Raw genomic sequence first — 72089 nt, 5'->3', positions numbered from 1 at the left:
CACCTAGATGCACGCACCATATTGCACTGACCAAGTTGCGGCAATCCTTCTCGGGCGAATGTTTGCAAACACGATCACGCAAAGCCTTGCGGTGAAGTTGCGCTCGACCAATGATTTCCTATGATCGCATTTCTTGCCTTGCGTTAACGCACATTCTGCATAAAAATACAAAAATTAACCGTTCTAATGCGATGAACGCATGTGATCGCAATATTATGAAATTGATGCTTAATGGACGCAATTTAACATATTTTATCAACACAAGCTAACATTGTTTAAGAACTTAGCACAATAACGTGCATTTTTGCCCGTTATCAGACAACCGTCTGAATAGCTCAAACATGAGGCTCTTAAGTATATATTCAACTCCAAAATGGAAGAAGTCACCTCTGTTCATGAACATGTGCTTAAAATGATGGTCAATTTCAATGTGGCGAAGTTGAATGGGTCTACTATCGATGAGGGCAATCAGGTTAGCATAATCCTGCATCTTTACCGGAGAACTTCCTGCACTCTGCTAGTAATGTATTTCTTAACAAAGTGAAATACACCCTTACAACTCTCCTCAATGAGTTGTAGACATACAATCTTTACTGAAAAGTAAGGAGAAGAAGAGAGCTAAGGCAAATGTTGCTTCATCCTCAAGGACGTTCCATAGAGGTTCGACCTCAGGAACGAAGTCTCCACTTTCTACTTCTAACTCTGCAATATTATAATTAAAATAGTACAAACATCGCAAGGTTGTTAATTGCATTAAAGATATGACTAAGGTCCCGCTTTCTCTTAGCATACACCTCTCGGTGATCGGCTGCGTTCCCATATCTCTATGGTGAAACAGGGATGAACATGATTTATGCAAGGTTGCTTCCATCTCTGGAAGTACTTCTCGCTTTAGTTAATGCATTCTTCCAACCCTCGATAGGTGGAATGACATCTTCACTTCTGCTCTCATAGGTGAAGATGCCGTCTAGCATGCTTTGACTAAACATAATTATTTCCTTAACCTAATTAACTACTTGCTTAATTCATGCTAATTATCCAAGGAATTTAGAAAACATCGTGGAGAAAGTGAATTACGGATGAACAGAAATAGACAGAAAGATAGAGATGAAAATGATCATAACAATTAATACTAAGATTAAGCGTCTGATACATGGTGTGAATGATAGAGATTAAGAAGATGAGTATAAGTGATGATAAAGTGATAGAAACAAATACAAAAGAATGTCAACATCTTGACACAGATCTGGACGGTGGTTTTTCTTGCCGACGTGTGGAATGAATGAACAGAAGAGCTTCCCTCTTAGGCTTGCTCGTCTGGTAGAGGTGACCTTCGTACAGAGCTTCGACGACAGGGATCGGAAGGATTCTTTGCTCGGAGACTCACCTCTCGGCCTTGTCTCTTAATTCTTCCTGGATCTACCCTGATTAGTCGCGCAACCAATCTCTCTCTCAGATTAGTATATACACTTTTCTCTTTATTCAAGCATCCCTATTTCAGAAATGGTAGAGTGAATATTCCTTCTGTTACGCAATCAATTCCGTCAGAAATGCACAATGGTCAGTTGCACACGTGTCAGAATCCTCCGCAATTGCGTTATAGCTCTTTACATACTCGATCGTTTGCCCGCATGTGGTGTTATTTTTTACAGCATGCGGTTGAAGTTGCATTGATCGCTTAGCTCTTGATTGATTATCGCATGCGCCGTCATTGCATTGATCATCTATTCATTCCTGAATGATGGGCGCACTACGACGTAGATGTGTTGTTCTTTTTATCTTGAGCCTTGAATGCATGCGGTGACTTGATTTCCTGCAAAACAGACTTGAAATATTCTTTTCTACCATCGCAATGATGTTAGTGGGTGTATTAATGAAAATTTATAATTCTTGCATTTCTTAGCTGATTTCTATACAATTGACGTAACGTTCCTTTCTTTTGGCTACAATATCTAAATAAAACAGTATAAATAATTTGTATTTCTACATGTTATCACACCCCCAAATTTAGATATATGCTTGTCCTCAAGCATATCTTCTACTAAGGCAATATTGCTGAATTTCTATCCTAAATTTTGCGTCGATTGGTTGCTCCGAATGCTTCAACTAGGCACATTACTTAACATCGCAATTTGTTTCTATCCTTAAAAATTCCTAGCAAAGCCCTACTTTATTCTTCTATACAACAAAATTCTGCTCAAAAATGCTTTTCTAGTTTTAAAAAGAATGTTTACCTCTTCTTGTCAAAACAACTTGATGCGTCCGAATGCGGTGGTCAAACTTTGCATCTTTTATTAGAAACTATTGACCATGTTTATGTTGGATTGATATGGCAAATATAGGCACATTATCAAACTTTAATCCAAAATCACAAAGAGTTTGTTTCATCCAAAGAATTTGAGCACAAAAACTAGCAACTGCAATATATTCCGCTTCAGTAGTGGATAAGGCAACCAAATTTTGCTTTTTACTAAACCAAGAAACTAAGGAACTACCAAGAAATTGACAAGTCCCACTAGTACTCTTACGGTCAAGTAAACTACCCGCAAAATCTGCATCGGAATATCCTACCAAATTAAATTCAACATTTCTAGGATAGCATAAGCCTAAGTCAATAGTACCAAGCAAATATTTATATCCACACACTTAACATAATATCGGGTCTACTAGCGGTTAAATCAATAGGAAAATCAAAACTTTCAAACCCCGAAGGTTGTTCTGCATAAACTTCTTTCATGATATAACCATTTAAAAATGTACTTTTCACATCCATTTGATACAAAATGAAATTATTATAAGAAGCAAAAGCAAGCAACATTCTATAGCTTCTAATCTAGCAACGGGTGCAAAAGTTTCTTCATAATCTATTCCTTCCTCTTGACAATAATCTTGAGCTACAAGTCTAGCTTTATTTCTAATGATATTTCCATTTTCATCCATTTTATTTCTAAAGACCCATTTAGTTCCAATTATAGAAGAATGAGAGGGCCTAGGGACTAACTCCTAAACTTTATTCCTTTCAAATTGATTTAATTCTTCTTGCATTGCTAAATTCCAAAATTCATCATTTTCGGCATCTTTAAAACTTTTTGGTTCAATTTGAAAAACAAAAGCAAGATTATTAAATATATTAAGAGAGGAACGAGTTTTCACACCTTGTTCGGGATTACCAAGAATTAATTCTTTGTGATGGGAAGGAGCATACCTCCACTCTTTAGGCATGGATGAAGAACCAACTTCGTTCTTTTCGATTAAGCTCACCTCTTGCTTACTTGAAATAATTTCCTTGCCTTTTTCACTAACAAGTAAATCTCCAAAATTTCATTCTAAAACATCACTATAAATAGGCTCATTAGAAATAACATTGCAAGATTCATAAAATACCACATGCATAGATTCCTCAATTACTAAAGTTCTTTTATTGAAAACTCTATAAGCTTTACTAGTAGAGGAATAGCTAAGGAAAATACCAACATACGTCTTAGAATCAAAATTTTCAAGTTTTTCTTTGTTATTCAAAATAAAACATTTGCAACCAAAAACTTTGAAATACCCAATATTTGGAATTTTGTTATGCCAAAGTTCATAAGGAGTTTTATCCAAAGAAGATCTAATTAACTCTATTTAAAACATAACAAGCGGTGTTAACGGCTTCTGCCCAAAAGTATGTAGGTAAACCATACTCATGGAACATTGATCTAGCAAATTCTTGCATAGTACAATTTTTCCTTTCAACTACACCGTTTTATCGAGGAGTTCTTGGAGTGGAGAAATTATGAGAAAAACCATTTTCTTCACAAAAAGTTTCAAAAGCATTGCTATCAAATTCTCCTCCATGATCACTCCTAATTTTAGAAATCAAAAAACCTTTTTCATTTTGAACTCTTTTTGCAAAACTAGAAAAGCTTTTCAAAGCATCATCCTTATGTTTTAGCATCAAAATCCAAGTAAATCTTGAAAAATCATAAACTATCACAAAGGCATAGTAGTTCCCTCCAAAACTAGCAATTCTAGAAGGGCCAAATAAGTCCAAGTGTAATAGTTGAAGGGGTCTAGTTGTAGAGATTGCATTTTTAGATTTGAAAGAGGACTTAGTTTGCTTACCCATTTGACAAGCCATTCACAAACTTTGTCTTTTTCAAATTTAAATTTGGGAAGACATCTAACCAAAGAATTCTTGAAAATATTTGAAATTAAGTGCATGCTAGCATGTCCTAATCTTCTATGCCATAACCAAGAATCATTATGCAAAGCCGATAAACATTTATCATTAATAGGACAATCATTCAAATCAATTGGGTATAACATTTTCATCTCTATTTCAAACAAATATAACTTTTCTATCACTAGCATTTTCAATGATACAATTCTTTTTATCAAACACAACTCTAAAGCCTTTATCACACAATTGATTAATACTAAGTAAATCATGCTTCAAACCATCAACCAAAAGTACAAATTCAATTAAAATAGAAGATTCATTACCTATACTACCTTTACCAATTATTTTACCTTTTCTTGTTGTCACCAAACGTTACAAGACTCCATCCTTTTTGGAGAGAGAGACAAACTTGGATGGGTCTCCCGTCATGTGCCTCGAGCAACCACTATTCAAGTACACTTGTTTTACTTAGAGGCTTTCAAACAAACCTACAAACACAAATGTTCAATTTGATTCTTTGGTACCCACACTTGTTTGGGTCCTAGATGGTTAGCATTGACAAACTTGGGAATCCATTTTCATTTTGCATAGGCATTTAAGGCATTGGATTTAGACAAGTAACAAGATAAGTTGTATGTCCAAACTTGCCACATGAGAAACAAACAACATTATGCAAAGATTTATCTCTTACAACAAATTTATGCACTCTACTTTTCTTGGAGAAATTATTTCTTGGAGCATTGTGAAACTTTCTTCTGGAGAAGTAGTATGAGCATATTTCAATTTAAAACACTTAGGTCTAATATGGCCTTCAACACCACAATAATGACACATAGGCATAAAGTTAGATTAACATGCTTAGACACAACCTTAGGCATATTAAGCTTAGGCATATCATGAGATGCTTTAACAAAGATTGTTTTAGAACTTGAAGGAGTAGAACATTCATCAACATAGCCTAAACCTCTTTTATCACCAAAAGACTTGCCTATTCAATTATCTTGTCTAATCTTTGAGCACCTATTGTCAACTTTTTAATAGATTCTTTAGCCTTATCAAGTTCTTGCAAAGCATTAAATTCCTTTTCTTTGAGTAATTTAATCAAATTATCTTTTTCACAACTATCATGCTCAAGAATTTAACTTTGTCAAGCAAGGCATTTTCTCATCAACAATCAAAAGCATGCTTGTCACAAGAGATATTCATTTCATCAATATGCATAGCATCATGCTCATTCTCTTTTAAACAAGCAATTTCTTCAAGTAAAGACTTATTTTTACTAGATAAAACATTGTATTTCTTTTAAGCACAACATACTTAGAACTAAATTTTTTCAAATCATTTTGCATATTTTCAAAAGCTTCGAACAATTCATTATAAGAAAGAGGTTCTAGAGTTACTCATCATTTTGTTCATCCTCTTTTTGTCACTATGAGCCATGAAGCAAAAATGACCACTTCTTCATTATTCACTCCCACTTTCACTTTCATCACTATCATCCCAAGTAGCTTTCATTGCTTTTTTTTCTTGGATTTCTTGGATGATTTAAGAAAAGGACAATCGGTTCTAATATGACCCAGCTTCTTGCATTCATAGCATATTACCTCACTCTGGCTTTTCTATTTTCACTTTTGACTCTTTTTGGTTGGAGAGATGCTTCTGAATTGCTTCTTCTCTCTTGATGAAGTTCTTATACTTACGTGAAAGATAGGCAACATCATCTTCATCAAGGTCATCTTCATCTTGGGAGTCAAATTCTAAAGAGATGGTCTTTTAAAGCTATAATCTTTTCTTTCTTTTTCTTCTCATCCTCCATGTTTTTCTTGATCTTTATTCTCATGTGTCCAACAACAGCCCATGGAGTTCATCATTGGGAGATAAGACGCATTTGTCGATCCATTTCGCCTACCTTGTTGCGATTGAAATGGCGGTGACAAGTTTAAGGCATTCCTCACTTGAACATTTAGGCATAAGACCACTAATGGTAGCTGTATATTGTTGATCTTCTCAAGAGTTGGTGTACATGTTTTCCCTACGTCATTTCTAAGAGCCTTAGACACATGTAATAGGTGAAAACTTCTCTAATACATAACCCGATATTGCACGAATATAAAGGCTTGTCTCCATTATTAATATCATCACTTCACTTCTCTTAGAAAGAATTTAGTAATGACGTTGCATGAGTAGAAAAACATAAACATGATTCCACACTCTTTTGCTTTCTTGTCTTACACTTGGACTCATAGTTTACCTAATCATGATAGTTACATTTCTAATGTTTCTATCCACCATTTATTCGTGCCTTAGCGGTGTTGGAAACTAGATAAATATAGAAACTAATAACCTCATACCTAAATTTCATCTAGCAACAAAAACTATAGTTGTGCGAGATGTCATTCTAGCCTGCATCAGCTACAATACGTAGGCAAACCCAATGCAGAAGTATTAAAACTAGCTATATTGACCCATTCAACAAACTCCAGATAGGATGTTTACATTGTAACACTTTCTGAAGGAACAACAGTTTGAGTCATGAAATTATTTCGACCAAAATCTACACTAATGAAACCCCAAAACGAGTCTGTAAGAAAGCGTAAACACTCAGTCACATCGAACAAACCATGTGCCCAAACAAGGTTATATTCCCTCTCCACTACAAACCATTCTACTGAGGTGTAACCGTGAGTGCTGAATTTCTAGAGGGAAACGAACTTCATGTTCTTATCAATAGTCTAGAATGAAAGGAAGATACAAAATGCTCCACGGTTACGAATCGGGTTCGAGGGTGGTCTTTAATACCGTTGCTATCCAAATGCGTTTTCTAACTTTCAGTCACTTATCTCGTCATTTGAAGAGCTTATGTTTTCCTCTCAATCAGTAATCAACTTAGCATATGAACCAATTACTTCCTTAGGTTATACCAATATAGTGCTAGACAGTACCATCCTACAACGCTCATGTTTTTGAACTTGAGATTTTTAAAACTTCATCTCATACCAAACTCATCACCACGAGTAGTCCACATCATAATTCCCAAGTAAATCAATAGAAAAGCAAAAGAAATCAATCTCAAATTCTATTTTTCCTACTATTACAAACCAATGATAAGCGATTAGTACCAATAACGCAAAGAAATAGAGAACTAATTTGTAACTAGAGTTGACTAATCAGAGTATATAAGGGTCATAAACTAACCCATAAATAGAATGAAATGAGCTCAAAAGAATAATCGAACACAATCAAGTGTTTTATCAAAAATAACCTAATCACATCAATTGTCTGGGGATCAGAAGTGATTGCACAACTTCTTTAGCACCAAGCGCGCGCAATCGTGTACCAATTCATATGATATTTCACTAATAAGACATTTGTATTTTCGTTAGACCAATTAAACTCCGAGATATATAGATCGTACCTTCCAATACACGTTTTTGAGTAAAAATCCATAAGAAATATATTTCAATTATGCATCATGGAAAGTAAAGAATAGTACAAGTAAAGTGATAACGTATAATTATTCTGGATAAATTTTAAGCCAAATAAAAAGAATCAAACTAAAACACAAACTACAAATTGCTTAAATTAATTGCAAAATAATAAAAAGAAAGAGATAGAGAAGAAGACAACCATAATTTTATAAGTGGTTCGGTCAAAACTCGACCTCATACTCCACTCCCCAAGCGCCTCTTAAGTATTTGAATAAAATCTTTCCGACTCTTCGACTGATAAAGAGCCCAACTGTTACGCCACCACTCACTCTTACGTTCAAGAGCAAACCCGATTCTTTCCACGTTTATGAAATAAACCTTACAAATGTTGGAATTTTTTAGAACACAAATACAATCTCTACATAGATGGATTTACAAGTTTAAGCACTCAACAAGTTTATCCTCACAATACAATAACACTCTCTCAAGAATAAGATGAAAAGAAAAAATATTTGAACTTAGAGAGAGCAACAATGGAACTTTTTAAGTTTTGGAGGATTATGAAATGTAAAATTTGGAGAGGAAGATGGTTATATATAGATGGAAAAATTTTAGAAACCACAATTTATTTGGCCATTGGATTTTGGAAAAAGAAAATCAATGGGAGATATTAAAACTAAACTATCGTTAGATACAAACAAAATATAATATTAAATTCCTTCTTCTTTTGAAATTCCAATCAATCACTTTCTTTTCTAAAATAGTCCAAAGAATAAATAAAAACTATACCATTGTGTAAAAACTAGCCATTAGACACAAACATAAAATAAATTAAATCTCATTTTCCTTTTAATTCATTTTCTTTTTAAATTCATTCTCTTTAAAGTCAATCCAAAAATAAAAAACATACCATGTGTAAAAAACTAGCCGTTAGACACAAACATAAAATAATATTAAATTTATTTTCCTTTTAAATTTCTTTTTAATTTTAATTTTTTTTTATATTTTAAATCAATCCAAAAATCAAAAGTCCATCATATGTTAATCTCTTAATGATCCACCATTCAATCAATATGCTGCCACATGTCTATAGTCTGGTTATGCCACGTCATCCACTACGGTATTTTCTCTATAGACTTGTTTCGGTCATATCGTCTTCGTTTTACTCCGATTTAAGTGATTCAAGAGGTGTTGGAATCGTTGTTGCGTAGCGTTGTTCCGAACTCTACGCTATGGACATATTAAAACACTAAGATTTTCAGTAATTAAAAATTGAGTTTGTTATCATCAAAATATTGATTAATTAATTAATTAAAATTAATTAATTTGAGATTAAGGGCCAAAAAGCCAACAGGTTACACCCTTCATTTTTGCTTGTTCCCACGGGTGTCATGAGAACATCCAACTACGGTTGTGTGCCAATCTCAACTTTTACTCTTGAATTTCAGAGAAGTTGTCTCTTGTTTCTTTTATTATTATTTATTATTTATTATTTTTTTTCTTTTTTCTTTTTTTCTTTGTTTTCTCTTTTCATATTGCGTTTTTCTTGGAAACCCACCTTCGTTTTGGCTTCCAACTACGAGCAGGCTCCTTTCACAACTTAACTCTTATCAGGTTGGTATTGTTTTTGAGTTTTCCCTTGCGCTGACATTGGAGTTTATATGAAAATTTATTTATTTATTTATTTTTTTGGAGATGCATTTTTCTTAATGACCGCATCACTTGATCTCATCTGCTCAGACCTTCCCCACCCCCAAATTTAGAGATGTACAAGGTCCTCATTGCGTTGTTTGGACAGAATAGAAAAACACTTAGACAAAATTTAAAAAAGAAGGTTTGTGCAGAATTTTGAAGGATAAAAGATAAAATAGTGCTATAGCCACGAATTAACTAAGTGTTAATTAGAAAATACAAAATGTGGGAAATCTTACTAAGTGTATGCATATTATACATCATGGCAGCGCAATGAATAACGCAAAATAGAAGATCAAGAATATCGCAAATAATTAACAAAGGATGATAAAGAAGAGGCTATTGCGTACTTGAAAGAATTTTTACTTAGTTGTATTAAAAATTAACTAAGTATACAATGAATTATAATTAACACAATACAAAATTTTTGGCATGTACAAAGAATCAAAGAATTAGCTTCTTTACCTCGAAAAATAATGACTGAAGTTATCTTTGCTTTTGATTCAGACGAGTTCACGATTAAAAATTAACACCATGCTTCCATTAACGCAAATACATTTTTGCTGAGGACGGGCAACAACGCATGTACCATCACAACACACCTCTTTACTCAATGCATTTCTGGAGGACGGGTGCACGACATTTCTACCAACGCATCACTACCTCAGTATAGTGCGTTTTTGTTAAGGACGGGCTAATAATACATACGAGCACAACACACCCTTCAACGCAATGCATTTGGGTATAATGGATGCAAAGTGTATCTGTTATCATGAAATGCCCAATGTCAGCGCAAGGAAAAACTCAAAAACAATCCCAACATGATAAGAGTTAAGTTGTGAAAGGAGCCTGCTCGTAGTTGGATGTGCGCATGACACCCGTGGGAGCAAGCTAAAACGAAGGGTGTAACCATGGTCAATAGTCTCTAATAAATGACGCAAAGTTTGACCACCGCATTTGGACGCATCAAGTTGTTTTGACAAGAAGCGATAAACATTCTTTTTAAAACTAGAAAAGCATTTTTGAGCAGAAGTTTGTTGTATAGAAGAATAAAGTAGGGCTTTGCTAGGAATTTTCAAGGATAGAAAGAAATTGCGATGTTAAGTAATGTGCCTAGTTGGAGCATTCGGAGCAACCAATCGACGCAAAATTTAGGATAGGAATTGAGCAATATTGCCTTAGTAGAAGATATGCTTGAGGACAAGCATATATCTAAATTTGAGGGTATGATAACTTGTAGAAATACAAGTTATTTATACTGTTTTATTTAGATATTGCGGCCAAAAGAAAGAAAAGTTGTGTCAATTGTATAGAAATTAGCTAAGAAATGCAAGAATTATAAATTATCGTCAATACACCCACTAACACGACGCCATAAACTTGTGACAACGCTTTACTCCTTAGCATACTACAAGCATATAGTTAACAACGCATATATCTAGAAGTAGTCATGCATAACACAGCATCCACATTCCATTTCCATCTTTACGTCATCAAGTTTATGGCAACATGACTTGTATGATTCATTCATCCGTATTCATATTTGTCCGCATGCTGTAAGTAGTGTGAATAAGATACACAATTTTATGCCACAACAAGTTCATGGTGCCGTTGCCGGGGACATGGACTTGTTCATTCATTCATATTCATCATTGTCCATATGCTTTAAAGACACACACATTTTTAGCACAACAAGTTTATGGCGCCGTTGCCGGGGACATGAGCTTGTATCATGCATCATATATCGTAGTGCGCATGCTTAAAATAGAATCATCAAATTATCGTTACAGTAATGGCAAAGGGAAGGTGCCTGCTAACCCGCCACCTATCTCCCCAATAAGGCGTCCGTCGTTGGTTGAAAAGGGAAAATGTTTCCACTGCAACCAGGATGGACACTAGAAGAGGAACTGTCTTTGCTGGCTGAAGGAAAGGAAGACCGCCAAGGCTAAGGCCAAGGCAGATAAAAGTAAATATGATTTACTTGTACTTGAAACTTGTTTAGTGGAGAATGATGATTTTGCCTTAATAATTGATTCGGGCGCCACTAATCACGTTTGTTCTTCTTTTCAGGGGATTAGATCCTGACAATAGCTGGAGGCTGGTGAGATGACAATGCGAGTAGGCACCAGACACATCGTCTCAGCTGTGGCAGTGGGAGGGATCCAGTTATCTTTATAGAATAGGTTTCATGTTTTGAATGATGTATATATTGTTCATGAACATAAGAAGAACCTTATTTCTGTAAAGTGCTTGTTGCAATGTAAATACACTATTTCTTTTAATGTGGATAAAGTATTTATTCATAAAGATGGTGTTAATATTTGTACACCGTATTTGAAAAGTAACTTGTATGTGCTAAGACAGTTAGCCATAAGTTCCCTCCATAACACATAATTGCTTAAAATTGTCGTAACTCAATCAAAACGTCAACGATTTTCTCCAAAAGAAAATGTCCAACTTTGGCACCTTCGATTAGGGCACATCAATCTCAATAGGATTGAGAGATTGGTGAAGAATGGACTTCTAAGTGAGTTAGAAGAAAATTCTTTACTGATGTGCGAATCTTGCCTTGAGGGTAAGATGACTAAAAGACCTTTTACTGGAAAATGTTATTGAGCCAAAGAGCCTCTTGAGTTAGTACATTATGACCTTTTTGATCCTAGGAATGTGCAAGCTCGAGGTGGCTATGAGTATTTTAACAGTTTTACTGATGATTACTCTAGGTATGGGTATGTTTATCTTATGCAACGGAAGTCTGAATTGAAAAGTTCAAAGAGTTCAAGGCTGAAGTTGAAAACGCATTGGATAGACGGATTAAAACACTTCGATCCGATCGACGTGGAGCATTTTTGGACTCTTCATTCTAGGACTATTTGATAGAACATAGAATCGTTTCCGAAATCTCAGCACCGGATACACCTCAGTAGAATGGTGTAGTGGAGAGGAGAAATAAAACCTTGTTGGACATGGTTTGTTCGATGATGAGTTACGCTTTCTTACCAGACTCGTTTTGGGGTTTCATAGTGGAGATTGCGATATACATACTCAACTGTGTTCCTTTCAAGAGTGTTACAAGAACACCTCTGGAGTTGTTGAATGGGCGTAAAGCTAGTTTACATCACTTCTGCATTTGGGGTTGCCCTACATATGTGCTTGATGCAAATCCCAAGAAGTTGGAACCACGGTTGAGGTTATATTTCTTTGTAGGCTACCCCAAAGGTACACGAGGGGATTATTTTTATGATCCGTCGAAGAAGAGGATGTTTGTTTCCATGAACGCTACTTTCCTAGAGGAGGATCATATTATGGAGCACAATCCACGTAGTAAAGTCGTGTTGCATGATCTTTCCAATAAAACTATTGAAACTTCAACAAGAGTTGTTGAAGATCTTGCTTCATCAGCAAGAGTTGTTGATGGTAGTTCATCTAGTAGGTTGGTTCCACCTCAAGAGTTGAGGCAACCTCGACACAGTGGAAGGGTTGCGAACCCGTCTGTTCTATGGTAGCAGATGGCAACGTTGAGGATCTGTTGTTTTATCAGAAGGCAATAGAGGATATAGACCGGGATGAATGGGTTAAGTCCATGGATCTTGAGATGAAGTCGATGTACTTCAACTTAGTATGGGATCTTGTAGATCAGCCTAATGGGGTAAGACCTATAGGTTGTAAATGGATCTACAAGCACAAACGAGGTGCTAATGGGAAGATGTAAACCTTCAAGACTCGACTTATGGCAAAGGGTTATACCTAGGTAGAGGGAGTTGACTATGAGAAGACTTTCTCGCCTGTTGCCATGTTAAAGTCGATCCACATCCTCCTGCCCATTGCAGCTTATTATAATTATGAGATCTGACAAATGAACGTTAAAACGACCTTTCTAAATGGCAATCTTGAGGAAACCATTTACATGGTACAACCCGAGGGATTCATAGCCCAAGGTCAAGAGAAAAAGGTTTGCAAGTTGAATCGGTCCATTTATGGGCTGAAACAAGCATCTAGATCTTGGAACATACGATTTGATACTGTAATCAAATTTATGGCTTTGACTAGAACGTTGATGAATCTTGTTTACAAGAAGATCGTCAATGCTTCAGTTTGTTCAGGGTATAAAGATCTTTTGGGATCGTAAGAAGTCCTAACACTGTCTCAGGCATCGTACATTGACAAGATGTTGCTCAAGTACTCGATGCAGGACTCCAAGAGGGGCTTACTATCGTTCAAGCATGGAGTCACTTTTTCTAAGGACATGTGTTCTAAGACGCCTCAAGAGGTTGAGGAGATGAAACGGGTCCTATATGCGTCTGCCGTTGGCAGTTTGATGTACATGATGCTCTGTACTCGTCCAGACATTTGCTACGTTGTGAGCATAGTCAGTAGGTATCAGTCTAACCCAGGCCAGGGTCACTGGACAGCAGTGAAGAACATCATCAAGTATCTTCGGAGAACGAGGGACTAAATGCTCGTGTATGGATTTAGAGATTTGATTCTTACTGATATATAGATTTTGACTTTTAAACTGATAGGGACTCTCGCAAGTCCATTTCAGGGTCAATCTTTACTCTTAACGAAGGAGTTGTAGTATGGTGAAGTACTTAGTAGGGGTGCATCGCCGACTCTACTATGGAGGTGGAGTACGTAGCGGCTTGCGAAGCTGCTAAGGAGGCCGTCTGGCTCAGGAAGTTCTTAACAGAACTAAAAGTTGTTCTATATATGTCTAAGCTCATTACCCTCTATTATGATAATAATGGGGCAGAGGCAAACTCCAAGAAGCCTAGGAGTCACAGGCGCGACAAACACATAGAGTGGAAGTATCACCTAATCCGTGAGATAGTGCATCGAGGGAACGTGGTCGTCTCGAAGATCACTTCAGAGCACAATGTTGCTGACCTGTTTACGAAGGCTCTCACGGCTACGTGTCTTATACACATCTAGATGTGTATAAGAGACAGATCTGTAACTTAAGCATGTATGTGGTGACATACAAGTGGATCATGTCTTAAGTGATAACCAAAATGGTCTGTAATATATGGATATAGAAGCTGTCTCTTATACACATCTAGATGTGTATAAGAGACAGATTTTAGACATGGGTAAATGGGAGATTTTCTTGTACTGAGCTTTTAGTTTATTGTTTTGTACTAGTTTTTGCACACCCCACTTCGCTTTAGGACAAGTGGGAGATTGTTGGGGTTGATGCCCTAAAGTCTCATGTCCTGTAGTTTGTAAAAAGTATGTACGAACACTTGTGATGTATAATATATGATATTTTACTTTACTTCTTGATTTTGCTCAATTGAATGTTTTATTTTCTTTACGACAAACCAATAAACCTAAAATCCCTGGTTGTCTGTATGTAATTTAAGCATGTATGTGGTGACATACAAGTGGATCATGTCTTAAGTGATAACCAAAATGGTCTGTAATATATAGATATAGGAGGGAAACCTTATCCTGACAATGCTACGGATGCGGCCCGCTTTGTGGATGGTCACAAGTGTCATGACTTGTCACAGATGGTCTGATCCTGATCATTCATGTAGTGGACATGCGAGCAAGGGTGTCCTATTCAAAGAGTTTGTATAAGACCTGACCACGAAGTGTTAACGTCTCGTTATATAACACTGTTCATGACAGAGACTTCACTTCACTAGGATAACCATAGGTAACATGACCTCAATCCTTAATAAGTAGGGAACTCCTGCCATTGAGGGCGGTCCTTTGATTTGCATGGGTGCAAGTCGCCAGTTTGTCGACTCAAACCTACCACTTTGAGGATTCGTCTGATTTGGGAGCTGGGAACTCGATTACACAAGATGGAATTCACTCCTTCCCTGTAGCAGGGGTAAGTAGATAGATAGCTCCCTTAAGAGCTGATTCCAGGGTTTGAACGATGTGGCGCCACACACCTTCTCTTGGCCTGAGAGGTGTTCATACATAGTTGGACTATGTTGTATTGTTCAGTAGAGGGATCAGTGGTACTTAAGGAGTGAGATGTAATTATAGGGGAAAAACGGTAATTTGGCCTAGCTGTACTTACGACCATCTGTGAAGGGTTATCGTACTCATGATTAGTTATATCCGATGGACACAGAAATAGGAATATACTTGTGGTAAGAAGAGTTCATCTGTTGGTCTTTAGTGGAATGTCTGGCAGTTAATGGATGGTGGATCTCATGGCTAAAGAGTTTAGTCAGCTATTCACGTACCATTGGAACTTCGAGCCATAGGTCCATAAGATCCCCTTGATAGTTTGGATAAAGTTGAGAATCAATTTTTGGGTCAGTTTGAAATGTTCAAATTGATAAGAGGCAGTTCAATTATATATATAATTGAACTCGTTAATTATATTTGATATGATTGACTAAATGTATAAGATACATTATTTTTGGAGGAAATTGGATATAAATATGATTTATATCAAGTAGTGAAGAAAAAACTATAATAGATATATGATATCAAACTATAGGTTAAGAATATAAAATGATTATATTCATTAATCAATTAATGAGGCAGTTATGAGATAATTGGCCGAGTATTTATCCAGAATCGTGCGAGAGTGGGAAGATCGAATTAAGTTCTTTTAACTGAAGAATAAAATGAAAATTGTTTTCATTTTGTAAGGATCCGAATCCGAAAAATTGCTCACAGTGTGAATCTACACGATCACTTAGCTTTGAGAGCCTATACGATAGTGCCCGTCTTCATAAAAGATTGCACACCCATGCACTAAACGATCGCTTGCAATATCTAAATGATCGCTTAGCACGCCGAGTAGACCTAATTGATCGCTTACCATTCGCTAGACGATCGCTTAGCTAAACCTACACGATCATGTACCTTTTTCTAAATGACGAGCACCCGACTATACGATAGTTTTCTACTATCTCCCACTTGCTTGTTCCTTCTACACAATCGTCTTTTCCTCCTTCCGTCTACCAATTCCATCAAAGTCCACTCTTTGGATTCTCACTCCGAGAATACTGAGGGCTTCAAGTGGTGGTGTTGCCCCCGGTTGCTGTTGGTTCATGCATTGCTGATCGTGTAGACGATCATGGTGCTGGTAGGTGACTGTTTGCTGGACGATAAGAAGTGTAGAGGAGTTCGCTTCTACTGGACTGAGTTTGATTGAAGAAAGTTTAGGGATATGTGAAGAGATCTGGTTAAAGAAAGTATTGACAAATCTTCATCAAGACCGTGAACTTCCAATGAAATTGTTTTGCAACAATCAAGCAGCAATATGTATTGTGAATAATCCAGTTCAACATGATAGAACAAACATGTTGAGATCGATAGACATTTCATCAAGGAGAGATTAAACAATGGAAGCATATGCATTCCCTACATTCCTTTAAATCAGCAGGTTACAGATGTCCTCACAAAAGGAATGTTGAGATAGAGTTTTGACTATTGTATCAGCAAGTTGGGTCTTATTGATATTTACGCTCCAACTTGAGGGGGAGTGTCGAAAATAGCTGTATTGCCCTAGGGGCATATTTGTAATTTTTCCATTGACCTAGGGTTTCTTATTGTCTATTTATTTGAGTAGTCTCCTTGTATTTTGTGTATTAACTTCAATAATAAAAAATAAGTCTCTATCGTGGTTTTTTCTCCCAGGTTCTAGGGTTTTCCACGTAAACCTTTTGTATTCTTCTTCTTCGTCTATTATTTCATCGTCAATAAATATAAAATATAAGTTAGCTTACATAATCAAGGCTCAAAATAAACATAAAATTCACTCCCAATGTCTTTAAACCGATTTACCAGCTTGATCCAAAATCACTTCCAATCCTTCAAAGCAAGGTGATTCTACCCCAAACACAAAGTTTCAAAAGCTAGCATTTGAATGGCTGCCTCAATAACAATCTGGAAGGTTTAATAACCTTAATAACTTACCCCAAAACTTGTTGAAACTCTCTTGGTCTTGCTGGGCAACAACTTAATGACTTCAAAACTCCAATCTAAAATCCATAACATAATGGAGATCAATTAATTGACAGCAAAAGTTAATGGGTAGTCAAAACACCTAAAAAATCCTTCCAAACAACACAATCTTACACAAAAACTCACCCAACCAGAAATTTTGGCAAAATACGATGGATTTCGTCCGACGAATAGGCTGTCAAATGAAGGTTTAAGAAGTGATGCAGTGGTCGGTGATGAGGTCGATAATGGAAAACGTACGACGACGAACTGGTGGACCGGCCAGACCCTTGAAAGAACAGGCGGTGAAGGCTACTGGCGAGAATAGATGGAGGTTTAGTGTCCTTAAACCTCCATAAATCTGCCAAACTTAAATCAATTCCTTCCAAAATTGCAATCCCTAAATTAAATTAAATTAAATTACAAAATGGTTTATCCAATTTTCCTTAAATTAAATCCAAACTTCCAAATCTCTCCATTTAATTAAATCTAAATTTCTAATTTTTTTATCACTTGTAATTTAAATTAAATTATTGGATTTAATTATATTTATCTGATAATTTATTTTTAGCCTCAAAATTCAAAATACAACCCAAATAATTTAAGATAATTAAATTAACATTATCTGAAAAATTTGAGATGTTACAATTAAAACGACTTTAGTTGAGTATCATCCTCAGAGAACTGATTTGATAAACTTTTAGCTATTCATATATGTTGGGATTTATGTTCTAAATCTTGTGATTTGTAATATATAAACAAAATTCATTTATTTAATAAAATAAGGAGTTATTTTATTTGATCATTAGATTTGTGTAACTCAATCCAATAAACTAAGATCCAAGGTTATTCTATAGAACTTGAACAGTATGTGGTAGACATACAGGTGGATCATGTTCAAATAATAACCTAAATTGTTTATAGTATATGAATAAGGGTGAGTGTCTTATCTTGGTAACCCTACGGATACGACCCACTTTGTAAATGTTACAAGAATTATAAGTGTTGCAGATGATTTGATCCAAAACATTCATTTGGAGACATGGGAGTGGAGGTATCCTATACAACGAATTTTGTATAAGACCGAATCGTGAAATGATGTCTCTTTATAATACCGTTGATTGAAGAGATTAACATTTTATAGGATGACCATGGGTAACTCGACCTCAATCCTGAGTGAGTTATGAACTTTTGTCTATGAGAGCAGTCCTTTGATTTGTATGGGTGAGAGAGCGCTCAAGCTTACCATTTTGGGGACTTGTCCAAGTAGGGAGTTGGGAACATAATTACACGAGATGGAGTTCACTTCTTCCCGCTTTTAGGGTAAGTAAATAAATTTCTCCCTGAAGTACTGACTTCGAGTTTTAAATAATAGAACTCCTCCCTCTCATTAGCCCGAGAAGGATTTGTTTATGGTAAGACCATAAATAGGTTATTTATTAGAGAATCAATGGACTTAAGGAGTAAGAGGTAATTACAGAGGTAAAATGGTAATTTGATCCAGCTGTAATTACGAGCAATTCGTGAAGGGTCAACTTACTTGTAATGGTTATATCCATGGACACAAAAATAATCTACTTTGTAAAGAGTACACTGTGAGTCTTAAGTAGAGTGACTCACAATTAATGAATGTTAATTAACTGTTAGCTCATTAAGGATAAAACAATGATTAATTCATGAATGTTGCCAATAAATCTTGTATCATTGGAGCTTTTAATATGTAGGTCCATTAGGTCTCCCTGCTAGCTCAGTAAGGATAAAACAAGGATTGTTTGGTTTTGGAAGAATTTCAATTGTTCAAATTAATAAGGGACTTTATATAGTTGTATGTGATACAACTAAAATGATTTATATATAGATACACTATATTATAAATTTAATTTTAAATGAGATTCAAAATTAAATTATATAATATGTGAGAATAATATATTTGAATAAGATTCAAATATTAAATAATATGAATGAGATTCATATTCTACCTATAAGTTAAATTTAATATGAATGAGATTCATATTAAACCTATAGGTTGAATTTAATGTGAATGTGATATACATTAAAACTATAGGTTATGAGAGGGAAATATGTGACATTTAATTAATTTGATTAGTTAATAATTATTTAATTTAATTATGTTAAATTTGACTTAATTTAATATAGATTAAATAATAAAATAACTCTGCTACAGTTACAGGTGAGATAACATGAGTTAGAGAGTGTGGCTTAGGGGAGTTATCTCCCCTCTCACATGTGATGCAAAACTGTTCTACATTTCTTTAAAATTAGACAGACGAGTAGTTCTTTTGGGAATCATGCATTCTCTTTTATTTCTCGTTCAACTCTCACAATCTTTCATCACTAAAAAACACACAGGAAACGTTTCTTTGTGAAAAACTCTTCACTTGTCTTCCAAAAGATATTCCTGCAAACCTTTTCCTTGTCGGAGAATAGAGGGGAAGACCTTGTGGTTGTGTCTTGTTCGAGAACCAAGAAGAGTTGTAGAGATCAGGATTACAGTGAAGAATTTGAGACGTTTGAATAAGTTGTCTTCAAAGGTAATCCATTTTCTCTTCATTTCTTTGTTGTTAAAGCATGCATAATGACATATGTTTAATTTCTCTGTATTTCTATGTAATTTCAAAACATAAATTAAAAGCATACGTGTTCAAGCGCTTTCGCTACGAGATTCCTTCCCTTCAATAGACCATTTCAATTTTATTTAGGGGATGAACTTTAATGCAAGTTAACCCAAAACTAAAGTAAGATAAATCAACTAAAGTGATTAAGTATGGAGGTTTTCAACAAAGAGACGCCCTAAGGTATAGATTTCATCAATGGATCTACTAAAGTCAATGGTTTTAACTCTTGAACCAATTAACAAAACACTTAAATCTAGAAGTCTTTTATCCAGGTTGCCTCTTTCAAAGTAAATCTTTTCTTTTACCTAATTACTAATTTCTAATATCTTGAAACTATTCAAATTTGGAAAAGTATTAGAAACCTTTATCAACATTCTCTAATGTTCTTTTATTACACTAGTATAATCAAATTTTAGTCTAAGGGATCATTTGGATTGACTTTCTGAGTATTTATAAGCACTTCTTTGCACTTAAAAACATTTATTTAAACACTTAGAAAGTCAATCCAACACATCCTAACATGCATAAGCTAATCTAAACCTTCTTGTTACAACAAAGTAATAGACCAACAAATCATTCAACTATCGATCAAACAATTAAAAGCAATAAGCACATTTATGCTAAAGCGTACCCATACTAAATTGAAATAAAGATCCACAAAAGAACTTAACAATGATCCAATGCATCCATCTAACCCTAAAACAATGAAAAACTCAGCTTAGCATGTTATCATAAATTCTTAATATCTATATTGAATAGATAAACCCTAGGATCATTCATGTCCAATTGTCAAAAATAATATACCGGACTCCATTGCAAAATTGATGATAGATTCAAGATGATGATGGATGACTATGGTCTTCCTCAACCAAAACTCCGAATGCCCTTAGTGGGATCTCTCTAGATGGGATTCAAGAAAGACTGAGCGCTTATTGTTTTGGTATATTAGGGACAATAGCCCTAAGGTCTCTTTATATACTAGTTCAATTAGGGTTCCCATTAAACCCTAATTAACTAGGAATAGGCCTCTATCCATTAAGTTAATATTCAATTAGGAATCTATGGCCTTAATTAATTAGATCACATAATAGGGCCTAATCTAATAAAATAACCCAATGTGATAAATTATTAATCCACATACATAGCCCATACTTTAATTAAACATATTATTATTTAAATATGTCTAACAATCTCTCACTTGGGCTATGTTTGTGTACCTGATATAAATAAATCACATAAACCTTAAGCGCACATAAACAGGTTATTTCAATAATAGAATTCCCCTTTAGTTCAATCTAGTCCATCTCCTGTATTAGCATGGAATCAAGGCGACTTTCGTCACTACCCTTGTAACTAAACTTTCCTTGATCACCAATTCCATTACATTCAATGACATAGATCAAGTATAGATGGATAGCATGGAAACTACATGCAAAGTGATCTAGATCATGCCTGTTTCCAACTGGTCTAAATTCCTTAATGAGACCATTCTAAAAAACTTTATGCTAAATTGCATGCATGATAAACGAGTTCAAATAATAAAACATAAACCATCAACTTTATTCTATATAGAAAATAAACAAAATAAGGTCAAAGAACATCCTTAATAACAAACTGCCACTAAAACATGGAATAAAAAAAGTGACTAACACCCATGTGAGCAACATGCTCATGAAAAACCTTAGGTGGTAAACCTTTAGTCAATGGATTTGCCACCATAGAGTTTGTTCCTATGTGTTTTATCGAAATTTGATCATTCTGAACTCTTTCTTTAACAACCAGAAACTTCACGTCTACATGCTTTTACTTCGTATTGCTTCTATTGTTGTTGGAATACATCACTGCTGACTTATTGTCACAAAATAATTTTAGTGGTCTTTCTATTCCAACCACTATCCGTAGCCTAGTGACAAAATTTCGCAACCATATTCCATGATTGGATGCCTCATAACATGCTATAAATTCTGCAACCATGGTAGAAGAAGCCATAAGTGTTTGTTTAACACTTTTCCAAGATATAGCCTGAAGTAGATCGCAAAGTGTCTTGACATCCAGCATAATCAGAATCAGAATACCCAATGATCTCCAAAACTTCTGATCTTCGATAAGTAAACATATAATTTTTTGTTCTCTGTAAATACCTCATAACTCGTTTGGCTACTTTCCAATGATCCATCCCCAGGTTACTAAATACGTGCCTAACACTCTAACTATGAACGTAATATCTAGATGCGTACATACTTAAGAAGACATTAGACTTCCAATGGCTGATGCATAGGGAACCTTCTGCATCTCCTTAGTCTCGAGTGTGGTCTTGGGGCATTGACCTAAATGAAATTTATCATCTTTAACGACCAGGGTATCTCCCGATGCACAATCTTTCATGCCAAATCTACTTAAGATCTTTTCAATGTAGTTCTTCTGTGACAATCTCAAAATACCTTGAGAACGAACTCACAGTATTTCAATTCCTATTACAAAAGAAGCATCACCAAGATCCTTCATCTCAAAATTTCTTTTGAGAAATCTCTTAGTGTCATGCAATAAACCTACATCATTACGAGCTATGAGTATGTCATTGACATATAACACCAGAAAGATTGATTTACTCCCACTAAACTTGTGATATACACAATCTTCCACTATGTTCACTTCAAAACCAAATGAGGTTATCACTTCATGGAATTTGTGATATCATTGACGAGAGGCTTGCTTGAGACCGTAGATAGATTTCTTTAATTTGCACACCATAGACTTTGAATTACCAGACACAAAGTTTTCTGGTTGCACCATATAAATCGTCTCATCAATTTTCCCATTGAGAAACATAGTTCTTACATCCACCTGGTGTAGCTCTAAATCAAAGTGAGTTACCAGTGCCATGATTACCCTAAAAGAGTTTTTCGATGAAATCGGAGAGAAAGTCTCTTTGTAATCAATGCCTTCCTTTTGAGTAAAACCCTTTGCAACAAGACGAGCCTTATATATTTTGATATTGCCATGTGAATCTCTTTTGGTTTTAAATATCCATTTACAACCTATGGGTTTCACTCTTGATGGCAGTTCGACAAGTTCCCAAACCTCATTGTCTTTCATGGATTTTATTTCCTTTTCCACAACACTTATCCACTTTTGAGAGTTAGAATTTTGTAAAGCTTGTTGGAAGTTGATTGGATCATCTTCCATTACGGCCACATCATTCTGATGTTCTTGAAGAAACACAATATAATCATCTGGAATTGAACTTCTTCTCTCTCTAATAGATCTTCTTAGTGGCACTTCTTGAGGTTGTTGAGTTTGAACTTCAGGTTCAACAACGGGGACTTCAATGTTGTCTTGTTCTATAATTGGTTCAATAATGAAGTCAGGAATTGGAGCCTGAACATTATTTATAATCATATGAGAAAAAGAAACCAATTCCTCTTCAAAGACAACTTTCCTTATGTTATCTTCCCCCCAAACTCAACATCTTCAAGGAATCTAGCATTTCCTATCTCAAACAATGATCTAGAAGTGGGATAATAAAACTTGGAACCCCGAGAGTGCTCAAAATACCCAACAAAATAGCAGCTAATAGTTCTTGAATCCAATTTTCTTTCATTAGGCCTATAAGGCCTAGCTTCAGCTGGACAATCCCAAATGTGAAGATGCCTAATCTAGCTTCTTTCCTGTCGAAAACTCATAGGGGTTTTGGCTACTGCTTTAACTAAGTACCCTATTAAGAATATATGCTGCAGTCTTTAGTGCCTCACCCCAGAGGGATTCTGGTAGAGAAGAATGACTGATCATACTTCTTACCATATCCTTAAGTGTTCTATTTCGTCTTTCCGCTACACCATTCATGCTGGGTTTGCCCGGCATAGTGTATTACGAGACGATTCCACATTCCTCTAGGTATTTGGCAAAGGCCCTGGACGTTGTTCACCTAATCCATCATATCTACCATAATATTCACCACCACGATCAGATTTGATAGCCTTAATTTTCTTTCCAAGTTGAAGTTCAACTTCAGCTTTGAAAGACTTAAAAACGTCCAATGATTGAGAACTTCTCATGAATTAAATATAGGTACCCATATCTTGAATAGTCGTCTATCAACGTAATAAAATATTGTTGTCCATTCCAAGAGGCCGTAGAGAATGGAGAACAAATGTCTGTATGTATTAGTTCTAAGACGTCTGAGCATCTGTTGACACCTAATTTTCTTATGTTTGTCTGTTTTCCCTTAATACATTCCACACAAATGTTGAAGTTACTTAAATCAAGGGAATCAAGAATTCCATCTGACACAAGTCTTTGAATTCTCTGTTTAGAGATGTGACCTAAATGCTTGTGCCATAATATAGCAGAATTCTCATTTATTTTATGCTTTGTACCACATGAATTAGATAACAAGATCTTGTTATATGAAGCAAAAGAATCAAGCATATATAGATTATCAATTAAAGAACCGGTACCAATAAGCTTAGAATCTCGAAAAATACTAACTTTATTATTTCCAAAAGAACAAGAAAAACCAAATTTGTCCAAACTGGAAATAGAAACTAAATTTCGTCTAAATGACGGTACAACAAAAGTCTCATTCAGATCCAAATAACAACCAGTTTTTAAAAGTAATCTAAAATTTCCAATAGCTTCAACTGGAACTGCTTTGCCATCGCCCACATAGATGAATCTTTCAGTATCACTTGGCGGCCGGCTCCATAGGCAACCCTGCATTGATATACTTATGTGAGTAGTAGCACCAGAACCTATCCACTAATATCTGTATGTATAGAAGCTAAATTAACTTCAGAACAAACCAAAGTAAGAAGTTTACCCTTCTTTACATGCCACTTGGCGTACTTGGGACAATCTTTCTTGAAGTGATCTTTCCTTTTGCAGAAAAAATAAGCATTTTCAGCAGCTTGTTTCTTGTTTTTATTCTGTTGAGATGTCCTTTCTGTAGCATCCACAAATTTCCTTTTCTTCTTATCACGAGAGCCTATTGTCAAATGAGCACTTTTTGTCCTTTCTCTCTTAATCCTATCATCTTCTTGCACACATTGTGAGATAAGCTCATTAATACTCCATTTATCCTTCTGAGTATTATAGTTTATCATAAGCTGAGTAAATTGTGCAAGAAGAGAGATAAATACAAGATGCACGAGTGAATTTTCATTTATCTCGATATCAAGTACCTTTAATTTACCTGCTAGATTGGACATTTCCATAATGTACTCCCTTATGTTTTCATTGCCCTTATACCTCATAGAAGTTAAAGAAGTCAAAAGACTACTTGCTTCCCCTTTCTTGTTTTTAGCAAAATATTTCTCAATTTGAGCAAGGAACTTATTGGCATTTTTACTTTCCGTGATAGAGACCCGAAAAAAATTTGGAATGGAATGCCTAATGATCATCAGACACATGCGATTTGATCGTTCCCACTTCTCTAATTAGCTGTATTTGGCTGTTCCTCAGTAGAAGTAGGTTTATCGATCCTTAATGCAAGGTCCAAATCCATACACCCGAGAAGTATCTCTAGGCTTTCCTTCCAAATCTTGAAGTTCGATCCATTCAACTTAGGGATTGAACTCAGATTTCCAGATATTTGAGTAAGACTAATTGAAACAATAAACAACAAAACATATGCTCATAACTAAAAGATAACAAAATAATTTCACATATGTGGTAGGCCCCTTTAACAAGATACCTAACACAACATTGATGTCCAGCCTTTGGGAAAAAAAATACCAACTATAAATGGTATTCTCAACGTAGTAATCAAAGTACTGACAATTAACTTTGTCAAAAAATAGCCTTTCTTTGGACCAACTATTTTTCACATGAGCAATTCTTATAATTGCCACATACTCATTACCACATGCATACCCACAATTTGGCCAAACAATTATCTTCCTTTGGGCCGATAATTATCCGCATAAATTCATGAATATGCACATCTTATACTTTAAAATTAAATTAATCTAAATAACATAGGCTATTTTGGTAACATATTATTTTGACCAATTCAATCTAAAATATAAGACACAATAATATAATAATATTATTATAAAAAAAAAAAAAAAAAAGAGGAGAACACCAAATAGTCTTTACCAAAATTCGCCCCATGGAAAAATAAAGAAACCAACCAATTCGACATAAATTAATGCTCTGATACCACTTGTTATCATAAATTCTTAATATCTGTATTGAATAGATAAACCCTAGGAGCATTCATGTCAAATTGTCAAGAATAACATATCGGATTCCATTGCAAAATTGATGATAGCTTCAAGATGATGATGGATGACTATGGTCTTCCTCAACCAAAACTCTGAATGCCCTTAGTGGGATCTCTCTAGATGGGATTCAAGAAAGACTTATTATTTCGGTATATTGGGGATCATAGCTCTAAGGTCTCTTTATATACTAGTTCAATTAGGGTTTCCATTAAACCCTAATTAACTAGGAATATACTTCTACCCATTAAGTCCATACTCAATTAGGAATCTAGGGCCTTAATTAATTAGATCACATGATAGGGTCCAATCTAATAAAATAACCCAATGTGATAAATTATTAATCCACATACATAGCACATACTTTAATTAAACATATTATTATTTAAATATGTCTAACATAACATGATTTTTATTGGCAGAACCAAACTTATAATGCAAAAGTACAAAGAAGAATCAAAGACACAAAAGAGAGAAAGATATTATGTGACGATCCAGTCCCATCTTTGAAGTGAAGTCGACCCTCCAACGATCTCCAATTGTCTTCAGCACCAAAGACACTCTAAAATCTGCTCAGAACTACTCTCTTCCTCTCTTTCTCGACCTCCAAATCCCAAGAGTCGATACCCTATTCTAATGAAATACACAAATATATAAATGCTACAGTTTATAACAGCATCGTGACACCATAAGGCACAGTTGCAACGTTGTCGAATAAAAATCCTTGTGTGTTTGTACCACAGCACCATGGTGCTACCCTATTTTGTGCAGTTCATAGATTTTGCATCTTGTCTAGCATCATGCTTCCTTATGCACATCCTTTTCCACTTGTTTTAGCCCCATTTCATGCCTTAGGACTATTTTCTCCTTTATAAGGCTCTTTTATTCAACAATTCTTCAACACTCTTCATATTCTACCCAAGTATTTGATTTCAACAATTCAAAATAGAATAGACATTAAAGAACATATTTAACGTACAAAAACAACCAAGAATCCAAGGAAAAAAAAGTGCTTTCTTCATTGAAATTACAAAGCTTTCGACTATGTACATTAATGATGCAACACGAAGGAGTGGAGCGGGGGACGCATTGTCTTTATCTCGCCTGAGAAACGCATGTTGCTTTATAGATTCACACTTGGAAAATTATGCTTGAACAATCTTACAGAATATAAAACATTAAAAACTGACCTTTAAATGGAATTGGAAATTGGAATATTGTAGATAGAAATTTACGAGGATTCAATGTTGATAAGCAAACAACTCATATTCCGGTGGGTGAAACATGAAGATTTAAAGCCTTACTTCACTTATGTTAAATAATTATTAAAAAAGTTTGATAGTTTGATGTTGGAAGACGTCCTTAGGTCAGAAAACAAGAAGGCAAACACATTGGTTAACCTGGCTACTATTGGATTTAGTGTTCTAAATCTCATGAAATTCATAGACTATTATTTGTAAATACAAATTATTTATTTAATAAAATAAGATGTATTTTATTATTTGACATTTAGATAGCATTTACTCGATCCAATAAACTAAGATCCGAGGTTATTTAATGTAGCTTGAACTGTATGTGGTTGACATATAAGTGGATCGGGTTCAAGTAATAACCTAAAAGTTCTGCAGTATATGGATAAGGTTGAGTGCTTTATCCTGGTGACACTGCGGATACGACCCATTTTGTAAATGTAACAAGAGTTGTAGGAGTTACAAACGATATGATCTATATCGTTCATGCGAGTGGGGGCATCTTGTATAAAGAGTTTGTATAAGAGTAGACCCCGAAATGATTAGTTTTTCTTTATAACTTTGTTACTTGAAGAGAGTAACATTTCACTATGATGACCAAATATGACTTAACCTTAATCTTGAGTGAGTTGTGAACTCCTATATATAAGGGCAATCCTTTGATCTGTATAGCTGAGAATGGTCAGTTTTGCCGACTTAATAAGCCTGCTATTTTGGGATTTGCTCGAGTGGAGAGTTGGAAACACAACTACATAAGATAAAATTCACTTCTTCTTATCTTTAGGAAAATAAGATGAATTGCTCCCTTAATAGCTAACTCTGGGTCTTGAACAATGAGACATCACCCTCTCATTGGTCCAAGAGGGGTTAGTTTATAGTTAGATTATAAACTGTTTGTTTATTAAAGGGATCAATGGTACTTAAAATATTAGTGATAGTGTTGACATTCAACATTGGGAAGCAATTAGGATCCTAAGTACTCTAACTACATTAATTTTAGAGGACTAGCATGCTTGTTCAAAGTAAATGCATAAGGTTTTAGAAATTTACCTTTGAAAAACTCTTCAAATTGTTCAATCTCCAGCTGAAATCTCCTATCTAATTGCTTGTAGACCACCACAAGATCTTCCCTACTATCCTCTAGATCCTTAGATTGAATTGTGGGATCCAAAAGAAATTGAATTTGAGGGACTTTTGGAGATTTTTCTGGTTTTTTGGTCAAGTACATAAGGAAGCTAATTTTCTCTCTCATTTTCAATTGCATGATCTCCATCCAACTAATTGAATTAGTTTTTATTCAAATTCAGCATGCATTCACAATGCATATTAGTTTGACACCATGAAAGAAGAAGATGAGGTGGTATCCAAGTGGTTTTAAGTGGGAAAAACCCACTTTGATCTCTTTTTCAATTTTAAAATTAAATTTAAAAAAGAATGGAAAAACCCACTTTGATTTTTAAATTTAAAATTGAATTTTAATAAATGAATTTGCATAAAATTCATATTTTCAATTATAAATAAAATTAATTCAAATAATTAATTTTAAATAAAAATAATAATTAATTAAACAATTTAATTAACTAAAATAATTTAATATCAAACATTAAATTATTAAACCACCAATTCCATAATCATGAATCCCTATTCATGTATTTAATATTTAAATCATATTTAAATATTTTCCAATTCACCAATTCATTCAATTTGATAATTAAATGTTTAATTATATCGTATATAATTAATAATTTTCGTAATTCGAATTTGAACGTTTCAAATCCTCTCATCACACTATTCTAAGGTTTAGTCCATTTATGAGCTAGTAGAGAGACCTAATGGACCTACAAATCATGGGCTCAAATGATGTGAGATTAATTGGCTAAATTCTTTTAACTGAATTAATCAACATTCATTAACTGGCGGACTACTCCACTAAAGCCCAGTAGTTGAATTCTCCTCACTGTAGATATATTTCTTTCCAATTGATTTAACCATGATCAGTAACCTGATCATTCACAGGTTGTTCGTATTTACAACTGGGTCAAAATTACTGTTTTACCTCTATAATATATCTTACTCCTTAAGTATCCACTGATCCATGAACAATTAGTTTATGATCCTACCAATAAACCGAGTTCCTCTCGTTCGTTGAGAGGGCAGGGCCCCTTGCTGAAGACTAAGATTCAGTACATAAGGGAGCAACCTATCTACTATCCCTAAAAATGGGCAGAAGCGATTTCCATCTTGCAGGATTATGTCCCCAACTATCTACCCGATCTTACCCCTAAAATGGAAGACTTATTGTGCGGTGATGTTAAGCGACTTTCACCATTGTAGATTAAAGAATAATTTCATAAACAGGAGTTCATAGTTAGCTCAAGATTGAGATCGAGTTACCTTAGGTCATCGAGTTGAAATAGTCAATTTTAATAGTAAACAACGTTATAAAGAAAAGTGACTATTTCGTAGTCCGGTCTTATGACAACATCTTTTGCATAGGATGACCCTACTCCAAGTTTCCACATGAACGATTTCAGAATCGTTTATATCAAATAGAAAGCGGGTCGCATCCATAGTGTCCCCAGGGTAAGGTACCCAACCCTGTCCTTGTACTTATAGACCGTTTCAACTATATACTCAAAACTGATCCTATTTTATATCTCTATATAAAGTTCAAGTATTCATGCTATAGCCAGGGATTCGTTAGTTTATTGCAAATAGAATATGTTTAATGATTACAAACTACGAGTTTTAGGACATACAACCCAATAGCTAGGTATAACTACAAGCATAAAACGATAATTTGACTCAGCTATAGTTATGGGCAATCGTGAAGGGTCGGCTTACTTGTCACACATTCTCTCAAATTACCCACCTAATCTAGAAAGACGTGTGAAGATGCTAAACATCACCTCCCTAATGACATTTAGCATCCAACTAACCAACTCAGCCTGTACACGAACCTGAACAGTTACACAATGACCCTTTAATACATTTAAGTCCCATTTGATATATTCCATTTCATGACATTCATAAACACATTTCATCGCTTTCCCATCGCATGTTACTGTAACGACCCGACTCCTTAGGACTTATATTAGGTCTTTACTGAAGGATCTCTTAACGAAGAGTTCCACGAGCGTGTTTGGATTGCTCCAATTTCACCGTGACAGAAATAAACCATATACATTCAAATGCATAGTTATGCAAATGAACAGTAACTAACGGCATGTTTTGAACAAGAAATAACAAAGGAGAGAGTTCCTATACCAGTTGAAGACGGTCTTCAAACTTTGGAACTCAATGTAGTGGAAACCTCTACCCGATCAACCAACGCCCAGCAGATGCGTCGACTACAGCAGCACGAACAATCGCAAATTCACAAATGCAACGGGGACGACACCACCAGAAAAGAGCCCCAGGTATTCTCGGAATGAGAACCCAAAGCGTGATCTTTGGTGAGTTTGGTAGAGGTGGGAGGAAGAACGGATCGTGTAGGCGATAAGCAAGTGGGAGAGAATAAAAAGCTATCGCATAGCAAGATACTTATCGCTTAGAAGAGACTACACGATCGCGTAGATTATACTGAGCGATCGCTTAGGAAAAGGTAGGCGATCGTTTAACAAACACGACACAAATATACTATAGTAATTTCTCCTCTTCTTGATATAAATCATATTTATATCTAATTTTCTCCAAAATAATGTATCTCATACATTTAGCTAATTATATCATATATAATTAACCAGTCCAATTATATCATATATAATCAAATTTTCTCTTGTTAATTTAAACATTTCAAAATAATCCAAACACTGATTCTCGACTTTATCCAAGCTACCCAGGGATCTAATGGGCCTGTAGCTCGAAGCTTCAACGGTCTGTGAATAGTTGACTAAACTCTTTAGCCATGAGATCCACTATCCATTAACTGTCAGGCATTCTACTAAAGACCAACAACTGAAATCTTCTTACCAAAAATATATTTCTGTGTCTATCGGATATAACCAATCATGAGTACAATGACCCTTCACAGATGCCCGTAAGTACAACTGGGCCAAATTACCGTTTTCCCCTGTAGTTATATCCATTATCCATTAACAATACAATACAACATAGTCCAACTATGTGTGAACACCTATGTGTGATCCACTATCCATTAACAATACAACATAGTCCAACTATGTGTGAACACCTCTCGGGCCAAGAGAAGGTGTGTGGCGACATATCATTCAAGTCTTGGAATCAGCCCTTAAGATAGCTATCTATCTACTTACCCCTGCCTCCGGGAAGGAGTGAATTCCATCTTGTGTAACTGAGTTTCCAGCTCCCAAATCAGACGAATCCCTAAAATAGTAGGTTTGAATCAGCGACTTGGCCACTCGCATCTATACAAATCAAAGGACCGCCCTCAATGGTAGGAGTTCCCAACTCACTCAGGATTAAGGTCATGTTACCTATGGTCATCCTAGTGAAGTGAAGTCTCTGTCATGAATGGTGTTATATAATGAGACGTTAACACTTCGTGATCAGGTCTTATACAAAGTCTTTGTATAGGACGCCCTGCTCGCATGTACCCAACATGAATGATCAGGATTAGACCATCTGTGACAAGTCACAACACTTATGACCATTCCACAAAGCGGGCCGCATCCGTAGCGTTATCAGGATAAGGTTTCCCTCCTATATCCATATACTACAGACCATCTTTTGTTATCACTCAAGACATGATCCACTTGTATGTCACCACATATATACTTGAGTTACATACAAATAACCAGGGATTTTATGTTTATTGGTTTGTGGTAAAGCAAATAAAACATGCAATTGAGAAAAATCAAGATGTGAAGTAAAATATCATATATTATACAATACAAGTGTTCACACAAATTGTTTACAAACTACAGGACACGAGACTTTAGAGCATCAACCCCAATGATCTCCCATTTGTCCTAAAGCGAAGTGAGGTGTATAATAAACTGGTACAAAACAATAATCTAGGGCATAAAAGCCCAGTACAAGAAAATCTCCCACTTGCCCTAGTCAAACCACGGGCAATCCTATAGACCCATGCTCTGTAGGTGACCCTCAAACACTGTAGCCGTGAGAGCCTTTGTAAATGGGTCAGCAAAATTGTGCTACGAAGTGATCTTCGTGACGATCACGTGCCCTCGATGCAGTATCTCGCGGATCAGATGTTACTTTCGCTCTATGTGTTTGTTTTGTCTATGACTCCTTGGCTCCTTGGAGTTCACCACTACCCCACTATTATCACAATATAAGGTAATGGGCCTAGACATATCTGGAACAACTTTTAGTTTGGTCAAAAACTTCCTGAGCCAGACGACCTCCTTAGCAGCTTCACAAGTCGCTAGGTACTCCACCTCCATAGTGGAGTCGGCGATGCACCTCTGCTTAGTGCTTCGCCACACTATAGCTCTTCCGTTAAGAGTAAAGACTGACCCTGATGTGGACTTTCGAGAGTCCTTATCAGTCTGAAAGTCAGAATCTGTGTATTTGATAAGGATCAAATCCCTAGAACCATACATGAGCATATTGAGGATGTTCTTCACTACAGTCCAGTGACCATGGGCTGAGTTAAACTGATACCTACTGACTATTCCCACAGCGTAGCAGATGTCTGGACGAGTACAGAGTATCGGTACATCAAATTGCCAACGATAGTTGCATATGAGACCCCTCTTATCTCCTCAACATCTTGAGGCGTCTTAGGACACATGTCCTTAGACAAAGTGACTCCATGCCTGAACGGTAGTAGGCCCCTCTTGGAGTCCTACAACATCTTGTCAATGTATGATGCTTGAGACAGTGCTAGTACTTTATTCTTATTATCCTGAAAGATCTGTATACCTAGAACAAACTAAGCCTCTCCCAAATCATTCATTTGGAATTGGGTCGCTAACTAGTTCTTAACTATAGTAAGTAGACCTACATCATTCCCAATGAGTACGATATCGTCTACATACAACACTAAGAAGACTACTAAAGCATTGATGATCTTCTTATAGACACAAGGTTCATCAACGTTTTCATCAAAGCCATACGACTTGATCATATTATCAAACCAGATGTTCCAAGATCGAGACGCATGTTTCATTCCATAAATGGACCGATTCAGTTTGCAAACCTTTTGCTCTTGACCGTGGGCTATGAATCCCTCGGGTTGCACCATGTAAATGGTCTCCTCAAGATTGCCATTCAAAAAGGCCGTCTTGACATCCATTTGTCAGATCTCATAATTATAATAAGTTGCAATGGACAGGAGGATGCAGATCGACTTTAGCATGGAAACAGGCGAGAAAGTCTCCTCATAGTCAACTCCCTCTACCTGGGTATAACCCTTTGCCACAAGTCGAGCCTTAAAGGTTTGTACCTTCCCATCAGCACCCCATTTGCGCTTGTAGATCCATTTGTAACCTATAGGTCTTACTCCATCAGGATGATCTACAAGATCTCATACTGAATTGAAGTACATCGACTCCCTCTCGAGATCCATGGCCTTGACCCATGCATCCCGATCAACATCCTTGATTGCCTTTTTATAAGACAACGGATCCTCAACGTCGCCATCTGCTACCATAGTAAGGATTTCCATGAAACCCAGATAGTGAATGGGCAGGTTCGCAACCCTCCCACTACATTGAGATTCTCTCAACTCTTGAGGCGGAACTGACCTACTAGATGAACTCCCATCAACAACTCTTGTTCATGTAGCAGGCTCTTCAACAACTCTTGTTGAAGTTTTAGTAGTTTCATTGGAAAGCTCATGCAACACGACTTTGCTTCGTGGACTGTGCTCCCTTATATGATCCTCCTATAGGAAAGTAGCGTTTGTTAACACAAACACCCTATTTTCCGTCGAATCATAAAAATAACCCCCTCGTGTACCTTTGAGGTAGCTTACAAAGAGGCATAACCTCGACCGTGGTTCCAACTTCTTGGGATTAGCCTCAAGCATGTGGTGCAGGGCAACCCCAAATGCAAGAAGTGACGTAACTAGCTTTACGCCCGTTCCACAACTCTCCAGAGGGTGTTTTTGTCAACCCTGCTTGGAGGAAACAGTTGAGTATATATACTCGCAGTTCTCCATTGAGAACCCCAAAAATGAGTCCGATAAGGAGCAATAACTCATCATCGAGCGAACCATGTCCAACAAGGTCGCAATTTCTCCTCTCCGCTTACACACCATTTTGTTGAGGTGTACTCCGCGCTGAGAGTTGGGAAACGATTCCATGTTCTATCAAATAGTCCAGGAATGCCAAGTCCAAAAACTCTTCACCTCGATCCGATCGAAGTGTTTTAATTCGTCTATCCAATGCGTTTTTAACTTCAGCCTTGAATTCTTTGAACTTTTCAAAGGATCCAAACTTCCGTTGCATAAGATAAACATACCCATACCTGGAGTAATCATCAGTAAAACTGATAAAATACTCATATCCATCTCGGGCTCGCACATTCATAGGACCATAAAGGTCAGAATGTACTAACTCAAGAGGCTACTTGGCTCTATAACCTTTTCTAGTAAAAGGTCATTTAGTCATCTTACCCACAAGGCAAGACTTGCACACTGGTAAAGAATTTTCTTCTAACTCACTTAGAAGTCCATTCTTCACCAATCTCTGAATCCTATTGAGATTGATGTGCCCTAAACGTAGATGCCAAAGTTGGGCATTTTCTTTTGGAGAAATACGTCGACGTTTTGAATGAGTTACGACAGTTCTAAACAATTCAGTATTATGGAGGGAATTAATGGCTAACGGCCTTATCACATATAAATTCGATTCCAGATATGCTGTGCAAATAAAAACACCATCTTTATGAATAAACGCTTTATCCACATTAAAACAGATAGTATATTTACATCGCAATAAACACTTTAAAGAAATGAGGTTCCTTTTTAGTTCGGGAACAATATATACATCATTTAAAACAAGAAACCTATTCTGTAAAGCTAACTGAAGCCATCCTACCGCCACAGTTGAGACGACGTGCCCGGTGCCTACTCGCATCGTCATCTCACCAGCCTTCAGTTGTCGCCAAGATCTAATCCCCTAAAAAGAAGAACAAACATGGTTAGTGGTGCCCGAATCAATTATCCAGGCTGAATCATCATTCTACACTAAACAAGTTTCAAGAACAAGTAAATCATATTTACCTTTATCAGCCTTGGCCTTAGCATTGGCTGCTTTCTTCTCTTTCAGATACCGAAGAAAATTCCTCTTCCAGTGTCCATCTTGGTTGCAGTGGAAACACTTTCCCTTAGCAACCTGTGGACACCTCCTTTGGGCGACAGGCGGTGGGTTAGCAGGTGCATTCCCTTTTCTCTTACCACCCTTCTTCTTCTTCCCCTGTGCAGAGTTAGAAGTAGAAGGTGAAAACTTCATTCCTGAGGTCGAATCTCTATGGAACGTCCTGGAGGATGAAGCAACATTTTCCTGGTAGATCTGCAACTCGTTGAAGAGAGTTGTAAGGTTATATTTCACTTTGTTAAGAATCACATTACTAACAAAGTGTAGGAAGCTCTCTGACAAAGAATGCAGGATTATGCTAACCTGGCTACCCTCATCGATGGTAGATCAATTGAACTTCGCCATATTAAAGTGGACCATCATGTTAAGCACATGTTCACAAACAGAGGTGCCTTCTTCCATTTTGGAGTTAAATATATATTTAAGAGCCTCATGCATAAGTTGTTCAGACGGTTATCCAAACATCCCCTGCAGGGACTCCATGATCTCTTGCACTGAGACCATAGGCTCGTGTTTCTTGGTCAAGACATCAGAAAGACTTGCCAAGATGTAGGCTCGGGCCTTGTCATTCGCCCTTGTCCATCGCTCGTATGCCTCTCGAACATTTTGAGCGACATTAGGAGCTGGAATAGAAGGACAAGCCTCCATGAGAGCGAACATGAGATCCTCGATGATCAAGATCGTCGTGATCATGTGTTTCCATGTTGAAAAATTATCACCATTGAGCTTTTCGGTGCTTATCAAATCTAAAGTGGTAGTTTCCATTTTGAAAAAGAAGTTACTGAAAATACGAGCAAAACTTTATTAGATTTTTCTAAACCACTTTTAAACCAATCAATTTTGCAAAATAGTTTCAAGTACCCTAAGTTATAGACTTCTATTTTACAATGATGCCCTAGTGAGGCAGGACAAACACCACCGGTGGGGTGATCAGTTGCGCCTTCACTGGGATGAGACATTCTCAACCATTAAGTAGAACCAATTCTTGGAACTGAACCTAACAGCCACCATTTTTCGGACAAGAATCATTAACTTTTAACTATTCCGCGTAAGTGTAACCCCTCGCTTTCGGTGCCAGAGTCCCGCCCTAATGAGCCCACGTAGGGAAAAAGAAAATTAGGACAAAAGACTAAGTTACCTTATCATCTTACAGGAGATCAAATAAAGAAACGCGCAAAACTGCCATCCTTTAGGGGGACACTCCNNNNAATTTTGCAAAATAGTTTCAAGTACCCTAAGTTATAGACTTCTATTTTACAATGATGCCCTAGTGAGGCAGGACAAATGTCACTGGTGGGGTGATCAGTTTCCCCTTCGTTGGGATGAGACATTCTCAACCATTAGGCAGAACCAACTCTTGGAACTAAACCTAACAGCCACCATTTTTCGGTTCAGAATCGTTAACCTTTAACTATTTCACATAAGTGTAACCCCTCATTTTCAGTGCCAGAGTCCTGCCCTAAAGAGCCCATCGTAGGGAAGAAGAAGATTAGGACAAGAGACTAAGTTACCTTATCCTCTTACAGGAGATCAAATAAAGAAACGCGCAAAACTGCCATCCTTTAGGGGGACACTCCCAGGGTGCCTCGAGGCGATGTGCAGTAACTTTATTCAACTTAACGAGGGAGACAGAGGGATATGCTGTTGCACCTCCCGCTCTCATTTACTATGAACACTCTCTCCATCCACTTGATATTGATCTACCCAAATACCATCTGTTAGGGGGACACGCAAAAGGTGTCGCGAGGCCGAGGGTAGATCTCACGATGTGGACTATTTAGGAGAAACGTGAAAGGTTTAAGTGAAGCATCTTATGCCCCAAGTACATCCCACTGAATGTTCTACCTATGGTTCATTAACCTAGACAATCCGACTACTGATTTTAGTCTGAGCCGTCTTCTTAAACTCTGCTCATAAACAATGTTTGTCTATGAAATATGAACAAGTTCAAGTAGTCACATTTAAATACTTTAATGGACTATCCTTAACTTGCATGCATGCATCAAATATATCTAATTCACCTTTCCAGGTAAGTTTCCAGGTAGCGGTATTACGTTTCTGTCAACTTAAATACCCCAACCTAGTTAGAACCTACCTAAGACAAAATGTCCCTTATAGATAGATTTGCTACACTTTAACCTTTTATTAGCCAATTTAATCCTATTAAACTAATTAAAAGATTAAATTCTTAGGGTTGCTAATCATATTAGAACCATGATCTTAGGTTTATGTGATCCAAGTTTTAAACACTTTAAAACCATTAATTAATCCTAAGTGAGCATGCATATCTTTCTTATTTCTTTTAGTTCGAATTTCTCTTTAACTTGGAAAAAGAAACAACTAAAACCATTGTGCACAATGAGGTGTTTAAAACATTTATAAAGTAACCTATGTGTCTTGCTTCATGCAATGTCCGGTTATTACTATATATGACTTTTATATAATGCGTAAGAACCAAGCAAACATGCTATCATACACCCTTATACTATAACAATTATAATATAAAGATGATGCATGTCAATACTTTTTATGCATGCATAAATATAGCTCTCATATTATATGATGCATGAGCATGCTCTTAAAGAATTAAATCAAGCTTCTCTAAATTATAACAATTAAAATAAAGAGATGATGCATAACCATTGTATAGCCTAAGGTGAGATTTACTATATGTGCATACCATATGACATATTTAAATATACATCGCATGTAATAAATAAAGGATTAATGGACCGGGATAAGCCTTTACAAAAATCGGAATGAAATAACCTTATCTATTACATTTTTCATCGAGCAAACTAGTTCACAGGCGAACTAGGTCTTGAACCGCCAGGAGGACTCCATCGTGTAGTAAACATCGTAGGTAGACGATTGTCCAAAGCGCACTAGACGATATAAGCTAATATTAAACGATCGTGTAGATGACAACGAGGTTGTGAAGCCTGATCGCCTATGCAATCACTTAGCGCGGCTACAGGTAAATGATTTACCTTACGTTACAAAGCGATCGTTTAGTCAGTTACTAAGCAATGAAGCTTGCTGACCTAAACGATCGTTTAGTGCACGCGCGCGTTAAGCGATACGCGAGCATCCCATCCTCTACACGACTTGATACTCAGCAAACGCGTACCCAATCGTTGACTCGATGTGAACAACCCTTGATCGCATACCCCATCGTTTAACCGATGCGATCAACATGATCGCATCCTCCATCGTCTTCAAGAAGCCATCAACAATGATCGCGTACTACATCATCTGCACGATGCGATCAACCCTTGATCATCTTCTTCCTCGAAGAAACGTAACGCTTGCTCCAAACTTCTTCACGAACGACTCAAAATTCAAACAAACTTTGAATACAGACTCAATAACGATTATTAATGCCCAAAAACGCAGGGGCCTTTACAAACAACCGCAAATGTAAATGAATTAAATCAAATCGAGGCTAACCATCCACGAAAACATCCATTAATCCGCACATCCACAACAATTTAACGATTAAACAGTGTAGAAATGCACCCACCAAGAACGTAAATGTAATTTCGTTGCAACATATGAAATTGGATTATCAGAACCAGGCTCTGATACCAATTGAAGGATCTCTTAACGAAGAGTTCTACGAGCGCGTTCGGATCGCCAATTTCACCGTGACAGAAATACACCATATACATTCAAATTCATAGTGATGCAAACAAACAGTAATTAACGGCATGCTTTGAACAAGAAATAACAAGGGAGAGAGTTCCCATACCAATTGAAGACGGTCTTCAAACTTTGGAACTCAACGCAGCGGAAACCTCTACCCGATCAACCAATGCCCAGCAGATGTGTCGACTACAGCAACACGAACAATCGCAAACTCACGAACCCAACGGGGATGACACCACCAAAAAAGAGCCCTAGGTATTCTCGGAGTGAGAACCCAAAGCGTGGTCTTTGGTGAGTTTGGTAGAGGTAGGAGAAAGAACGGAACGTGTAGGCAATAAGCAAGTGAGAGAAAAAATAAAGCTATCGCATATTAAGATGCTTATCACTAGAAGAGACTACATGATCGCGTAGATTATACTGAGCGATCACTAAGGAAAAGGTAGGCGATCGTTTAACAAACACAACACACTACACGATCGTTTAGGAAAGCTAAGTGATCATTTAGAACTTAGTGTGCGATCGTTTAGGCGCTAGGTAGACGATCATTTAGGCGCGCGGTATGCGATCGTTTAGGCGCTAAGCGACTATCATATAGGCTTTCGATTTACTTAAGTGATCGTTTATGTTTTCACACCAACGCATCCTTTGATCTTTTTCCAAACTTTCGAACTTTTCAAAATGAAACAAATTTCATTTTTATTCATCGGTTACAATAACCAATGTTGTTTCCACTAACGCACATTTGAGCGAGATTTTGGCTTAATTATCAATAATTAACCAATTAAATTAATAATAAATATAATCATATTATATTTTTACCCTATAGTTTGATATCATATATCTACTATAGTGATTTCTCCTCTACTTGATATAAATCATATTTATATCTAATTTCCTCCAAAATAATGTATCATACATTTAGCTAATTATATCATATATAATTAACCAGTCCAATTATATCATATATAATCGAACTTCCCCTTGTCAATTTGAACATTTCAAATTAACCCAAACACTGATTCTTGACTTTATCCAAGCTACCCAGGGGACCTAATGGACCTGTGTCTCTAAGCTCCAATGGTCCGTGAATAGCTGACTAGACTCTTTAGCCACGAGATCCACCATCCGTTAATTGTCAGGCATCCATTAAAGATCAACAACTGAACTCTTCTTACCACAGATATATTTTTGTGTCCATCGGATATAACCAATCATGAGTACGATGACCCTTCACAGATGCTCGTAAGTACAGTTGGGCCAAATTACTATTTTGCTCCTATAGTTACATCTCACTCCTTAAGTACCATTGATTCCTCTAATGAACAATACAACATAGTCCAAGTATGTGTGACACCTCTCGGGCCAAGAGAAAGTGTGTGGCACCACATCGTTCAAGCCCTGGAATCAGCCTTTAAGGGAGCTATCTATCTACTTACCCCTACCTCAGGGAAGGAGTGAATTCCATCTTCTATAGTTGAGTTCCTAGCTCCCAAATCAGACGAATCCCGAAAATGGTAGGTTTCAATCGGCGACCTGGCCACTCTCACCCATACAAATCAAAGGACCGCCCTCAATAGTTTAAATCTATTTTTCTTGGCAAAAGGCATCTCCAACTATATGTAGTATAGTTATTCATAATATAGATCCATGCACAATTATCCTTTTAATATATCTCATAAAACTCTAAATCATTCTCATACTTATAGCATACTTCAAACATATTTATCACATCCATATCAATTACATATTAATCATATTAATATACAATTTCCTAAAATTGATTTAAACAATTCAAATAATTCCTCTTTAATATCCTTTAGTGAGCTAACAAGGGAACCTGGTGGACTTGTAGTTCATAAGCTCTAACGATATGAGATTAATTGGCTAAAGTTCTTAACCAAGTTAATCAATACTCGGTAACTATGGGTACACTCCACTAAAGACCCAGAACTACACTCTTCTGACTATAGACATATTTCTATTTCCATAAATATAGACCAACAACAAGAAGTTAGTCTTTCACGAGTGTTTGTAACTCTAACTGGGTCAAATTACCGTTTCACCCTTGGGTTACCTCTGACTCCTTAAGTACCAACGCTCCTCTAATGAACAACCTACTTATGGTCGACCCAATAAACAAAAACCCCTCTTAGGCCAATGAGAGGGTAGGGTCCTTTGTTCAAGTCCCCAGATAACACTTAAGGAAATACACATTTACTTACCCGGAGGACTGGAAGGAGGAAATTTCATCTTGTATTATTTTGTTCCAAGCTCCCCCTTCGGTCTTGTCCCTAAAATGGTAGACTTATTAAGTTGGTGAACTAGCCACTCTCACCTACACAAATCAAAGGACATTAGTAGACCCATGATGAGTTTTTCGTGCTCCATTTTCTTCTGTTTCTCCTCCTCTTCTTTTCTTCTTCTTTCTTTTTCTTCTAGTACGATGATTAATCTTTAAGGGTCAACAGTAGACCCTTGCGGTGCATTCTTCCTACGACGCCACATCAGAGGGGTAGTTTCTCCTTTTTTGTCTTCCTCTGTCACAACCATTTGTGTTGTTTCAGGTTGCATCGACTCCATCAATTGCGTTGTTTCCCCTCTATCCTCCCTTACGGAGATCGATTCTCCATCTTTTGTCGGGCTCGCAGCCCTTTGCTTCTTTTCTTCTTCTTTTATTAGGTGCCTTTCTTCACGCCGGCGCATTCTTCTTTCTTCCTTCTTTTTCTTCTTTCTTTCCTTCTTCTCTTCCTCATCTTCGTCATCATCCTTCTTTTCTTTATTCTTTTACTCCTTGCGATGATGAGAAGACTCAGCCTCTCCAGCCTTTCTCCCTTTACTTTTCTTCTTCTTCTTTTTCCCTTCAAAAACTTCTGGTTGCGTCTCCACGGCAACCTCATCCATCGGAACTTCAGTCATCGAAATATCCTCCACTGCAACTTTGGACGTTCCGTCATAGGTTCCTGCGTTGGCAGTTACCTCAGAAGTCTCTAAGGCCAGAGTGCCTCTTTCTATCTCTTCTTCATTCACCACCACCACCACCACCTCCGTAGACAGTGGTTGGTTTAGAACCCCTGCCTCGGGTAATCCCCCTCCTTGCTCCAGATTGCTCAGAATATTACCAAACACCTCCGTATCATCGCGTCTCTTCTTCTCACTCTCAGTTGAGATGGAAGGAGTTGGAACTGGTTTGCTCTCAGTGCTTTGCCCCCTCTTGAACTGAGGAGGTCTAACGGCTAAGGGGTTTCTCCGAGTTCTATCGGCGATTCTCGGGACGGTATGGGGTTGGGCAGCAAGTCTGCGACTGGCAGCGAGGAATGCTGCCTCTCGCATGGCGATTTGGTCAGAGGAAGGGGTTGAGGTGAAGTAGAGTGTTGGGAATCTTGGTCGGCCATGGATAATAAGCTTAGGAAGACTGGAAAAATCGTTGGGTTTCTGGGATGAAGAAGGCTTCGTATGCTAGGCGCTAGGGTTTTCAATTTGCCAAAATGAGGTAAAGAATTCATAGACGGGGAAGGGTTCCTGTATATAGGTTGGACTGTAGTGGGCTCAATGCGTTTTTCATGGTGATAGGTCTCGAGACACTCAAAAGGTTCATCACTCGAACTTCCCTCATTTATGAAATTTCATAAAAATGTCCTTTCGTCTACAGAATTAGCATTGCTTTGGGATACGAAACGATTGGACTCCTCAAATGACAAAAAAAAAATTTCTTTAATGTTTTATTCGAATGGACGCAAGGTAAAGATTAACGCAATGTGTTTACCAAGGCAATTGCATCTTCACAGAAGACGGGCAACAACGCATGCATCCCCGCAACACACCCCCTTAACTAAACACATTTCTAGAGGATCGGGCGCACGGTATTGCTACCAGCGCAACACTACCTCAACATAGTGCACTTAGCCAAGGACGGACAAAGGACATATACGTGTGCAACACATCCCTCAACTTCAACATATTTGAGTTGGATGAACACAAAGCGTATCTTGTTGATTCAAGATGCGTCCATCATCACCTTGCATACTCGATATTTATTGTTTCATTTTATTTTATTTCATTTTTTTCATCAACGCAAAGTACTGTGACTCTCGGTAATAAATTTCTCTTTATTTCTCAATCATTCACCAATTAAGGACTAACACATTAATTACAAAAAAGTTAAGAGAATTAAAGGCGGTACAGAAATAAATGCAAGGGGAAATAAATGAAGAATTAAATTCATAAATTCAAGAAACGAATTAAATGAAGAAGTAAAGACAAAATTCAGGAATTCAATAAGACAGGAATTTAAAGAAAGCATTAAACATAGATGTGAGATATGGACCGGAAGATGCGTTTCTTTGAATGAGCGCAATCCACATCTCCGCAGGCTGTTCGGCTTGCCTGCCTAATGTCCTAAGGAATTTCCTCCTATCCTTGCTAATTCTTAACAAAGCCCTACGTTATTCGTCTATATAACAAAATTCTGCTCAAAGGTGCTTTCTAGTTTTTTTTTTTTTTTTTTTTAAAAAATAGAATGTTTATCTCTTCTTTGTCAAAACAACTTGATGCGTCTATATACGGTGGTCAAAACTTTTGCGTCATTTNCTATATACGGTGGTCAAAACTTTTGCGTCATTTATTAGAGACTGTTGGTCATGGTTACACCCTTCGTTTTGGTTTGTTCCCATGGGTGTCATGCGAACATCCAACTACGGTTGTGTGCCAATCTCAACTTTAACTCATGATATTCAGAGGAGTTATCTCTTGCATTTTTATATATATATTTTTTTCTATTTCATTTATTTTCATACTACGTTGTTCTTGGAAACCCACCTTCATTTTGGCTTGTTCCTACGGGGGTCATACGAACATCCAACTATGAGCAGGCTCCTTTCACAACTAAACTCTTATCAGGTTGGGATTGTTTTTTAGGTTTTCCCTTGCGCTGACATTGGAGTTTTGTAAATTTTTTTTTATTATTTTTTTGAAATGGCAATGAACGCATTTTCTTCATCGCATATTCTTGATCTTATCTGCTCAAACCTTCCCCACACCCAAATTTAAAGATGAGCAAGGTCCTCATTTCGTTGTTTGGATAGACTAGACAAACACTTAGAAAAAAAATTTCAAAAAGAAGGTTTGAGCAGAACTTTGAAAGATAAAAGGTAAAGTACTGCTAAACTAATAATTAACTAAGTGTTAGTTAGAATTTACAAAGTATGGGAAATGTTTCTAAGTATAGACATATATTACATCATGGCAACACAATGAAGAACGCAGAAAATAAAAGATTAAGAATATTGCAAATATTGACAAAGGATGATAAAGAAAAAGGCACAAGCAAATGGAGTGAATATATACTCAATTGTATTGAATTTTAATAAAATATACAAATAATTAAAAATTAATGCAATACAAAATTGTTGCCTGTACAAAGAATCAAAGAATTTAATTAAACAATGAATTGAATAATAAAAAAATATTGCAGAATGGCCGCATAAAAAAATAGAATGTAAGGATTATTGCTGAGGAGCTGGAGGAAGGTTTTGCGGTGATGCAAAAGAAGTCTCTTCAAAAAGCAAGTGTTGCCTGAGATGCAGAGGCACCAATAGACCATGAAGGTATGTTGTGAGAAAATTAAAGTATTCATGGTTGCGCTCCGCAAGTTGTCTTTGGTGGCGGTTGATCGTATGAGTGTTGCAAAGTATGTTGATCAGCACCTCCCTTGATGTGGCAACACTGCACTGAATATTATCAACTTGCTCTATTACTGCATCAAACCACTGGTCGAAGTAGGCTTGTTGTTGATTGAAGAGTTTCTGCTGTTGGAAGAGAAGTTGTTGTTGTTGGGTTAGAAGTGACCGTATTTTTGCTAACTCAGCAGCTAGGGAAGTTATGGAGGGTTTTGCCTGCGATGCCTCGCCAGCATCGTTTTGGGCAGAGGTGCCTTCACCCAAATCGTGTGGGTCATCAACTTTCGGCCGTGGAATGGAAGGTTGCAGTGATGAAGTTGAGGGTGAAGTTAGGGCTACTGGGTGAACAGTTGGAGAATTGGGAATGAGGAGAAGATTGGTAAAGTGTTCATGGAGTGGAGAAGAAGGTTTTGCGGGTGGGCTCGGAGGGCTTGGAGGACAAATTATCAAGGACAAAGGGTCCAAAGGTTCTGGATCATGCATTGTTGACTCTTGGACCTTTTCTTTTCCCTTGCTTTCACTGCGTGGTCTCTTAGGCCTTGGTTCCCGCGGCGCATTGAGGTCGATTGTGGGCCTCTTAAAGGGTAGCTCAGGGCAATATGGGGAGTCTTTGAGGAGAAACCTCAAGATCTTTATGTTGATAAGGCCATGGACTTTAGGCATAGGCTCTTCATCAACGCCTATGCCCATTGACAGGCACAGACTTGAAACAGTCCATGGAAAGAAGTATTGTCCTCGAATATGCCCCATTAGTGCTCTGAGCTGTCTTGCGATCAACTGCCCTATGTCAATTGGTATGCCATGCATAATGTAATATGCGGCCATGACTCGATCCCTTGATACAGTTTTGTCATGTGTGGTTGGGATTAGCTGCTTCTTGACCAAGTAGACCCAAAGCCTTCCCTCAAGAAGCAAAGACTTGGATGCCAGGGTGCGGATGCCCTTGAGTGAAACCGACCACTTCGTGCCCGATTACGTTAATACTCTCAGCGCGTCCTCCATCTGTTGCTCAATAGGATCATCAATAATTTTGTTCCCCGGTGCATCCGGGTTATCCTTCATTTGGTATATCTCATTGATGTGCACTACGCTGAAGTACACCATTTCTCCTTTGAAGGTCACTGCATCCCTGGTTCCGTGTAGACGCCCTCTATAGAAGTCTCTCACTACCTGCGACATAATAATGGCTGGGCATTGGCAAAATGTGTCCCAGCTGTGTTCCACAATCACACTTGTGATGAGGTCAGGAAGTGGCATTGGCACAGGATAGAAGCCCATCTCTATCAGCATGACATCATTCTCTTTTCTCTTCGATGGACGCTTCCTTGCCAACGCGGGCTCACTACTTTTTGTGATTGCTTTACCCTTTTCTTTTGCCAATGTAAGGGGGGCTGCTTGCCTTTGTCTCTTCTCCCGCTCTCTACGTTGTTCCTTCTTCTCGCGTTCTGCGAGTTCTTTACCCTTCTTCTTCTGTGAGTTCCTCATTCTTTTATTAGCTTCGCGCTTATTCCCTTTCTCCTCTTTCAATCTCCTCTCCTCTTCTTCCTTATTCTTTTTCTCTTCCTCTTCTTCTTCTTCTCTTTCTTCTCTCTTAAATTCTTCTACAAATTGCTCGGAGGCCAGCAATAGACGCTGTTCCTTCTCGCGCCTCCTTATCCCTTCGAGCCTTGCGAGTTTATTATTACTGCGTATTTTCACATCTTGCATTCTTCTTCTGCGATTTCCATCTGCCATGATGAGTTTTGCGCACTCCATTTTCTCCTGTTTCTCCTTCTCTTCTTTTCTTCTTCTTTCGTTTTCTTCTAGTGTGATGATTAATCTTTGAGTGTCAACAGTAGACCCTTGTGGCACATTCTCCCTGTGACGCCACATCAGGGGGGTAGTTTCTCCTTCTTCGCCTTCCTCCGTCGCAACCATTTGTGTTGTTTCAAGTTGCATCGGCTCCATTAATTACGCTGTTTTCCCCCATTCTCCCTTATGGAGGTCGATTCTCCATCATTTTTCGGGCTCGCAGCCCTCTACTTCTTATCTTCTTCTTTTCTTAGGCGCTTTTCTTCACGCTCACGCATTCTTCTTTCTTCCTTCTCTTTCTTCTTCCTTTCCTTCTTCTCTTCCTCATCTTCGTCATCATCCTTCTTTTCTTTATTCTTTTTCTCCTTGCGATGATGAGAAGACTCAGCCTCTCCAGCCCTTCTCCCTTTGCTTTTCTTCTTCTTCTTTTTCTCCTCAACTACTTCTGGTTGCGTCTCCACTGCAACCTCATCCATCGCAACTTCAGCCACCGCAATCTCCTCCACCGTAAATTTGGAGGTTTCGTCATAGGTTCCTGCGTTGGCAGTTACCTCAGGAGTCTCTAAGGCCAGAGTGCCTCTTTCTATATCTTTTTCATTCACCACTGCCTCCAGCACCACCATACTTCATTCACCACCACCGCCACCTCCTATGTAGATAGTGGTTCGTTTAGAACCCTTGCCTCGGGTAATCCCCCTCCTTGCTCCAGATTGCTCAGAATCTTACCAAACACCTCCGTATCATCGTGTCTCTTCTTCTCACTCTCAGTTGAGACGGCAGGAGTTGGAAATGGTGTGCTCTCAGTGCTTTGCCCCCTCTTGAACTGAGGAGGTCTGACAGCTATGGGGTTTCTCCAGGTTCTACCGGCGATTCTCGGGACGGTATGAGGTTGGGCAGCAAGTCTGAGACTGGCAACGAGGAATGCTGCCTCTCGCATGGCGATTTGGTCAGAGGAAGGGGTTGATAGTGAAGCAGAGTGTTGGGAAGCTTGGTCGACCATGGATGGTAAGCTTGGAAAGACTAGAAAAATCGTTGGGTTTCTGGGATGAAGAAGGTTTCGTATGTTGGGCGCTAGGGTTTTCAATTTTCCAAAAATGAGGTAAAGAATTCATAGACGGCGAAGGGTTCCTATATATAGGTTGGGCCATAGTGGGTCCAATGCGTTTTTCGTGGTGACAGGTCTCGAGACACTCAAAAGGCCCATCGCTCGAACTTCCCTCATTTATGAAATTTCAGAAAAACGTCCTGTCGTCTGTAGAATCAGCATTGCTTTAGGATATGAAATGATTGGACTCCTCAAATGACAAAAAGAATTTTCTTTAATGTTTTATTTGAACGGACACAAGGTAAAGATTAATGCAATGTGTTTACCAACGCAATTGCATCTTCGCAGATGACGGGCAACAACGCATGCATCCCTGCAATAAACCCCTTAACTAAACACATTTCTGGAGGATTAGGCGCACGATATTGCTACCAGCGCAACACTACCTCAACATAGTGCATTTAGCCAAGGACGGGCAAAGGATATATACGCTCGCAACACACCCCCCAGATGAACGCAAAGCGTATCTTGTTGATTCAAGATGCGTCCGTCATCGCCTTGCATACTCGATATTTATTGTTTCATTTTATTTTATTTCATTTTTTTCATCAACGCAAAGTACTGTAACTTTCGGTAATAAATTTCTCTTTATTTCTCAATCATTCACCAATTAAGGACTAACGAACTAATTACAAAAAAGTTAAAAGAATTAAAGGCGGTATAGAAATAAATGCAAGGGGAAATAAATGAAGAATTAAATTCATAAAGTCAAGAAACGAATTAAATGAAGAAGTAAAGACAACATTCAGGAATTCAATAAGACAGGAATTTAAAGAAAGCATTAAACATAGATGTGAGATATGGACCGGAAGATGCGTTTCTTTGAATGAGCACAATCCACATCTCTGCAGGCAGTCCGACTTGTCTGCCCAATGTCCTAGGGACATTGCTTCTTTCCATTGGATCCCGGGGCTTATGAGTTGATGGGCAACGTTCCTGATGCTCTATTTCTCAGCTCAAATGCCAGCTGGCCCACTTGGATCTCCAAGTTTCGAATTGAAGAAGCGTGCGCTTGCATTACTCCGTCATTTTTGTCCATATATTGTTTAAGCAGGGCCTCAATGAGCTTCTAGAGGTGTTCGAAGATAAGGGTTGCTGGTTATGCGATTGCCTTGGTTGCCTCTGGTTAGAGGTATGGTGAAAAGGAGGATTTCCTCGACTGCCACTCTGATGGGTGATTGGTCCCCCTTGGTTAGGATTGCCTCCCCAACCAAATTTAGGATGGCTCCACCAGCCAGGATTGTAGGCTTTGCTAAAGGGGTTGTTTTGGATGGCACATACTTGTTGGAGATTCAATGGGCACATTTCTGCTACATGAGCCCCTCTATAATTAACGCAACTTATTGTGGCCACTTGAGCCGGTGCAGTGGGTTGCCCTGATTGTTGGGGGATGGCTCCTTGATTGATTGCCATCGATTAAAGGATGGAGGTCACCGTGGCAAATGTGGTCATTGTCTCCGCAAGGACAATGGCCGTTTCATTCTTTCTTCTTTCGACGCCTTGGCCTCCATAGCCATCATTAATCATGTCATCCATGTTTCACGATATGCGGTCAAGGATGACTTTCACCTCAGTATACGTTTTGTCCATAAAACCACCTGCTGCGGAGGCATCAGCAATAGCCTGCATCGATCTATTCAGGCCGTAATAAAAGGTCTCCATCAAAATGCAATCGAGTATCCCGATATACGGGCATTTTTTCACCAATCTTCTAAATCGCACCCAGGCGGTGCTCAGGGTATCATTCTCCATTTTCTCAAAATTCAGCACGTTCTTTTGTTGCCTCGCGTTGACGGCCGGCGGGAATAACTTCTTCATGAATCGCTCCACCAGTTGATCCCATGATGTGATCTCGTTCGGCTCCAGTGAGTGAGCCCACCTCTTGGTTTCGTCCCGCAAGGTGTAAGGGAACAAATACAGTCTAATACTCTCCAGGGTTACGCCAGGTAATGAGAATTGCCGAACATTTCGATAAAGCTGGTCAAGTGGGCATGCAGGTCTTCACCTTGTAGACCCCCAAATTGTCCTGCATTTTGGATCATTTGTAGCATGACCGGATTTATTTCGAACCTTGCGTTCTTCTCAACAATAGGCCTCGAAATCCTAGGCGAAAAGTCGTACAGGTTGGGTGCCGCATAATTCCTCATGGGGATGTTGCGATCAGCAACCAAGAAAATAGGATCTTGCGCTGGTCGTACAACCTCTTGATTCACTACGGGAACCGCATTGTCGTTATTATCTACCATACTCGCTGCTTTCTTTTGCCTTATCCGATTCTGGCGTGCCCGTGCGCGAAAGGTATGCTCGATCTCAGTGTCAGCTTCGAATTCTGGTACAGCACCAGTACTCATAAACCGTCAAGCTGCTCTCCGCATTGAACAGCCAGTACAATGAGATCTGTCCTACAAACACTACAAACATACTCAAACAACAAACCGTTAACCAATCCCCGGCAACGACGCCATAAACTTGTTGACATAAATTTTAATCTATAAGCTACAATTCCATGTCCCCATTACCAGTTCCCCGGCAACGGCGCCATAAACTTGTAACGCAATTTTTTTAGATATGAAACTACAATTCTTGTAGTATGCTGTGCGTTGTCACAAGTTTCCTTGCATTGGAACCAAGTATAATTTCACCGCAAGTTTCTCGGTATGATCCGAGGTCGAACATAGGGACTGTTTGAGATTATTGTGTTATGTTTGTGATACATGCGACCAAGGGTTTTTTCAATTTATAAAAGAGTTGTGTACAAGTATTTAAATATGCGGTAAAGTAAAGTAAAGTGGTAAAAATGCAATAATAAAATAAATTGCGATAAAGTAAATCTAAACTAAGATGAAACAAGATACAGGTTTCATGATACAAGATACCGAAGTTGAGGCTGACTGTGAAGATTATACAAAGATCGTGTTATGTTGTGGCAGGTCTTATGTGTGAAGTAGAAACAGAAAAGATAATTAATACAAATAGCGCAAGTTCATTAATTGCGTTAAAGATACAAGTATGGTTCCGCTTTTCCCTTGGCGTACACCTCTCATAAACCTAGATTCTCTAGAAGGCCTCCAAACACTTTAGCCGAGAGAGCCTTTGTAAATCGATTAGCAATGTTGTGCTTTGAGGTAATCTTTGTGACGATCACATCTCCTCGTTGCATAATCTCCCATATCGGGTGATACTTATTGAGATTGATGTCCTAAATCTAGTGTATCTCATGGTTTGTAGTTTTGATAACAAAAATTATTTATCTAATAAAATCAAAGGTATTTTATTTGACATTTAGAAAACATCAATTCAATCCAATAAACTAAGATCCAAGGTTATATGATATCACTTGTGTTGGGTTGTATATCCTAAAACTATCAGTTTGTAAAATTCAACATATTCTATTTGCAATGAAGTAGTTATTGAGGTTTATTAGACAAAACTGTTATTGAATATGTAAATTGCACTTGTAAAAACTAAATCCAATAAACTAAGATCATTATGGATCATAAGAACAAAACGCTGACCTTGTCTCAAGCACCGTATATTGACAAGATACTTGTCAGATATTCGATGCACAATTCCGAGAAGGGTTTATTACCTTTTACACATGGAATTCTTTTGTCTAAGAAATAGTGTTCTAAGACTCTTCAAGAAGTTGAGGAAATGAAACGGGTTCCCTATGCATCGGCCGTTGGCAGCCTTATGTATGTAATGTTATGTACCAGACCTGACATTTGCTGTACAGTAGGGATTGCCAGTAAATATTAATCCAATCTCGAATTAGAGCACTGAACAATGATCAAAACAATCCTTAAGTATCTATAGAGAATGAGGGGTTATGTGCTCGTGTATGAAGTTAAGGATTTGATCCTTACAGGATACATTGACTCTAATTTTCACACTAATAAGGATTCTGTTAGGTTTTATGTCTTAAAAACTCGCAGTTTGTAAAATGATGAACATATTCTATAATCAATATACTTATTATTGATTTCATAAATTGTATGAAAGTCTAAATCCAATAAACTAAGACCAATGACTATTGCATGAGTACTTGAACTGTATGTGGAGACATAAGAGTAGACCAGGTTCGAGTAAATAGTAAAAATGATCTATTGTACATGAATAAGGTTGGGTACCTTATTCTGGTAACACCATTAGATGCAGCCTACTCTGTAGTTGTTACAAAGAGTTGTAAAGTGCTACATATGATGTGATCCTAATTCATACATGTTATGACATGAGGAGTGGGGGCGTCCTATGCAATGAGTTTGCATAACATCGGACCAAGAAATAAATCACTCTTACTTTATAACGCTATTTACTGTATAAGACTGACTATTTCACCTAAATGACCTAAGTAACTCGATCTTTATCCTGAGTTAACTATGAACTCCTATTTATTCAGGATACCCTTAGATTTTCATAGGTGAAGGTTGGCTCAACAGCGCTGGCTCAATAAGACTCCCATTTCAGGGGTAAAACCTAATAGATAGCTGGGGACATAGGGTGCAAGATGGAGTTCACGCCTACCCAATTTAAGAATAGGAGAAAGGTTATTATCTCAAGTACTGAATCCAGGTCTTAAACAAGGGGCGTCACCCTCTCACTGGGCTGAAAGAGTTTGGTTTAGTGATTGGATGACAAACTAGTTGTTCATTAGAGGATCAATAGGAACTTGAGGAATAAGACGTAATCTCAGTGATAAAACAGATATTTGACCCAACCGTTATTATGAACAACCTGTGAAGGGTCGACTTGTTAATTATGGTTAGATTATGTGAACATAATATATCTATAGTGAGGGGAGTGTAACTATGGGCTTTAGTAGAGTGACCCATTAGTTAATGAATAGGGATTAATTTTGTCTAATGAGTTTAGCTAATTAATCTCGGATCGTTGGAGCCCATGATCTGTAGGTCCGCAAGGTCCCCCTATTAGCTCGTAAGGACTAGCTCTAGAATAACATGATAAGTTAATTTGAAACTTCTAAATTACAATTAAAGAAATTAGTAATTATATGAGATATAATTATATGTTTAATTTAAGAATTAAACGGAATAGGAGAATTTATATCTAAATATGATTTGAATATATAAAGATGAATATGTGTAAAAATTAATTTAATATTTAATATTAAATTAATTAAGTTTTATTTTTAAAAAATTAATTTATGAAATTAATTTTATTTTTCAGTTTTAAAATCAAAATAGATTTTAAATATCAAATTTTGATTTTGTGATAAAATTGGAAAATTAGAATAACAAAACACAAATGGAAAAACTTGGTTTTCCATTATCCATCTTTTTACTTGCTCACACAAAAGCCATCAACATTGCCTTGTGTTACTCCAAGCATGAGCTGCAAATCATGCAACTCTCTCCCTTGTATGTTGATCTGCAATATAATGAAGAGTTTGGAGTAAAATTCGGGCATGCAATCAAGAGAGAATTTTAGAGAAAATTTGAGTTGAAGAAAGGGTTCTTCAACAAGATTGTTGCTATGAGCTATTCTCCTTCATCCCTTGATTCAAGCTTGGTTTGAGTCCCACAACACAATCTAGAGCACCAAGAGAATAGTGCCGAAGATCCTGAGGTGGTCTGCAATAAGATTTGGAGAAGATTGCAGCTGGAGAACAAGCTTTGAAGATATTCTACAAGAGGTATGTCATGAAACTCACTTGTTTTCTACAAGAGCATGCTTTATATTTTGCCAAAATTAATGAATTAGAGTGCTTAAATGATCCTTGTGCTTCCGTGTTACTGATACAATCCTACAGATTCAAAGAAATCCATATCAGGATCAGTGTTCACTTTGAATGGAGGAGCTACAGTATGGCGTAACATTAAGCAAAGGTATTATGGATTCCACCATGGAGGTTGAGTATGTAGCTGCCTGTGAAGTTGCTAAGGAAGCCGTTTGGCTCAAAAAATTTCTCACAGATTTGGAAGTTGTTCCAAATATGTCCTTACTTATAACACTTTATTGTGATAACAGTGGTGTTGAGGCAAACTCCAAGGATTCTCGTAGTCACAAACATGGAAAGCATATACATCGTAAGTATCATCTTATTAAAGAGATTGTGCAACGAAGAGATGTGATCGTCACAAAGATTGCCTCGGAGCACAATATTGTTGATCCATTTACAAAGGATCTCACAGCTAAAGTATTTTAGGGTCATTTGGAGGGTTTGGGTCTACGAGATGTTAGTCATTTAAGCTAGGGCAAGTGGAAGATTTTATTGAGTATATTGTATGCCCAAGCTTATTGTATTGTATAATGATACTTTATTTTACATTGTATATTGATACTTTACTTTCCCACTCGTCTTTTATTATATTTTGATACATTTCACTAGCTTTGAACAAGCGGGAGATTGTTGAGATTAATTTCCTAAATCTAGTGTATCTTGTGGTTTATAGTTTTGTTAACACAAATTATTTATTTAATAAAATCATAGGTATTTTATTTGATATTTAGACAACATTAATCCAATCCAATAAAGTAAGATCCAAGGTTATATGATGTCACTTAAACAATATGTGGTTGACATACAGGTGGTTCATGATCAAGTAATAACCTAAAAGTTCTGCAATAAATGGATCCACTATCTGTTAACTGTCGAGCACTCCACTAAAGACCGACGACTGCACTCTTCTCACTACAGATATATTTCTGGGTCCATACGACCAATCAACAGTGTGATAACCCTTCACAAATCGTTTGTAAGTACAGTTGGGCCAATTTATCGTTTTGCTTCTATAGTTACATCTAGCTCCTTAAGTACCACTAATTCCTCTAAAAAAAAATAGGTCATAGTTCTACTATGACTGAGTCCTCTATTCCAAAGAGAGTGTGTGGCCACTATGTTTAAGACTAGGAATCAGCCCCTAAGAGAGCAATTTATCTACTTACCTCTACTTCGGGGAAGGAGTGAATTCCGTCTTGTGTAGTTGAGTTCCTGATGCGTTATTTTATGAAGTGAAATTATGGAATGAGATGTGGTGATGGAATGCGTTGATCAACAAGTTTTCTCAGTGGAATCCAAGTATAAATCCCACTGAGTTGCCTGGTAAGTCCAAGGTCGAACTCAGGGACTTGGGAAAACGATATGCGGTGGTAATTTCTCAGAAGACTTTGGGATTACCGGATAAATCAATAGTTGTTGAGGTTATTGTTTGCGGTGATGAAAAATAAATAAATGCGGTGGATTTGAGAAAAGTTCAATTGTGTGTTAGATACACTGAGTATGCGGAGGAACGGGTTGAGAAATTTTTTCGCTAGCATTTCCCGGGAATGCGTCAAACTATGCGATCATGCTACACTATAACAACAGATCATTTTCCAATGCAAATGCGGTGCTCCTAGTTCTAGGACGCATGTGTTGAATGCACAATGTCCATAGAGCTTATTCCTAAGTCTGTACTCTTTTCCATGTGATGATGCAAGATGCATGGAAAGACAAGGTGACTGCACACAATCATATCCTATCTCTAGGATGCATGCAATGCGCAAATAGCAAACAGTGCTTATTCATAAGCTCCTATCTCTTGATTATGCGTTCTAATTTGACTCTCCCGAGCCTAGATTCTAACCTGACTTTCCCAAGCCTAGATCTTATCCTTAGACTACCCTCCCGAGTATCTCTAATGGACAAATGAAGCATATATAATACAAGATAATTGCATAGAATGAAGATCCCCAATTATGCTAGCTAAGTGCTTCTCAACCCATTCGACAGATTTAGCTACTCATGCGTAATAAACAAAGAGTGAACATATATAAAGAAGTAAATTCCATTTCTATAGATAAGTTTGAGTACAAAATGACAATGGAAGATAAGGATAGAGAGCCTGGTAGCAATCCCTTGCTTCCCAAGGCCTTTACACTGTCAACTCTATTCTGTTCAAAAGATATTCCTGCTTTCGCAAGAGTTGGCCCTCTCTCCGATTTTGACGCTTCCGGCACTCTTCCAAGTTCACTGGAACGATCTATCGGCACAATCTCGCTTCTCTTTCTTCTGCCTTAAATAAAAGAAAATCTAAGAACAAGGCTACTCTAACTATGGAGAAAATTATCTAAGTATCCGAACTTGCTGAACCCCTTTTCTGAAGGTTGCCTTTGGTATTTATAGATCTTCGGGGTGAAAGGCAGCTTCTCTCTTATGATTGCACGATGGGATGGCTTTAATTCTCTGACTGATGCACTGAATATTTGTCACCGAAAAGCTGAGTGTACTTTTTATCATTAGCAGCTTGTCAACTTAATTCGGATTCGACCGTCATCAGCTTTCTGTCCCATCGTGATTAATTATGCTTTTCACCCAGATGCGCCCACCAAGTTGCGTCGGCTCTATGCGGCAATCCTTATTGAGCAGATGTTTGTAAGCACAAATCACCGCAATTCCTTGCGGTAACACTGTGATCGACTGTTGATTTCTTGTGATCACGCTTTTTGCCTTGCATCAATGCATATTCTGCATAAAAATACAAAAATTAACTGTTTCTATTCAATGAACGCATGCGACCGCAATGTTATGAACTTAATGTTTTTTTAACGCAATGTAACATATTTTATCAACGCAAACCTTCATTGTTTAATAACTTAGCACTGTAATAACGTGCATTTCTGCCTGTTATCAGTTCCCAGCACCCCTATCCCCAAAAAGGTAGGCTTGTTGAGTTGGCAATCTGGCCACTCTCCCCCATACTAATCAAAGGATCGCCCTCATAGGCAAGAGTTCCCAACTCACTGAGGATTCAGGTCATGTCACCTATGGTCATTTTAGTGAAATGTAGGTCTCAATTATCAACGACGTTATATAAAGAGACTAATCATCTCGTGGTTCGATCTTATACAAACTCTTTGTATAGGACACCCCCGCTCGCATGTCTTCACACGAATGGTCAGGATCAGACCATTTGTAGCACTTTACAACACTTGTAAATATGTACAAAGCAGGTCGTATCCGTAGAGTCACCAAGATAAGGTATCTCTCATTTATCCTAATACTAAATACCATTTAGGTTATTATTTAAGGCATGATCCACTTGTATGTCTCACATACATGTTTAAGTTACATGAAATAACCATGAATCTTAGTTTATTGGATATGAGTAAGTGCAAATAAAATAACATTTAATTTATTAATAACAATGTGTACAAAAAGCAGTACAATATACAATAAACTAGGGCATACTCTAAACCCCAGTATCATCTCCCACTTGCCCTAGACAAGGTGTCGCGTGTCCCATAGACCCAGACTCTCCTGATGACCCTCGAATACTTTAGCCATGAGAGTCTTTGAAAATGGATTAGCAATGTTGTGCTCCAACGCGATCTTTGTGACTAGCACATCATCGCGATGCACAATCTCCCTGATCAAATGATACTTCCGTTCAATATGCTTGCCTCTTCGGTGACTCCGAGGTTCCTCAGAATTGGCCACAGCGCCGTTGTTATCACAATAGAGAGTGATCAACAAAGACATATTTGGAACAACTTCCAAATCTGTAAGGAACTTCCTTAGCCAAATAGCCTCTTTAGCAGCTTCCCAAGCGGCTACGTATTCAACTTCCATAGTGGAGTTCGCGATGCATCCTTGCTTGATGCTTCGCCAAACTACAGCCCCTCCATTCTGAGTGAACACTGACCCTAATGTTGATTTCCAAGAATCTTGGTCAGTCTGAAAGTCAGAGTCTGTGTATCCTGTAAGGATCAAATCCTTATCTCCATACACGAGCTTGAGAATCATTTTGACCGCCGTCCAGTGATCTAATCTTGGATTGGACTGATATCGATAGACAATCCTTACTACATAGCAAATTTCAGGTCTAGTACATAACAATTCATACATGAGGCTTCCAACAACCGAAGCATAGGGAATCCATCTCATTTCCTCAATCTCTTGAGGTATCTTAGGACACTATTCCTTAGACAAAATAATTTCATGCCTGAAGGGTAATAAATCCCTCTTGAAATTCTGCATCGAGCACTAATCAAAACTTGTCAATGTACAATGCCTGAGACAAGGCCAACCTCTTGTTCTTACGATCCAGAATGATCTAGATCCCTAGAACATATTGTGCCTCTCCCAAATCTTTCATTTGGAATTGGGCGGCTAGCCACATTTTAATATCAGTTAGAAAACCTACACCATTCCCAATGAATAGGATATCATCCACATATATCACAAGGAAAGCTACTAAGTTGATGATTTTCTTATAAACACAAGGCTCATCAACATTATGATCAAAGCTAAATGATTTGATCGCATTATCAAAGCTAATGTTCCATAATCTAGATGCTTGTTTCAGCCCATAAATGGACTATTTGCCATATCTCATAATCATAAAATGTGGCTATGAATAAGAGAATCCTGATAGACTTCAACATGACAACAGGTGAGAAAGTTTCCCTCATAGTCCACTCCCTCGACCTGAGTATATCCCTTTGCCACGAGTCTAGCCTTAATGGTCTGCACCTTTCCATCTACACCTTGTTTTCTCTTGTAGATCCACTTACATCATATAGGTTTTACCCCATCAGGCTTATCCACAAGTTCCTAGACAGAATTGAAGTACATAGACTCCATTTCCTGATTCATAGCTTTAATCCACTCATCTTTGTCAACATCCTTCATTGTTTGCTTATAAGTCAATGGATCCTCAACTCTATCATCAGACATGATGTTTTAGGCTTCAGTCAAACCCATGTAGCGTTTTGGTGGGTNTTGCTTATAAGTCAATGGATCCTCAACTCTATCATCAGACATGATGTTTTAGGCTTCAGTCAAACCCATGTAGCGTTTTGGTGGGTTCGCAACCCTCCCACTACGTCGAGGCAGTCTCAACTCTTGAGATGGTTGATTAGATGATCCGACATCAACAACTCTTGTTGATCTATCAGTCTGTTCAATAACTCTTATTGAACTCTCAGTAGTCTCACTAGAAGTCTCATGTAAAACAAGTTTATTTTGTGGCTTATGATCCCTGATGTGATCTTCTTCCAAGAAGATAGCATTTATCGACATAAACACTTTTTTCTTACTCAGATCATCGAAGTATCCACCCTCGTTTCCTTGGGGTAGCCTCCAAAAAGGCAAACTTTCGAATGCGGTTCCAACTTTTTAGGGTTAGCCATAAGCACGTGGGCCGGACATTCCCAAATCAATGGTGTAAACTACCTTTATGATCTCTTCATAACTCAAAAAGTGTTTCAAAAACACTTTTCGAGGGAACATTGTTCAAAATATAACATGCAATCTCCACTGAAAATCCCCAAAATAAGTTTGGAAGATGAGCATAACTCATGATATACCAAACCATGTCCAACAGGAGCTTTACATACAATAACCATGGAGCTTTATTTATTGGATATGAGTAAATGCAAAATAAAATAACACTTATTTATTCATAACAATGTGTATAGTTTACAAACTACGAGACTCCGGAAGAATTAGGACATCAATCCTAAAAATCTCCCACTTGTTCTAATGCCTCGGGAGACTAATGTACAATACATGAAATAACTAGTACAATATACAATAAACTAGGGCATACTCTATACCTCAATATCATCTCCCACTCACCCTAGACAAGATGTCGCATGTCCTGTAGACCCGAACTCTCTAGATGACCCTCAAACACTTTAGCCGTGAAAGCCTTTGTAAATGGATCAACAATGTTGTGCTTCGATGTGATCTTCGTGACTATCACATCACCGCGATGCATAATCTCCCTGATCAAGTGGTATTTTCGTTCTATATGCTTGCCTCTACATGACTCCAAGGTGACATGGGGCGGTCCTTGTATAGGACACCCCCGCTCGCATATATAACACCGTTGATAATTGAGACTTACATTTCACTAAAATGACCATAGGTGACATGAGGGCGGTCCTTTGATTAGTGTGGGTGATAGTGTCTAGATTGCCAACTCAACAAGCCTACCTTTTTGGGGATTCGTCTGATTGGGGAGGTGGGAACTCAGCTACACAAGACGAAATTCACTCTTTCCCTGAAGCAAGGGTAAGTAGATAAATTTCTCCCTTAAGGGCTGATTTCGGGTTTTGAACATAGTGGGGCCATGATAACGGGTAGAAATACAAGTTATTACAGCTCAAATAAGTAAAACAATGAGAGAATAAGATGGTAAATATAAGCAATATCATGTCCAAAAGCGCTAAACTGAAGAAATTGCGATCGCATGCGCCCATCGTATAAAAGAAGTTAATTTACTTATTTTGTGCAGGAAAAATGTGATGGCGCAAGTAAAATTGCGATCAAAAGAATTTAGGTGTCAACGTGCTTGATGATTGCGATCGCAAGGTATGCGATCGTATGCGATCGTGAGAAGGTTCTTAAAAAGGTGGCCGCATAAAGACTGCGCATCAAGGTGACAACATAATAAATCATGATGGGACGGAAAGCTGATGACGGTCGAATCCGAATTTAGTTGACAAGCCGTTAAAGCCACACTATAGCAAATACACTCAACTTTCAGTGACCATTAATCAGTGCATCAGAGCAGGAGAATTAATGACCGCCCATCATTGCAATCATTAGAAAGAAAGGCTGTTTCACCTTGAGCTCTATAAATACCGAAGTCCACCAGTGTAAAAGGGTTAAGAAGTTTTAGAAAAAATATACAAGTTAGAGAACCGTTAGTCTGTTCACGTACATACTCATACTTAGACTTAGAGGACAGAGACGAGCAAGGAGATGAGGAAGCCGAGAAATCATTCCCGGACAGATCGAGAGACTGTCGAAAAGCATTACAAAGAAGAGGGGGCCAACACTTGCGAAAGCAAGGATATACATCTGGACAGAGTTTGGAGTGAAATAGTGTAAAAGGCGATGGGAAGCAAGACATTGGGGAGGTCTTTTTTTTTCCTTCCTTATAGAATATATAATTAAACCCACATTTTTCCTTTTATTTCTTGTTTTTCAAATTCTTCAAATCTTTTCAAACTTTCCAAATTCCAAATTCTTCTTCTTTCCCTTCTAAATTTTCAAATCTTTTACCCAAGTAAAATCCAAAATTGAAATGAATCAAATCCAGATAATTCAATTACCTCTTATAATTAATTTAATTGTAACTCCAAAATCTAAAATTAAAGGAGATAAAACTCAATATTTTCAAGATAGCTAATTCAAATATCTAATCAATTAAATTAAAATTAGCCAATAAGGATTTTCAATTATCTCGATTTGATTCCAAATTCCTAGAATAAAAGGAAAACTAAAACTCAATTATTTGAGATAATTAACTTAAATTTTTCTAAAGCTCGGGATGTTACAGGATACCCCACTCACATGTCTCCAAATGATCAGGATCGGATTATTTGTAAGACTTTGCAACAATTGTAACAATTACAGAATGATGATAATGTATATAGCATTATCCATCTGTTACAGACCATTTAGGTTATTAGTTAAACATGATCTACTTATATGTCACATACATGTTTAAGCTATATTAAATAACTTAGGATCTTAATTCATTGGATTTGCGTTAATGCAAACTAAATATAAAATAAAATAACACTCTATTTTATGATTTAGAGCATCAACCCCAACATTTCCTTCATCCCCTTTCTCTCCCTCCCTTCCCCCCAGCCCTAGTCGATTCCCATCCCAACTCTTAGCCACCCATCCCAGCGCCTAGCTCCCAGCCCCTTGCTAGAACCCACACGTGCAGCCCTCGAGCCTCAACTACCACCTTTCCAACCCACCCGTTCGCTGCCGGAACCTACATTTCCCATTCCATTTTCTTCATAAAGTAAGGTATGATATTTTTTTAATTTTTATTTTAGAGATTTTAGTTTATTGTTTGTTTTACAAATTTAGATGAGATTAAGTGTTGTCATTGTAAATTTAGAGTGATTTGTTTGTAGGTGTTGGATGAAGAAGAATTAAACATGAAATTAGATTTAGGTTTTGTTTCTTTTATTTATTTTTAGTTCTAACGTTCTTAATTTCAAGTTTAAGTTTAAGTTTTGTTATTTATTTATATATGTGAAATTTGTATAGGGGGAAGATTTTATAAGTTGGTTAATTGGTTTGTTCCTTCTGCAGATGTCACTCTATTAGCGTCAATAGAAATTCTCCTCATGCCATTCGTCTCGAAATCGTTCATTCTCGATGAAGCGGTTTTTTTCCTGAAATCGTTCATTCCCAACGAAGTGGTTTTTTCGTTGAGAGAAGACTTTCCCTTTAAGGCTCTACCAATGACTATGCCGATGATGAAAATGACGTTGGGAATGTTGGGTTTTATGTCTTAAAACTCGTTGTTTGTAAACATTAGAACTTATTCTGAAAATTCAATAAGTTGTTATTGAAGATATTGTTTTTTCTTTTTTCTTTTTTAGAAATCCAATAAACCTAAAGTCCCATGACTATTACATGAGTACTTGAACATTATGTGGAGACATACAAGTGGATCAGGATCGAGTAAATAGTCAAAATAATCTATAGTATATGAATAAGATTGGGAGTCTTATTCTAGTAATACTATTGGACGTGGTCTTCTCTATAGTTGTTACAAAGAATTGTAAAGTTCTATAAACGAAGTGATCCTAATTCATTCATGTTGGGGCATGAGGAGTGGAGGCTTCCTGTGCAAATGAGTTTTGTACAAGATTAGACCACGAAACTAGTCATTCTTACTTTATAACGTTGTTTACTATTTAAGACTGACTATTTCAAAGTGATGACCTAGGTAACTTGACCTTAATCTTCAACTAACTATGAATTCCTGATTGTTTGGGATTATCCTTTGATCTGCAAACGGTGAGAGTAGACCAATGTCTCTGCTCAATAAGCCTCCCATTTTGGGGATAAGACCGGATGAATAGCTGGGGACATAGGGTGCAAGACAGAGTTCACTCCTACCCAATTAGGGTTAGTAGAGAGGTTGTTCCCTTTAAGTGTTGATTTTGGGTCTTGAACAAGAGGCCTTGCCCTCTCATTGGCCTGAGAGGGATTCGATTTATTGATTGGATCATAAATCAATTGTTAATTACGGAATCAGTGGGACTTAAGGAACAAGAGGTAATTTCGGGGGTAAAACAGAGATTCGACTCAACCGTTATTACAAACAAACTGTGAAGGGTTAACTTACTAATCATGGTTATATCGAGTGAACATAATATATCTATGGGGAGTTCAGCTATGGGCTTTAGTGGAATCACCCATTAATTAATGAATGCGGGTTAGTTCGATCTAATGAGTTTAGCTGATTAATCTTGGATCGTTAGAGCTCATGATCTGTAGGTCCAAGAGGTTCCCCTACTAGCTCGTAAATGGATGAGCTCTAGAGTAGCGTGATAAGTTAATTTGAAACGTTCAAATTAAAATTAAACGAAACTGGAGAAAATAATATTTAAATATGATTTAAATATTTGAAGATTGAATTGTGTAAGATTAATTTAGTATTTTTTATTAAATTAATTAGAATTATTTAAATTGTTTAAATAATTATTTATTAATTTAATTAAGAAACTTAATTTATGAAATTAATTTTTTAAAATTAATAATATTTTCAATTTCATTAAATAAATTGATTTGTGAAATCAATTTATCAAAAATTGAAAAAGAGAGACACAAAATGGAAAAATGACATTTTCCATTACTTCTTCAAGTTGCTCACACTAAACCCATCTTAAGTCTTCATTAACTCCAACCATGAGTTGCATCTCATGCAGCTAATCTCTTTGCATGATCGTCTGCAACATATTAAAGAGATTGAAGTGATTTTGAGGCTATGCAACCGAAAGAATTTCTCTGAAAAATTCGTGAGATGAAGGAGTTCTTCATTAGGTTGCTGCTGTGAATTTGTCTCCAAATTCCCTGGATTCTAGCTTATTTTGAGTCTCACAACTCAATCTAGAGCACCAAGAGGATAGTAGGAAAGATCTTGGGGTGGTCTACAACAAGATTCAGAGGAGATTTGTAGCTAGAATTCAAGCTTTGAGGAAGTTCTACAAAGGTATGTCTTGAAACCCATTTATTTATGCTATAACATGCTTTCATTTCTGCCAAAATTAATGAATTAGAGTGCTTATGGATCCTGGTCACTTCCATTGCGTGATGGTACGTTCCAACAATTGGTATGAGAGCATCATATAAGCATTCAATTCGGTTTAATTTTGGTATGAGGGGTGTTTTATATGAGTTATATGAAACTGCTCTACTGATATGGTTCTTTGAGTTTCGGCTTTTAAGTTCTCTTTGATTTCTCAATTAAATTTGTAATTGGCTCTTTTTTTATGAGCTTATATGTGTTCCCAAGAGTCTATAATTTATTTGGAGTTATTAGAGTTGAAATTAAGTTGTAAATCAAAGAAACAAACGAGGAGGCCGAGTTGCAAATTCGAGTTTTTCAGCCTCTGTTCATATTGTTGTTGAGCTTCAGTAGCTAGATGATCGTTTAGCTTCATGCATTAGACGATGTGAAGAAAATCTAAACGATCGTGCAACATTAGGTGTTGATCGTTGAAGAGTTGTACGCTAGACGATCATATACCTGCAGGAGCTAAATGATGCATTGTATTACTATATGATAGCACTACACGATCGTGTAGCTTCGGTGAGAGCTAAACGATGCGTTGAAGAGCTATGTGATAGCGCTACATGATTGTTTACCTCTATGGGTCAATTAAGCTATGCGTCGAAAAGCTATGCGATAGCATTAAACGATCGCTTACCTTTGCGCATGCTAAACGATCAACTTCAGGCATTAGATGATGGCACTAAGCGATCGTGTAGTATTTGTCCGCGCTAGACGATGGAGCTGCACAATAGTGTTAGACACTAAGCGATCGTGTAGTATTTTTCCGTGCTAGACGATGGAGCTACAGGATAGTATTAGACATTAAGCGATCGTGTAGCATTGTCTGAAACTAAACCATGACACTATGCAATAGAAGGCAAACACTACACGATCGTATACCTTGATCAGGCGCCATGCGTTGGTGCTAAACGATCACGCAAACACTAAACGATCAGGCAAACGCATGACGATGGTCGTCATTGCTAAACGATGAGACTTAGCGAGATTTTGAGCATGGAGCCAGAGCTGCCGGTTCGACTGGTTCTCTTAAGGTCCAGTCCGGTTCAGCCTCAAATGGTTTTGGGCTGGTCTAGTTCAAACTTGGCTTGTCCGATTCAAATGGTTCGGGTCTGGTTCAAGCTACTTGGTTCGTTTTGGAGCGATACGAGCAATCTGGAAGCGATTCATAAGCTGTTTTGTAATAATTCAGTTTTGTTTGCTTGTTTATGCCAAAACTAAAACCATATCAGTTAGTGTTTATTTATTTATGCATGTGATGTATGTTATAATTAAATAAATCTTGTATGTGCATACAGTATGTCATGTAGATTTAAAACCCCACACTAGGAAGCATGTTACATGCATCGAAAGTATGTTATAAAATGTTATAATATATAGTATGCATGTTAGGGTTTCTTTTATTTAATATAATAGTTATACTATATATTGAATGTCTTTGTTGTATGTTGTGGATGTTTAACATGTCTAAAATTTTGTAAGCTATTATAAAATTGGGTTAGACGTTTAAAATCCATAACAAAGAACAGTTGCATGCTCATTTAGGTTAACCACTTGTTTTCATAGTTAAAATAGGTTGTTAATCCTGTCTATGGAACACCTCCTACCTGGGGATTATGGTCGAATAATTGAGCGTTGGTAACCGATTTTATGACCATACGTGAGCAGTGTGAGGTAATAAAAATAGTTTATCACCTAGACATCGTAGGTTTAAAATCCATTTATAAGTTTTATACTTGGATAAATCAACAAGACTTAGGGTTGTTTTTATTAGCCAAAAAGAACCTAAGTATAAGTTTACCCAAACATTTAGAACACTTTAGTGGGAGGATAAAATTTATTAGCTCTCACCTCCTCAAGAGTTCACACCGTGAGGTCCATGCTCGACTTTGTGTCGATTTTATCTCGACTGCTCCATTTGAAAAGTGTTTGCATGGGTCAATAGCAGGGTGAATGAGGGAAGTCGTTCATAGTAAGTGGGTGAAGGAAATGTGTCAACATTGTCCTACGGTCTCCTCCATTAGTTTGAAACGTGAGATTTCTATGTTGCGCTTGTTGTCGTTTTTAGGTGGCACTAGCTAGTCAATAACGGCAGCGATCCCCTTGGAGGGTTGTAACATAGGATTCGGAACAACCCAGGCTTCAGTAAAATGAATAGGTTCTTATAGTTCCGTCTTGGGTATTGTCTTCTATTTCGGGGATATACTCATACCGTTCTGTAAGATCTGAAAATGGCGGGTCTACACTTACAAGAATTACTAAGTGTTAGTAAATATCTTGACCAAAAACGATAACTAAATGACTATCGGAATATGAGTTATTATGGAGATAATATTTGGTCAAAGACTGCCTTACTTTTGTGAAGGAATTCTTGGTTGCCCCTCGGTAGCAATTGTTCTAAATCACTTAAGTATCGTTGTAAAAATAATGATTATGGGTACATTATCACTTTGGTAAAACTTGATTGGATTTAAAAGCAATTCACTTATAGAATTTGTTTATAATTTCAAAATGACGAGTTCAATTATACAATTGTTGGCATCGGACAAACTGATCGGGGATAACTATATGATATGGAAATAATATTTGAACAAGATACTTATGATAGATGATTTGTGATTTGTCTTAACAGAGGAATGTCCTCCCATTCCTAGCTCTAATTCCAACCGACTGTTCGGGAAACATTTGATAGATGGATCAGGGCGAATGATAAAGCCCGTGCTTATATTCTCACTAGCTTATCTGACGTTTTGGTGAAGAAATACGAGGATATGAGTACTGCCAAAGAGATTATGGAATCTCTAAGAGAGATGTTTGGACAGCCATTCTTTACCCTGAGGCATGATGATATCAAATACGTTTATAATAGCTGCATGAAAGAGGGGACCTCAGTTCGTGAATATGTCCTGGACATGATGGTCCACTTTAATGTGGCAAAAGTAAACGATGTTGTGATGGACGAGAGAAGTCAAGTTGATTTTATTCTAGAATCTCTTTCGAAGAGTTTTCTGCAATTTTGTACAATGCATTGATGAATAAAATTGAATATAACTTGACTACTCTGCTGAATGAGCTGCAGGCTTTCCAGACTATGTTGAGAATTAAGGGTCTAGAATCAGAAGTAAATATTGCTTCTGCTGAAAAGAGAGGAACGTCCTCTAAGCCTGATGTTGTCTCCTCTTCGCAGAGTAAGAGTATTCCTGCAAAGAAAGACAAAGGGAAGGGGAAGAAGAACCCTACTTGCAAGAAAAGCAAGAAAACTACTGCATAGAAAGGGAAATGTTTCCACTGTAACGAAGAAGGGCACTAGAAGAGAAATTGCCCTAAATATCTTGCAGAAAAGAAAGCAGAGAAAGCTAAATAGGCAACTTAGTTCCTGAAGACCACTTACTCAACTTAACCAGTGGGAGAAGTTGCTACTGAAGATGATATTACCTGCTTTTGTGATCATGTAATGAACATATGTACATATTTTTGTTTTGAATTGAAATGTTCATTTTCAGAAAGTATGTTTGTTCTATCTCATAGAAACTTTCGTTAAGAATAAAAATTGTTAAAAGCCATTTGCAAATATTCAGATATTTAAAAAGGCTAAGATCAAAGTATAATAAAGTTTAAAGATTTCTAGATCTGACTATTAACAAGAGTTGTTAAGACGGGTCAGATGCATCTTAATCAAAGAGTTGAGAGTACCTCAATGTAATGGGAGGAAAGATGCTTCCTGGTCATTATTGAGAATTAAATGCATTCCCCATATAGTTTAATAAGAAGCCTATTGTACACTAATATGCTTATAATGATTCTCTCGGCTAAAGTGTTTGAGAATCACCTAGTAAGACTAGAAATACCAGGTTAATAACCTATAAGGCGTGTGGGAGAAATATCGGGTATGGGATACTGAATAGTAAACCATGGGTATGGGATGCCCTAGTTTATTATATTTCTCTATAAAACTTAGAAACTCAGTCTTGTATATCGAATACATACGTTACCACTGAAGTTTTATGTTGGGATTGGTGTCCTAATTCTCCCAGAGTCTCGTTGTTTTGTAAAGCTACACATTGTTCAAAGAATAAAATAAGTGTTATTTAATTCTGGTATTTACTCATATCCAATAAACAAAGCTCCTTGGTTATTTTATGTGAACTTAAGCATGTATATGTGATATACAGGTGGATCATGGCTTAAGTGATAACCTAAATTGGTATGTAGTATAAGGATTAAGGTGGGATACCTGATCCTGGTGACACTATGGATACAACCCGCTTTGTAGAGATTTGCAAGTATTGTAAACTACTACAGATGGTAGATCTTGACCATTCATATGGAGACGTGGAATAGGGGTGTCCAATACAAAGAGTTTTTATAAGACCTCGACAACGAGATGACTAGACTCTGTATATAACGCTGTTGATACTAGAGACTTGCATCTCACCTAAACGACCATAGGTGACACGACCTCTATCCTGAGTGTTTTGTGAACTCCTGCCTTTGAGGGCGGTCCTTTGATTAGTATGGGTGAGAGTGTCCAGATTGCCAACTCAACATACCTACCTTTTTGGGCACTTGTCTGATCTGGGAGCTGGGAACTCAATCAACACCGTGAGATCATTTTGTACGCCCTTATGTTGCCTTTGATTGCGGCCCCCCTTCGGATGGTTTTTGTGCAGTTGGTCAATATCAAGGTGAAATCCAGAAATGGATAGGGTCGCTTTAGGTTTTGCCCCAGTCGGATTTTTTTCCTTCGGATTGGCCTTTTGGACGGACCTTTTGGGGCTTAAAAATGGCGGGTCACACTTACGGGAGATTGTTAAGTAAGTTAATGATCTCTTGGCCAAAATCAATGATGGCTAGTCATTATAGGAACAAGAGTTGTTCTAGTATTAAATGATTGGTTGAGATCTTCTAAATTCAAAAGGAGGGATAACTTACCTCCCTTCGGCAACTTTTGTCTTAAATCTTTGAAGTGTCATTGCGAAACTAGATGTCACACGGGGTTCATGTTAGTTTTTTCTAAAACCTTATTGGATGTTGTTTTTATTTTACAACGGGTATTTGCTTAAAAACCTAATGTAGTCAATGTGTTTTTCTTTTCAGCAACTCGTTAGTATTTCCGTTAAAGCTTTTAAAAAATGAACCGATTTATTTCAGTGGAAAGAATCGTGTGAAACGAATTTCGTGGTAAACGACCTCCATCCCACTACTCTCCAAAAGAGGAGACAAGACAATAAATATGATTAATTGGTCTTGGGAACATATTTGGTAGAGAATGATTATTCTACTTGGTATCCTTTGATTCAGGTGCTACCAATCATGACAGTTTCTCTTATCAAGGATTCAGTCCTGGCAAACGTTGCCACAGGGAGAGATGACTCTTCGAGTCGGTAATGGTGAGGTTGTTTCAGCTATTGCTGTAAGAAGGCTGAAGTTATTGTTGACAAGAAACATTATCTGTAACTGGACAATGTTTTTGTAAGTCCCTCATATTAAGAGGAACTTTAATCTCGGTTTCTTGTCTCATTGAACAAGGCTATACCGTCTCCTTTTCTGAGAATAAAGTGTTTATTTTAAAGAATGGAATGGAGATTGGTTCTGGTTCAATGAAAAATAACTTATATGTCTAAGGTCGTTAGTCATAAAAGCCTTGTTTAACACTGAAATGTTTCAGTACGACAATAATAGCTAAAGGACCAAAGGTTTCTCCAAAGAAAATACCCATCCTTTGGCAATCTAAGGTTTAGGTCCACATCAACCTTAATAGGATTTAGAAGTTGGTGGAAGTTGGACTTCTAAAGAGTTTTAGAAGAAAAAACTCCTTGCCGGTATGTGAATCATATCCTTGAAGGCAAGATGACTAAACGACCTTTCACTGGAAAAGGTTATAGAGCCAAGAAAGCCTTAGAGTTTGTACATTCAGACCTCTGTGGTCCGATTAATGTTAAAGCTCGAGGTAGGTATGAATATTTCATCTCTTTCATAGATGATTATTCAAGGTCTGGGTATAATCTCTTGACAAGTTCAAGGAGCATAAGGCTAAAGTTTGAAAACTTATTAGGTTAAGAGATAAAAACACTACGATCTGATCGTGGTGGAGAGTATATGGACCTCCAATTTCAGAACTTATGATAGAAATGGGATTCTTGTCCAACTCTCGGCCCCAGGTAACACCTCAGCAGAATGGGCGTATCTGAAAAGAGAAACAGGACCTTGTTGGACATGATTCGATCTATGATGAAGTTATGCTCATCTTCCCAGACTCGTTTTGTGGATTATGCAGTGCAGACTGCATGTTATATCCTAAACAATATTCCTCGAAAAGTGTTTTCTGAAACACGATTTGAGTTATGAAGAGGCCGTAAAGGTAAGTTATGCCACTTCAGGATTTGAGGTTGTCCGGCACATGTCCTAGCGACTTAACCAAAGAAGTTGGAACAGCGTTTGAAGGTTTGCTTCTTTGTGGGCTATCCCAAGAAAAATGAGAGAGGATACTTCTAGTGATCCAAGTGAGAACAAAAGTGTTTGTTTCCACTAAATGCTATCTTCTTGGAAGAAGATCATATCAGGGATTATAAGCCCCGAAGTAAGCTCGTTTTACGTGAGATTCCCAAGTGAGATTGAGACTGCTAAGGGTTCAAAAGAGTTGTTGAACAGGCCGACAGATCAACAAGAGTTGTTGAGGTCGGATGTCTGGTCAACCAGCTCAAATAATTGCTCGACATAAGTGGGAGGGTTATGAACCACCGAATCGCTACATGGGTTTTGACTGAAGCCCATAAAACGTCATTACGAATGATGGGGTCGAGGATCTATTGTCTTTTAAGGAAGCAATGAGGATATTGACAAAGATGAGTTGGTTAAGGCCATGAACAGAAAATGGAGTCTATGTACTTCAATTAACGTCTGGAGCTGTTTGATCCATGATGGGGTCAAATCTATTGGTGTAAGTGGTTTCTATAAGCGAAAGAAGAGGTTTAGATGGAAAGGTGCAAAACTTTATGCTAGACTCATGGCAAAGGGTTATACCCAGGTTGAGGAGTTGACTATGAGGAAACTTTCTCATCTGTTTATCATGCTAAGTCTATCAGGATTTTCCTGTCCATAGCCACATTTTATGATTATAAAAATATGGCAAATGACGTCAAGATGTCTTTCTAATGGGTAATCTTGAGAGGAGACCAATCTATATGAACTCAACCAGAGGGTGTTCATAGCTCCAAGATCAAGAGCAAAGAGTTTGCAACCTTAATAGGTCCATTTATGGCTGAAACAAGCATCATGTCTATGGGCAAGTGGGAGATGATACTAAGGTATTGCCTAGTTTTTATTGTTATATTGGTACATTTTATATATTGTTATTGTACATTTAGTCCCTGAGTCATAGGACAAGTTGGGAGATACCGAGGAGATCATTGAGGACGAGCACGAAGTGTTCGTGCTGTATTCGTGCAGTGTTGCAGTCGTGTAGATCGAGTGCTCATAGTTGCTATTGTTCGATCAGAGTCGCGCAATGGCGTGCAGAGTCACATCCTCCTATGTGCATTGAGTTTCTCTCATTATATATTTGTATTGTTCATGATGTAATTTCTCTGTATATTTGCATAACCGTTTGTATTGAAGTCGAATATAAATGATTTGTTGATTCATGATTGTAATTTGGAATAGTCTTGCTTCCGCTGCTCACGGAAATCCCGATTCCGATTTTCTTCAATTGGTATCAGAGCTAGGTTCTCTGATATTCCAAATTACAGATCTCAATTGAATGCCTTTTACAGTCACGGTGGGTTTTTGCATTTGTGGTTAACCATTTTTTACATTTGTGGATGATTGTGATGAACGTTTCGGGTTTAAATTGACTTTTTGTTAAAGCTTTTGTTATTACAAAGTGTTAATTGTAAAGGCCCCTGCGTTTTTTGGGTGAAATTAACTTTGCAATCGAGTCTGTAATTCGAAAAGTTCAAGTTCGTCAAGTCGTTCGTGATGAAGCTTCAACGCATGGTGATGCAATTCTCAACGAAGAAGAAGACCAAGTGTTGGTCGGATCGTGTAGCCTCAGGTAAACGATTGTAGGGATTTTACTAAGCGATCATTTAGATAATTTTTCTAGACGATCATGTAGTATTTTCTAATCGATCGTTTAGCTAATGCTAATTGATGGGGTAAATCATTTACCATATCGCGTAGCGTTAGTTGCGCGATTGCGTAGGCGCTGGAGGTAGGCGATCGTAGTGGAAGC

Source organism: Benincasa hispida, chromosome 7 (assembly GCF_009727055.1).
Source record: "Benincasa hispida cultivar B227 chromosome 7, ASM972705v1, whole genome shotgun sequence".
In the NCBI taxonomy this organism is placed as follows: domain Eukaryota; kingdom Viridiplantae; phylum Streptophyta; class Magnoliopsida; order Cucurbitales; family Cucurbitaceae; genus Benincasa; species Benincasa hispida.
Note: the sequence above shows the minus strand (reverse complement) of the source record.